Source organism: Ranitomeya imitator, chromosome 2 (assembly GCF_032444005.1).
Source record: "Ranitomeya imitator isolate aRanImi1 chromosome 2, aRanImi1.pri, whole genome shotgun sequence".
Taxonomy (NCBI): domain Eukaryota; kingdom Metazoa; phylum Chordata; class Amphibia; order Anura; family Dendrobatidae; genus Ranitomeya; species Ranitomeya imitator.
The window spans coordinates 286,439,111-286,511,199 of record NC_091283.1 but is presented as its reverse complement, the minus strand read 5'-3'; the positions used below and the strand labels follow the sequence as shown (position 1 = coordinate 286,511,199).

General features: G+C 48.0%; 1 protein-coding gene and 2 non-coding genes across 3 annotated transcripts; 2 read left to right on the top strand and 1 right to left on the bottom strand.

Moving 5' to 3' along the window:
* Positions 1 to 15,430: 15,430 nt before the first annotated feature.
* LOC138666419 (zinc finger protein OZF-like) lies at positions 15,431 to 26,178 on the bottom strand. The gene is made up of 3 exons (XM_069754642.1): positions 26,167 to 26,178; positions 26,008 to 26,098; positions 15,431 to 16,681 (listed from the first exon to the last, which is right to left on the bottom strand). The coding sequence occupies exons 1-3, from the start codon at positions 26,176 to 26,178 to the stop codon at positions 15,720 to 15,722; spliced, it is 1,065 nt and encodes a 354-aa protein (XP_069610743.1). The 3' UTR covers positions 15,431 to 15,719.
* Positions 26,179 to 37,763: 11,585 nt separating this feature from the next.
* On the top strand, positions 37,764 to 37,834 carry TRNAG-GCC (transfer RNA glycine (anticodon GCC)). Its single transcript has one exon. It is a non-coding gene; the product is annotated as a tRNA-Gly (tRNA).
* Positions 37,835 to 55,742: 17,908 nt separating this feature from the next.
* Positions 55,743 to 55,894, top strand: LOC138668360 (5.8S ribosomal RNA). The gene has a single exon (XR_011319186.1). It is a non-coding gene; the product is annotated as a 5.8S ribosomal RNA (ribosomal RNA).
* Positions 55,895 to 72,089: the final 16,195 nt, after the last annotated feature.

The following is a 72,089-nucleotide window of genomic DNA, read 5'->3' as shown; positions in this document are numbered from 1 at the left end:
AAGTAGTGGTCTTCTGGTACTTGCACATTTGCACAATCTCTTTATTATTACTATTTCAGCCCATCTGTGGTTTTAATATTATCAGTTATTTTACCGACCGCTATTTTTGTTCTGTCTTTAGCGGTAGTGGAGAGTGACTAGCGCTCATTCTATCCTTTTCATGCAGCGATTATTGCAAGGGTCAGGCAGGGATTAGATATCGTACTCGGCGATAGGTGTGGAACCTATGTAAGGATGATAGGGCAGACAGGGTGACGTTAGATCTGTCTAGGGGTCTTCACTCCCCCCCTTCCCTAGCGTTTGGTTCCCTTATCCCTTTATGTTGCACTTAGCCTTTTCTTCACGTTGCATGACAGAGACATTTGATATGTAAGGCACCCTCCATTATTGGGAGGTACCTTAGCAACTTTAGTAATCAGTGTGTTTTCTGCTACTTAGTTGTAAGGTCCCTGTACTGCTCCCTTAACCTGATCCTGTCCACCATGCTTGCCCTGTTTGAACCTGATCATGTGCATCCTTCTGTAACCTGCTCCTGAGCCCATCCTGCATCTACCAGAACCTGATACATCTTGGGCGCACCTTTACTGCTACCCTCACCAGTGCAGTCTGAACCTGCACCTGTGTGATCCTGTACCGAGTCCGTCCTGTGTTCCTGACCGTATCTTGTCAGTTTCCTATCCGGTACCCATCCTTTACCAACCGTACAGTCCTGATCCAGAACTTATTCTGTCTTTATGTGGTGCTCTGCTTAGATATTTATACTGATGGCTTCTGACAGGTCACTGATCCCTCACTGACCTGCCCCCTATTTTACATACTGAATATAATATATTTAAAAAAAAAAAAAAATGCACCTTCATCAGGCAGGGGCTGGCAGCGACGACGCCTGCGCTGTAGCATGATTGCATCTATAATGTCCTCTTAATTATTTTATTTGGTGACATAAACTTATTCAGGAAAAAAAATTAAAATTCTCTCTCAAAATGGCACCGCCTGTGTAGTGGCATCTATTGGTGATCTGCTAGATCCATCCATCTTGCTGGATTCAATTTTTTTTCCTCTAACAAAATGGCACGGTCAGCGCCTGTGCAGTAACATCCTCCAGATCGCTGATAGATGCTACTGCACAGGTGCGGCCGGCGCAATTTTGAGAAGTTTTTTTTCTGAATAAGTTTATATCACAAAATAAAATAATTGAATGGACATTATAGATGCGATCATGCTATGGTGCAGACACCGGCCCCTGCCTGCTGAATGTGCATTTATTTTTTTCAAAACCTATTATGTTCAGTATGTAAAATAGGGGGAAGGTCAGTGAGGGATCAGTGACCTGTCATAAGCCATCAGTATGAATATGTAAGCAGATCACCGCATAAAGCCCCACTCACAGACCGCCCCGAACCACGAGAATCTCATTAACTGAAAACTGCAAATAAAGATTAAACAACTACCAGATGGATTTCATCACCAGGTATCAATGTAATCAGTATAACGGCACTGAGCTAGATAGATGTAACAAAGAAAACTAAATAGTGTAAAATAATAAATCTCCTCATTTTTCCCTTATTATCACCAGTAATTGTATTATTACACAGGATGATGTTACATCGGTTCATCTTCTTCTCATTCAGGTCTCTACAATATCGAATCCTCTCAGTGAAGATCTTCTATAGAAGAGAATTTTCCTGATTTACCGATCAAGGATGGATATGGACAGAGACAAGATGGCGGAGAGGATATTACACCTCACCCTAGAGATCCTCTTCCGGCTTACTGGAGAGGTGAGAGATTCTGATGACGTCACATTACATCATTCTTCTCTATGGGAATAACAGATGGACAGAACTGGAGAGGTGATGAATCTGGAAATGTTTGTAGTGAGATTTATTAATGTGTCTCTCCATAACCAGGATTACACAGTAGTGAAGAAGACCTCTAGTGAGGGCTGTCAGGACTCTGTGTCTGAGGGATGGGGAAGACCCCTGAGTCCAATCACGGGGCCTCCACCTCACCTGATACATGAGGACATCAATGACCAGAAGATCCTAGAATTCATCTACAAGATGATTGAGCTGCTGACTGGAGAGGTGACACTGCTGGGAATGCTGGGACAAAACACAGTAATGCTATGAAGGGATCGGGGGATGACGGTATCATTGTATGTGTCAGGTTCCTATAAGGTGTCAGGATGTCTCCGTCTATTTCTCCATGGAGGAGTGGGAATATTTAGAAGGACACAAAGATCTGTATAAGGACGTCATGATGGAGGTTCCCCAGCCCCTCACATCGCCAGGTAATAGACAGGACTAAATACACACGGTCTATAATTATCTGTATGTAAAGAATGAATTCAGTCCCTGTATGTGTTTCCTCCAGATCTATCCAGTAAGAGGACAACACCAGAGAGATGTCTCCGTCCTCTTCTTCCACAGGACTGTAAACAAGAAGATCCCATTGTTCCTCAGGATCATCAGATAGATGGAGAGAAGGTGTCATGAGATCTCCCCTATGATATGTAGACGGTGGTGAAGGTCTTGTGCTCAGTCTTGTTTTATCCACCAGTATTATATGTTTTATACTTGTCGGAGTGGGTTCCTAACCAGGTGTCACGGTGGTACCTCACCTGCCCTCTCAGCGCCTCCCTACTCACTATGGTCACCGCACGGCTTCTCAGTATGTTGCTTCTGTTTGGCCTTAGGGGGGATTGGCCAGTCTCTACAGGAATGTAACCCTGCTGTGTCCTTCAGAGATTAGGTTCCCCAGCCTATCCTGTGCCGGCAGGTCCTATATTAGGCAGCTCCACCCACCACTCTGCTGAATGTTGGTTCCTAGGCAGTTCATGCTGCTAGTGGTTGGGCTGTGTTGCCTTTTGTACCTTACACTTGTGTCTCTGACCCCCGATCAGCTGCTCCAGTCCTGGGCACTATCGGCTGTCCAGCCTGTCCTCTCCACCAGTAGCTCTAGCGAAGACCTGGTGGACACCTAGTAATATAGAGGCAAACAGGGACTAAATAACAGCAAAAAAGGGAAATATAAAGGGATGAAAGACGTAGGCAAAATACAGGGTGGAAAGGAATAAGGATGAGAAGGGGGAGGGAAATATGGTTTATTAAGGAAAATGGGGAAAATGAAAGGGATAGAAGGAAACTGAAAAATATTGGTCTGCACAGGATAGGCAGGGAAAGGGGTTACCATTACCGTACAGGTATAAGACCTTATATAAAACATTTAAGAGGCCGGAGGGGAAGAAAAGGAACGGGAAAGGCAAGGAAAGAAGGGAAGGAAGAACAGCTGTAACAGGCGGAGGGACGACATATAGAGAAATACTGACTGTTACATAATGTGAGATACTGAGTGCTGGATCCTAATAGCGGCGCGGTTCTCATGGAATCTCATCCACTTTGCTTGGACAGTTAAACAGCAGAATTTTTATGAAAAAAAGCAGCAGAAAATCCGCAGCATTTACTCTACATGTGAACAAGGTCTAAATTTCACAGCACAGTGGATGTGATTCCATGAAATCTCCGCTCTCTGTGGCCTGAAGACGCTGCTGAACTCTGGGGTTTGATGCATTTTTTCTCTATAAGCTTCTTCTGAAAAAAACGTAAGAAGAAAAAAAATGTATGAAGAGAAAAAACACCGTTACATTTTTAAGTGCAGAATCAAAGCTTTTCTGTACTATTAAAAAAGTGTTAAACGCGGCTAAATATCTGCCCCAAAAACGCATCAAATATGGGGAAAAAATTCTTGTGCGGACACATGCAGAAGAAAGAACTCGGCATTTAGGCTACATGTGAACACGACCTCAGCATTACACATTTATTACAGTATTTTATGGGTTTAATAGAGAAAAATATCAATTACGCCTTTTTCCCCCCATAATTTACCGATTCCTGTAAATAATCTGATCGCTGTGCTGTGCGGGTCGTTGCGATTATATTGAAACAAATATGTCCGGGTTCATTACTGATTTGTGATGCTTATTATTTTCCTGAAGCCGAGATCTAAATCTGCGAACTCGGCTTCAGGAAAATGGCCACCGCGATCTCCATCTCTGCACACACGGCCTCCCGCGGCCATTTTCCTGAAGCCCCGGGAAACAGAGCACTTCATCCACGCACGCACGGCCTCAGGAAGATGGCCGCCACCACCTATAAAGCCATGATTCATCTGGCTCTGCTGCTTACCTTGGATACCGCTGCGTCACCTCACCTTTGGAAGGGACCCTGCTCACGCCATACCGCACATTGCGCCTCATCATCCCTGCACCACTGCCGCCGCCACAGCACTGCTGCAACCCCCCCATGGACACCAGGCCATGGCGTCGCCCACCTAAACAGGAAGGGACCCGGGTGCACACCATATCGCCCACCGCATCACCGCACCTCTGCCGACACCATGCCTCCTGTGACCCTGCTCTGCCACCGCCAGCCCTCAGGTAAGATACTTTAAATTCGGGCAATAAGATGGACCCCCATCTTATAAAAAATCTTTTTTTCTGCTATTTTCACCCCAAATTTGGGGTGCGTCTTATGGTCCGGTGCGTCTTATACTCCGAAAAATACGGTATTTTCTTCACCTCAGTATACAGGCACCATAAAAAAAATTTGTCTTCACCTCATTATACAGGTGCCATAAAATACATTATTATACAGTTGTGCTCAAACGTTTACATACCCTGGCAGAATTTTTGCTTTCTTGGCCTATTTTCAGAGAATATGAATGATAACACCAAAGCTTTTTCTCCACTCATGGTTAGTGGTTGGGTGAAACCATTTATTGTCAAACTATTGTGTTTTCTCTTTTTAAATCATAATGAAAACTCAAAACATCCAAATGACCCTGATCAAAAGTTCACTTACCCTGGTGATTTTGGCCTGATAACATGCACAGAAGTTGACACAAATGGGTTTGAATGGCTACTAAAGGGAACATCCTCACCTGTGACCTGTGACAAATGCCAGGAAAATTGTTCAGGATGCAAAGAAAAACCCACAAATAACATCAGCTGACATACTGGACTCTTAAAACTAGCGGTGTGGCTGTTCCAAGATGCACAATAAGGTATAGAAAAAAGAGGGCCGGTGAGCACTACTGGGTCAAACAATGACATATAGAGGTGCAGCTTATTGCATAGGGGGGAACAATGCATAAAAAAAAGAAAAGGAACCATGCATACAAAGCGCATACCCAAATCGTAGAAAAATTGTATATGTATAATAGGTACAAAATTTATTAATTGACAAAAATCCACACTAAAACGGTATTAAAAGAACAAACCACATCACCACTAGTCCCATGACATTATAATATATATAAAAAAGTCACAAAGGCACTATAAGTCCCTGAAATGACACTACACATAAACACAATAATTTGTTGTTGACATGCAAATAAGCAAGGCAAAAAAACTCCACATAACCTCTGGGCGTCCACAGACTTCATGGAAGATATATATATATGCCTATATAATAGGTGCTGATGTTCCCAAGAGAGCTCCAATAAGCCCCATAGAGATTGCAAAGAAGCTAGTGAAGGCATTCCATTATAATGGAAAGTAGTATGGAGGGAAATCAGAGCCAGAAGGTAGAACTAAAAAGCGACCAAGTCGCTTCGACAAAGCTGCGCTGAGCAGCGATACGCGTGGGGCTTCCCTCACACTCCTCTGGACCCGGGACTATTCTCCCCCTGACGCTTTGACTGCTGATGCTACATGCTGGGCTGCCCCATATGGTGATATTATCACTTTTGGTCGCCTTTTTCTACGATTTGGGTGTGCACTTTATATACATGGTTCCTTTTTTTTGATGCAATGCACAATAAGGAGGCACTTGCAGAAAAATGGGCTGCATGGTCAAGTCGCCAGAAGAAAGCCAAATGACACTGATCAAAAGTTCATATACCCCATTCTTTAATACCGTGTATTGCCCCCTCTAACATCATTGACAGCTTGAAGTCTTTTGTGGTAGTTGTGGATGAGGTTCTTTATTTCCTCATATGGTAAAGCTGCCCACTCTTCTTGGCAAAAAGCCTCCAGTTCCTGTAAATTCCTGATCTGTGTAGCATGAACTGTGTGCTTGAGATCTCCCCAGAGTGGCTCAATGATATTGAGGTCAGGAGACTGAGATGGCCACTCCAGAACCTTCACTTTGTTCTGCTGTAGTCAATGACAGGTCAACTTGGCCTGGTGTTTTTGGTCATTGTCATGTTAGAACGTCCAAGTACATCCATGCGCAGGTCCAGGCTGCAAATTTGTCGCCAGTATTTGCTGATAACATGCTGCATTCATCTTTCCTTCAACTTTAACCAAATTTCCTGTGTCTTTGTAGCTCACACATCCCCAAAATAATGTCAGTGTAGCAGGAAAAAAATAACACGGCACCGCTGCCCGTACTTCCCCGAAATGCCTACTGCTATGTGCCGCTGCAGAGTCCGTGAGACACCAAAACGGACATTCGGGTGCACCATAAAGATTCAAATACGAACATCAATGAACAGAAAAAATAGAAGTGCACTCACCAGCCCTTATGAGTTACAAGCCTTTATTGAAAATGCATGCAGGTAAATTTAAGGGAGAACGTGGAATAGAGGGACGACGGCCGTTTCGTGCTGCTGCACTTCTACGGGTCCGAATGCCTACAGGAAGCAGGGGAGCACCCTTTAACTGCCATGATCGACAGGGAACTCCCCTCCTCCCTACCAAGAAGGTGAAAAACCCACCCACCAAATTGTGAAATAACAGAAACCGCAAATTATACCAAATTATAACAGAATACAAATCCAACAATAAATATACACAGAAGATACAACATAAAATACAAATCATAAAAATACTGCCATATCCATTTTTTCATTAAGGCCTAAAGGGCCCATAGCGTTATGGAGTTAAAATGCTCCCTTACTCATATGACACAAGTAACTGGTTAGAGACGGGTGCCCCAAAGGGGAACTTTAGATGCGGACACTGTAATTTCTGTTCTTTCCATTTGACGGGTATTAGATTACAACTTGGCTCCATTTCGCACTATGTGCGGCATTTCATTTTATGTAGGTCCACACACATAGTGTATGCAATCCTCTGCCCCTGCGGCTATTATTATATTGGAAAAACTATCCGCCCGCTGTTTATTAGAGTAAGGGAGCATTTTAACTCCATCCGCACTGGGAGGGGGGCCCCTAGGCTAATTAGCCACGTTAGACAGGTACATGCAGGAAAAATAAGTGTACTACGTTTTGCTGGGTTGGAACAGGTATCCTTACCGCAACGAGGAGGCAATCTTCATAGACTGCTGTTAAGAGCGGAGGGCAGATGGATTCTGCGCACTAACGCTATGGGCCCTTTAGGCCTTAACGAAAAAAATGGATATGGCAGTATTTTTTTCCCTGTCGATCATGGCAGTTAAAGGGTGCTCCCCTGCTTCCTGTAGGCATTCGGACCCGTAGAAGTGCAGCAGCACGAAACGGCCGTCGTCCGTCTATTCCACGTTCTCCCTTAAATTTACCTGCATGCATTTTCAATAAAGGCTCGTAACTCATAAGGACTGGTGAGTGCACTTCTATTTTTTCTGTTCATGGACATCCCCAAAATATATTTGCGATCCACCTCTGTGCTTTACAGTAGGAATGGTGTTCCTTTCATCATAGGTCTTGTTGACCTCTCTCCAAATGTAACGTTTATGGTGTGGTCAAAAAGTTAAATTTTGGTCTCATCACTCCGAGTTACCTTATTCCAGAAGTTTTGTGGCTTGTCTCTGTGCTGTTTTGCGTATTGTAAGCAAGATATTTTGTGACATTTGCGCAGTAATGGCTTTCATCTGGTGACTCGGCCAGACCACTTAGCCCATTTTTCTTCAAGTGCCTCCAAAGGCTATGTTCATATTTGCGTTGTTGGGTGCAGCGTCGTCGACGCATACCGACGCATTAGTCATGTGCTCCTATCTTTAACATGGGGGGTGCATGGACATGCGCTGGTATGCATTGTACTGCGTTTTAAGACGCATGCGTCATATAGACGCACAAGACAGGGCGCAGAGGACGCTTCTTGTAGCGTTTTCCCTGCGCCAAAATTCGTGATATGTAGGGTCTTATGACAACGTATGTGTCGCAAAACACTGCATTGTGTATTTGCGTTGGTTGCGTCGCGCCGCCGACGCTGCGCCCAACAACGCAAATGTGAACGCAGCCTTATTGTGCATCTTGAAACAGCCACACCGCTAGTTTTCAGAGAGTCCTGTATTTCAGCTGATGTTATTTGTGGGTTTTTCTTTGCATCCTGAACAATTTTCCTGGCATTTGTCACAGGTCACAGGTGAAGATGTTACCTTTAGTAACCATTCAAACACATTTGTGTCAACTTCTGTGCATGTTATCAGGCCAAAATCACCAGGGTATGTAAACTTTTGATCTGTGTCATTTGGATGTTTTGGGTTGTCATTATGATTTAAAAAGAGAAAACCGAGTAGTTTGACAATAAATGGCTTCACCCAACCACTAACCATGAGTGGAGAAAAAGTTTTGGTGTTATCATTCATATTCTGTGATAAAAGGCCAGGAAAGCAAAAATTCTGCCGGGGTATGTAAATTTTTGAGCACAACTGTATACATAATGTATTGCTATGGATGTGTATACTCTTCTTCTGAGTCCATTGCCAGCAATATAGCGGTCAATATGACCAAATTCTCCCATCTCCAGCATTGTGAGCTTTGGCTCATTGGTAAAGCAACAGCCTGCAGACACTGAGATGGAAGTTCATAGTCTTGGGGAGACCAATCACTGGAGGGGAAGTGAATATTACATTTAATTTATGGACTCAGCAGAGAGAAGCAGCCCCACCCTCCGAGGAGGAGCTATGGGAGCAATGAAAACGGTGGAGAGGTGAGTATAGAAGTTGGGAGAACAGCTGAGATGTGACAGGACAGTCCAGCTGAATCCGGGACGGTTGGGAGCCATGCGATTGAGATGCTGTGTCATGACCTTAGAAAGGCGGTTCATGCTCGGAAATTCTACAAAGATGAGTGGCCAAAATAACTCCAGAAACTCATTGCCAGTTATCGCAAACACTTGATTGCAGTTGTTGCTGCTAAGGGCGGCCCAACCAGTTATTAGGTTTAGGGGGCAATCACTTTTTCACGCAGGGCCCTGTAGGTTTGGATTTTTTATCCTGTAATAATAAAGACCTTCATTTAAAAACTGTATTTTGTGTTATCTTTGCCTAATATTTGCTTTTGTTTGGTGATCTGACACATGTAAGTGTGACAAACAAGCAAAAGAATAGGAAATGTGTGTGCATATGTCTATGTATACACATATATATACAGTATATATGTGTGGAAAATGGAGAAGACGTGCTAAGTGCTGGCTCACGTGCCACTGCAACGCATGATGGAGCTTGTAGTATTAGAACACAGTACGCCTGGGGACAAGAAGTGATTGTAAACATCAGAGTTGCATCTGGCAGACACCAAGTGATGCTATCTGCATGATAGACTGTGTGCACACGTTCAGGATTTTTCGCAGTTTTGTCCGCTATAAAAATGCATAAAAAAACGCATACATATGCATCCCATCAATTATAATGCATTCTGCAATTTTTGCGCACATGATGCGTTTTTTTTCCGCAAAAAAAAAAAAAGCATCACGTTAAAAAAGCATCATGTTCATTAATTTTCCATATTTTTCACGTTTTTCCTGCTATTTAATGCATTGGTAAGCTCCGGAAAAAAACGCGCAAAAAACGCATGCGGATTTCTTGCAGAAAATGTCCGGTTTTGTTCAGGAAATTTCTGCAAGAAATCCTGATGTGCACATAGCCTTAAAGGTATATATCTATAATAGGAGTATGGATGCATTTACTGGCACATAATAAATTAATGAATAAAAAATGAAACTAATTAGGGTAGTGGATAACTTTTTTAATATTTGGTACAGAAACCTTTGTTTGAAATTACAGAGGTCAGACATTTCCTGTAGTCCTTGACCAAGTTTGCACACACTGCAGCAGGGATTTTGACCCATTCCTCCATACAGATCTTCTCCAAATCTTTCCGGTTTCGGGGGCTGTCGATGTGTAACATTGATATTCAGCTCTCTCCAAAGATTTTCTATTTGTTTCAGGTCTGGAGACTGGCTAGGCCACTTCCAGGACTTTGAAATGCTTCTTATGGGGCCACTCCTTAGTTGCTCTTGCTGTGTTTTGGGTCATTGTCATGCTGGAAGACTCAGCCATGACCCATCTTCAATGATCCTACTGAAAAAAGGAGGTTGTTGGCCAAAATCTTGCGATCCATGACCCATACATCCTCCCTTCAATACAGTGAAGTCGTCCTATCTGATTTGCAGAAAAGCACCTGCAACACCCCAGGTAACCAGTTGTTGCAGTGATGTTGCCTTCCTTTCGGGGAGGGTGATATCATGCTCTGAGGTAATGGAATTCCCTTTATCAGGTAAGGCACTCACATGCAACATATTCCAAATCCAGACCAGGAGGGGGCGCCTAAGACCCGGATTCAGGGGAGCTTCCCTCAAATATGGATATATGTCCTGGTCTAGAGGAGGAGTTAGCGAGTCTGGGAGAGACACAGAAGGAGAAGGAAGTCTGAGAGAGCAGACAGAGAGGCCCAGCAGCCACGTGGGAGCTGCAGCCTCTGGAAGGAGAAAGACCCCAGAGACTGACCTTAGCAATGATGAACAACGTGTGGGATAGAGGAGAAACGGTTGGGGATAAGGGAATACTCTAATTTTACCCCATTAAGGCAAAATCAGGGACTGGTGGACTTTGATAAATTTACTGGTTACAGAGGTTGGGAATCAAGGCAAATTCAGACTTTAGATCAGTTAGTAGGAAATGGAACACTTAAAGGCTTTAAGGGTATGTGCACATGTTGCGGATTCCCTACGGATTTTGTGTGGAATTCGCCAGCGTTTTACACTTGCTCATTCCGCTTATGGAATAGGTGTAAAATGCTGCGGAATCTGCACAAAGAATTGACATGCCGCGGAAAAGAAACTGCTGCGTTTATGCGAAGAATTTTCAGCAGCATGTGCACTGGGGATTTTGTTTTCCATGGGTTTACATGGTACTGTACACAGCATGGAAAACTGTTGCGGATCCGCAGGGCCAAATCCGCAACGTGTGCACATACCCTAACAAACTACAAAAGAGTTTGGATTGCCTCACTGCCTCTTCTTTCGATACCTACAACTTAGGCATGCAGATCTAACTTAGTTTAGCGCTGCAGCATCGGTTATACTAAAAAAAATATTTACTAGACTCAATAGCAGCGGCAAAATACACGACCGGCTTAATTTCAAACATCTATCAGAAACTCTCTCACAGTCGCGCATGGGAGACCATCCCCTGACAGCTACATTAAAATAGGAAGCAGATGTGATGCTGATTACGGAAGTTTTGAATCCACAATGGCTGTAGGTCTTTCGCGAGCATTGTATCAAGCTCGCAAACTTATTGCACAACATTGGCTAGATGCTCAACCACTGGCAGTTAATGAGTTAATAAAAAGGCAAAACAATATTATTTGGTTGGAAATTTGACAACATCTGGGGATCCTGGATGAATGTTCCAGGCCTACCATCTGGAGTACTCCTGAGAGAACATATGGCAATTTCTGGCTTCATGAACACTTGTAGCATCATCAATCCGGGTTAAATGATATAAGTACGGCGAGTACACATGCAAACTACAGTAATTATGACAACTGAATGGCAGATATTCTAATGTATACAGATGATAAAAAAAATAATAGTATGAATACAGATTTATCTGGAGTGTTATCGGGGAGGGGGGTTGTATTAGTTTGAATGAAAAATAAAATCGAATCCTTGGAAGAAGATGACAACTTTATTGTATTTTATGTACAACAATAACATATAATGACACCATGTAACATTGAAAATATCTTTGTTCTACTGATGTCTCTTTCTAAAAACTTGTGTAATTTTCTTAATAGAATTATCTAATAAAAAAGTGTGTGTCTTATAGTCTAAGAAATATAGTAAGTTCTAAAGTAATGTCCCTCTCTCATTCAATTATACGTCTGTCTGTTATATGTTTTGTACAATTTGTCAGTAACGTATATAGTTTAGTATAGAGTATATAGTATAGAGTTATTTTTGATGGTCAACAAAATACTATTTTCCAGTAATTAATTTTTCACACTCTAGTTATGATAATGTCTTCTCCTCCTGTGTGAGATTTTGACTTCTCATTCCTCATGTTTAGTCCTGTTAAAGGGGGAACCTGTCACTCCCAAAATGGAAGGTGAGCTAAGCCCACCGGCATCAGGGGCTTATCTACAGCATTCTGTAATGCTGTAGATAAGCCCCCGATGTATCCTGAAAAATGAGAAAAAGAGGTTAGATTATTCTCACCCTGGGACGGTCCCACTGTTGTCTGGTCTGATGGGCCTCGCGGATCGGGGCCTCCCATCTTCTTACGATGACGTCCTCTTCTTGTCTTCATGCTGAGGCTCCGGCACAGGTGTACTTTGTCTGCCCTGTTGAAGGCAGAGCTAAGTACTGCAGTGCGCAGGCCCCGGGAAAGGTCAGAGAGGTCCGGCGCCTGCGCACTGCAGTACTTTGCTCTGCCCTCAACAGGGCAGACAAAGTACGCCTGCACCAGAGCCGCAGCGTGAAGACAAGAGTACGTCATCCTATGAAGATGGGAGGCCCCGGACCGGACCGTGACGCCCATCGGATCTTACCGCCCGCCCAGTTGAGTATAATCTAACCTCTTTTTCTCATCTTTCAGCATACATCGGGGGCTTATCTACAGCATTCCAGAATGCTGTAAATAAGCCCCTGATGCCGGTGGGTTTAGCTCACCTTCGATTTTGGGGGTGACAGGTTCCTTTTAAAATATAAACACTTCTATAAACCTCCCATGCTGGTGCGGTTCCAGCAGTGTCAGCACTTGCATTTCGGGGGCTCAGTTTTTATGTCATGTGAGCCCTGCATCCAATTAGTGGTGGCTTCAAGGGAATCTGTCACCCCAAAAATCGTATATGAGCTAAGGCCACCGGCATCAGGGGCTTATCTACAGCATTCTGTAATGTTGTACAAATGGGGATTCTTCAGAATTTCTTTTAGTCTTTGCCTGATGAAGAGACCTGTGTAGTCTCGATAGCTTGCAATTTGTTACCATCTTTTCAGTTAGCCATTAAAAGGTATCAACCACTGAGGACTCTCAATTCTAAATATTTTTCTATCTACTGGCTAACACGGTGCCAAGATATATTTCTTTCCTGTACATTATTAGTTTCACTCTATGATTAATGTATACATACATTTCCCATACATGATATATCTATGCACAACCTTTTTTCTCTATTGTACACTATTTCCTTATATAGTGGTCTTTTATAGTGACTATTATACTCATTTATTCATATTGCGCTTTGGGCTCCTCTTTATTTCTTTTTATTTCTTTATATCTACATGTGTACAGTAATTTTTTTTCCGTTTAGACTCTGGCAGCGGTTTTAGTTTAATCTTCGTCTGTGATACCGCAGCTTTACCTCCACAGCTTCTTTTCTTTGCCCCATTTCTGTCCCTTAATTCTCAATGCACATGCGCTACTTGGCTTTCCTCTGCTTGCGCTCTAATTACATACATGCCGTGCCCTTCTTCCGGTCATCGGCACCTCACTGACATCATAAATAGGCGACACTGCATTACACGCCGCACCTTACCGCTACGGCAGCTTTTCCCGATATCCACATAGCCTTAATAACAGGTAATACTTTATCTCTTCTGGGGATTTTCTATTTCACTTTATATCCATTTGGGATATTTATTCGCTTTTCATTTCACCTTATTTCGTACAGCCAAAATCCACCATTCCTGTCATACAGGTTATTATTTGTTTACCGTTTGCACGCGTGGGACCATGTGGGATTATTTATCTTTACTATATAAGACCTCTGACTTACACTTGTTGTATACGTTAGATTTACTATAGGTTATGGTATTTTTCATGTATAGTAATTGTCACTTTTTTATTTCACAGCTTCTTTCATTTATTTTGTCACAGGATGATGATGTTATTTTAGGTTCTTCATAACATGCACCATTATGGTCCTTGATGTACATATGTGCACACATATATGTGTGTTTATGGATGTATATTCATCTATTTCTTTAGCATCTATAGTGTTATGATCAGGCAGCCTTGGAACAACATGAAAAAACCTTCGCTGGAGTAGTGGTAACTATACAGACCGCTAACCATGAACTTATCACAGACACTAGATGTAGCCGTGGGGTGTGCCTATCCAGACCTAGACACCTCGACACAGCCGGAGGACTAATTATCCCTAAAGATGGAAAATAGGAAAACTGACTTGCCTCAGAGTAGACCCCCAAAGTATAGGCAGCCCCCCACAAATAATGACGGTGAATAGGAGAGGAAAAGTCACACGCAGGCGGAAAACAGATTTAGCAAAGGAGGCCACTTCTACCTAGATAGGGAAGTATAGTACAGGATACTGAGTGGTCAGCACAAAATCTACAAAATATCCACAGCAGAAAAATACAAAAACTCCACCACCCAACTAAAGGTGTGGAGAATATATCTGCAACTCCAGCGAATCCAACCAGACTGAGAAAACAACAGGACAGTCGAAGCTGGAACAAAATAGAAACTATGAACAGCACGAAAAAATAGACATACAGCCTGTGAGCCTAAGAAAAAGAATCAGACACTTATCTTTAGCTGAAATGGCAGCAGGCAGGAGAGGCCAGGCAGAGAACCATTACTGGCAATAGAACATTGACAACTGGCAGGGGCTAATGAGCCCTGCAAAGCTAAATACCCCAGTCAGCTTTGCAATTAGCAGATATACCCGTCCAATCCTGCAGTCCAGGCCCAACTGCATTACCATCTACAACCACCGGAGGGAGCCCAAAAGCAGAATTCACAACATATAGTCCGCTTCTGGTGTATGCCCTTAACATTGAGGCTGCCGTCACACTAGCAGTATTTGGTCAGTATTTTACATCAGTATTTGTAAGCCAAAACCAGGAGTGGAACAATTAGAGGAAAAGTATAATAGAAACATATGCACCACTTCTGCATTTATCACCCACTCCTGGTTTTGGCTTACAAATTCTGATGGAAAATACTGACCAAATACTGCTAGTGTGACGGCAGCCTGAGCCTTTTGATTGACCAGTTGATTTATTGATCTGGATGATTTTCTTATTCTGTGGTATTGTTTTGTAGATAAATACCTTGACAAAGGCTATTTTGCTGAACGTTGGTGTTACGTATGACTGGTCACTATTTAGATAAAGAATTTTTGGCATTCATTTCCAGCGGTCTTCGGAATAGTCTATTACATTCCCTTTCACTGTTCTCAACTTCAGACAAATTGAACAATAAGACGAAGTCAAAGAGAAGTTACAGCACTGGCTTCTTGTTCGTGTTCAATACATCTGAGGGTGGGGACAGTGAAGCTGGGGCTGATTGGGCACAGGGCTCGTGTGATGCAACAACCTTATATGAGCCCCAGGAATGCAAGTGACGATGGCACTTGAACAGCATCGGCATGAAAGGTGAATATGATTTTTTTATTTTAACAAGGCCAAACATGATGACAACTCCTTTAAGAAAATACCATTTCCGTTTAAAACATTTCCCACATTAAGAACATGAAAAAGGCTTCTCCCCTGTGTGGGTTCTCTGGTGGTGATCAAGATGCGCTTACTGGTTAATATATTTCCCACATTGCGAACCGGAAAAAGGTTTCTCACCTGTGTGAGTTCTCTGGTGTTTAACAAAATATGATTTCTGGTTAAAACACTTCCCACATTCCGAACAGGAAAAAGGCTTCTCCCCTGTGTGAGTTCTTTGGTGTATAACAAGATATGATTTCTGGTTAAAACATTTCCCACATTCTGAACAGGAAAAAGGCTTCTCCCCTGTGTGAGTTGTTTGGTGTATAACAAGATGTGATTTCTGGTTAAAACATTTCCCACATTCTGAACAGGAAAAAGGCTTCTCCCCTGTGTGAGTTCTTTGGTGCATAACAAGATTTGATTTCTTGTTAAAACATTTCCCACATTCTGAACAGGAAAAAGGCTTCTCCCCTGTGTGAGTTCTTTGGTGTATAACAAGATGTGATTTCTGGTTAAAACATTTCCGACATTCTGAACATGAAAAAGCCTTCTCCCCTGTGTGAATTCTCTGGTGCTTAAGCAAATTAGATTTCTGGTTAAAACATTTCCCACATTCTGAACAGGAAAAAGGCTTCTCCCCTCTGTGGGTTCTTTGGTGTATAACAAAACCTGATTTTTGGTTAAAACATTTCCCACATTTTGAACAAGAAAATCTGTTCTCTGCTATGTGAATTGTTTGATGTTTAAGAAAAGACTTTTCAAGGGGAAAGCTATTTCCATATTCGGAAGATGAAAAAGGCTTCTTTGATTTAAGAACAGTTCGTTTTTTAATGCTTATTTTGTGACTTTGAATTTCCTTAGTAGTTGGTAATGAATCAGAAGACAGGACCTGTTTCAAAAGATCAGATGACAGATCTTTGCTGTGAACGGATGATGGTACATCTGGCGTAATAACATTCACTTCAAATGTATCCTGTGTGATCTCAAGATCATCTGATTTAAAAATTGAAGATGTCAGCTGTCCCTCTGATCTCCTGGTACAGTAATCTAAAAATAAAACCAATTATTATTTTTCAATGAAATATCCTCAAATTTATTTATTTTTAATATTTCTGCTTAAACTATAATTAAAAATGGCAAGTTATGTAAAATATTTTAATTATTCACCAACAAAATCACAGTTCACAGTCTAACAGAAAACCTTATCGCATGAACCAGTGGAGCGTGGTGTTCAACTGTTTGTTCATTCTGCCTCTCAAATATGGAATAAAAACAGCCACCAAACAATGTTATGTAGACAAAATAATACCAATGAAAAGTTCTACTCATCTTACAAAAAACAAGCCTCCACTCAGGTCCATCATCTGTCAATGGAAAAACAGAAGTTTCTACATTATTAGTGGCTTAAAAAGCAACATGGCTTCTATAAACCAATCTAGCAAAATCCACTCTTCCAAAATTAAATCTCCCCCTCGCTTCTGAGCCTTGCAGTGTTCCGAAACCACATTTAGCATCCATGTATTTGGCAGTACTATAGCAAGAAGAACCCACTTAATTTATGGTGCGTGTGTCTTCTGGAGCACAATCTGGGCACTATGTGTGGGGTAATAAAATGGTATATTTTCAATTTTTACTCTCCAACATCCATTGCGCGCTAATTACCGGAAAGTGGCTGTGGAGTCAAAATTGTCACTACTCCTATAGATTAATTCACATAGGGTTATACTGTCAAAAATGGAGTCACTTGATGGGGATTTATACTGCTCTGGTTTTCTGACATTTTGTCATTTTAGGGCTTCTACAAATGTTGTGTCCCATCTTCTCTGGGATCAGCTCCAATGACGTCTGCTTATTCATTCTGTAGGCGGCGCTAGTAATGGAGGAGACATCAGAACCAGAAGCTCTGGGGGGGTGCAGACTGTTGAGCCACCAAGTTTAAGGTTCCTGCAACCTATGATATCATCCATTCCGGCAGGGGCACCATCCATTCTGGAAGTTTGAGTGTGCACGGTGTCCAGCTAGAGTAATCTGCACCTTACTTCAGCCAACTGGAAAGCACCGCGCTCTACTAAAGATTGAAGCATATTGCTGAAAGCTGCGAGATACAGGCTTTTTCTCCTCTGGTCCAGTCCTCTGTACTCAGCTCCCAGCTTGTGTATTTCTTTCCTGTTGTGATCCCGGCCTGTTTACTGACTAATCTTGTTTCTTTTGATTTTGTATTTTCTCTTCACTCACGCTTGTAGCCAGACTACCTGACTATTCTTCTTGCCATTTTATACTACTGAAAAGCAAGTATCAATGTGGCCCAAGCCTAGGGGTCTGTGTGTAAGTCCATATGTAAAGGGGTTAAAGAAGTTAAAGGATGATGGGCAAAACTGCGACTATATAACACACCTACTGAAATAATCAAGCTGAACAGTGTTTTGAAGTGTAAAAAAATGAGGATCTAATGGCAAAACCTCTTAGGGGTAATTAGAGTATGGGACTCAGTGGCTCTTAGAAAATATTGGCCTTTATGATAGCAATATAAACTATCACATTAATTTCAAATATACTTTTAAATAGCACTATTTATAAGGCTGTGTGTGAACGTTGCGTATTTGCTTGCAGAAATTTCTGCAAGGTTTCTGCATCTCTTGGCAGAAAAACACATCTTACAATACGCGCGGTTTTTATGCATTTTTGTGAATCCAAAGAGCTAAATAAAGATATATTAAAAAAATAGTTGTAGTTGTGATGTCATTTCCTTGTTCAACCTCTTCAGCCAGATACGCTTATTAATATTAACCCCTTCCCGACCTTTGACGCACCGTATGCGTCATGAAAACCTGTGCCAATCCGACCTATGACGCAGCATATGTGTCATGGTCGGATTGCGCTCCTGCAGGCCGGGTGAAAGGGTTAACTGTAATTTCACCCGACCTGCAGGCACAGGGAGAGTTGTACTTGAGCTCAGGGGCGGTGGCTTCGTCCCCCCCGTGGCTACGATCGCTCTGATTGGCTGTTGAAAGTGACGTTTCACTTTCAATCAGAGCGATAGTAATATTTCACCAATGAAAATTGGTGAAATATTACAATCCAGCCATGGCCGATGCTGCAATAGCATCAGCCATTGCTGGAGATCACAATCTGCCTCCCCCCACTGCCACCGATCTCCTTCCCCCCCTTCTGGTCATTAGCTGTCCTCCGCTCCCCTCCGTCCTCCTATCCGCTCCCCCTGCAGTCCGATCTCCCCCCCGCTGTCCGATCCCCCCCATCATACTTACCGACCTCCTGTGTCCCTCCCGCTGTCCGTCCGTCTGCTCCATGGGTGCCGCCATCTTGGAAAATGGCGGGCGCATGCGCAGTGCGTCCGCCGAATCTGTCGGCCGGCAGATTCGTTACAAGTACATTTTGATCGCTGCGATAGAACCTATCACAGCGATCAAAATAAAAAAAATAATAAATAACCCCCCCCCTTTATCACCCCTATAGGTAGGGACAAAAATAAAATAAAGAAAATATTTTTTTTCCCCACTAGGGTTAGGGCTAGGATTAGGCTGGGTTCACATTGCGTTAGTGTGACCCCTTTAATGGACTACGTTACACCGCGGCATAACGCGGTGTAACGTAGTCCGTTAACGCCGCCATTACTTCCTATGGCGGATGCATCGCTAGCGCACGCCCACAATGGGCGTGCGCCAGCGATGTGCCATCATTGAGTGACGTTTTCGAGATGCGGGCTGCAGCATTTCTGGGTCCGTCACTGCTAGCGTAGATGGAGCTAGCAGATGCTCCATCTGCGCTAGCGCAGTGCCAAAGTCGGCACTTGCGTTAGTGCAGTCCGTTTAACGGATTTGTTGAACGGACTGCACAACGCAAGTGTGAACCTAGCCTTAGGGTTAGGGCTAGAATTAGGCTATGTGCATATGGTGCGTATTTGGCTGCGGATCCGCAGCAGATTCGCCGCTACGGATTCGTAGCAGTTTTCCATCAGATTTACGGTACCACGTAAACCTATGGAAAACCAAATCCGCTGTGCCCATGGTGCGGAAAATACCACGCGGAAACGCTGTGTTGTATTTTCTGCAGCATGTCAATTCTTTGAGCGGATTCCGCAGCGTTTTACATCTGTTCCTCAATAGGAATCCGCAAGTGAAATCTGCACAAAAAACACTGGATATCCGCGGTAAATCCGCAGGTAAAACGCAGTGCCTTTTATCTGCGGATTTTTCAAAAATGGTGCGGAAAAATCTCACATGAATCCGCAACGTGGGCACATAGCCTTAGGGTTAGGGTTGGAATTAGGGCTAGGGTTGGAAATAGGGTTAAGATTAGACTGTGGTTAGGGTTATGGTTAGGGGTGTGTTAGGGGTGTGGTTAGGGTTGGGATTAGGGTTAGGATTAGGGTTGGGATTAGGGTTACGATTAGGGTTAGGGTTGGGATTAGGGTTGTGATTAGGGTTATGGCTACAGTTGGGATTAGGGTTAGGGGTGTGTTGGGGTTAGTGTTGAAGTTAGAATTGAGGGGTTTCCACTGTTTAGGCACATCAGGGGTCTCCAAACGCAACATGGCGCCACCATTGATTCCAGCCAATCTTGCATTCAAAAAATCAAATGGTGCTCCCTCCCTTCCGAGCCCTGACATTCGCCCAAACAGTGGTTTACCCGCACATATGGGGTACCAGCATACTCAGGACAAACTGGGCAACAATTATTGGGGTCCAATTTCTCCTGTTACGCTTGTGAAAATAAAAAATTGCTTGCTAAAACATCATTTTTGAGGAAACGGCTCTGCGTTGTAAACTTCTGTGAAGCACTTGGGGGTTCAAAGTGCTCACCTCATATCTAGATAAGTTCCCTGGGGGGTCTAGTTTCCAAAATGGGGTCACACGTAGGGGGTTTCTACTGTTTAGGCACATCAGGGGCTCTGCAAACCCAACGTGACGCCCACAGACCATTCCATCAAAGTCTGCATTTCAAAAGTCACTACTTCCCTTCTGAGCCCCGACATGTGCCCAAGCAGTGGTTTACCCCATATATGGGGTATCAGTGTACTCAGGACAAACTGGGCAACAACTATTGGGGTCCAATTTCTCCTGTTACCCTTGTGAAAATAAAAAACTGCTTGCTAAAACATATTTTTTGAGGAAAGAAAAATTATTTTTTATTTTCACGGCTCTGCGTTGTAAACTTCTGTGAATCACTTGGGGGTTCAAAGTGCTCACCACATAACTAGATAAGTTCCTTGGGGGGGTCTAGTTTCCAAAATGGGGTCATATGTGGGGGAGCTCCAATGTTTAGGCACACAGGGGCTCTCCAAACGCGACATGGTGTCCACTAACGATTGGAGCTAATTTTTCATTCAAAAAGTCAAATGGCGCTCCTTCCCTTCCGAGCCCTGCCGTGTGCCCAAACAGTGGTTTACACCCACATGTGAGGCATCAGTGTACTCAGAAGAAATTGCCCAATAAATTTTAGGATCTATCTTATCCTGTTGCCCATGTGAAAATGAAAAAATTGAGGCTAAAAGAAATTTTTTGTGAAAAAAAAGTACTTTTTCATTTTTACGGATCAATTTGTGAAGCACCTGGGGGTTCAAAGTGCTCACTATGCATCTAGATAAGCTCCTTGAGGGGTCTAGTTTCCAAAATGGGGTCATTTGTGGGGGAGCTCCAATATTTAGGCACACAGGGGCTCTCCAAACGCGACATGGTGTCCGCTAAAGATTGGAGCCAATTTTTCATTGAAAAAGTCAAATGGCGCTCCTTCCCTTCCGAGCCCTGTCGTGCACCCAAAGTGGTTCCCCCCCACATACGGGGTATCGGCGTACTCAGGACAAATTGTACAATAACGTTTGGGGTCCAGTTTCCCTTTTTACCTTTGGGAAAATAAAAATATAGTTGCTAAAACATCATTTTTGTGACTAAAAAGTTAAAATTCCTAGCAAAAAAAAAAATTTGTTTCCAAAATTGTGCTGATGTAAAGTAGACATGTGGGTAATGTTATTTATTAACTATTTTGTGTCACATAACTCTCTCGTTTAACTTTCGTCCGGCTGAGTAGGTACAATTGTAACTATTCCGTTTTAAAATTGCAATAACTTTTTTTTTTTTTTAAAGCCGTAGAGGGCTGAAATTTCGTGACATCTCTGCACTTTTGGTCCAGAATATATTGGCCAAATTTCAATAAAATATATATGAAGGTACAATTGTACCTCTGCAGCCTGTTAACGTTGTAAAATTATGCAGCCTGACAAAGGTTAACAGAGTAAAATTTAAAAATTGCGAAATTTTCAAAATTTTAGCCAAATTTCCATTTTTTTCACAAATAAACGCAAAAATTATCGACCTAAATTTACCACTAACATGAAGCCCAATATGTCACGAAAAAACAATCTCAGAACCGCTAGGATTCGTTGAAGCGTTCCTGAGTTATTACCTCATAAAGGTACACTGGTCAGAATTGCAAAAAAAACAGCCAGGTCATTAAGGTTAAAATAGGCTGGGTCATGAAGGGGTTAAATAAAGACACACACACCAGCCTATGTAGGAGCAGTAACTTAATTAACATACATATGCTGTAACAAAAAATCAATTATCAATTATTGCGTGAAATGTAATATCTGTTTATATTTCAAAATATTTAAAAAAATTGCCTGGGCTTTCGCATAATTTTCATAAACAGCAGAGGAAAAGCAGACAGCTGATATTAATATTCTGGCAAGGAGTTAATAGCCAAAGGTTCGCAGTCTACGAGTATTAATATCAGCTCACAGCTGTTTACTTAGCCTTTACTGGCTAGTTTACAGGGAAACCCCAGAAAAAAATTTACATGGGCTCCCCCTATAAAATCGAACCAGCAAAGGCTAGGAAGACAGCTGTGGGCTGATATTAATAGCCTGGGAAGAGGCCATGGATATTGGCATTCCCCCAGGCTAGAAACAACAACTCTCAGCCACCCCAGAAATGCTGCATCTTATAGATGCGCCAATTCTGGCACTTAGCCTCGCTCTTCCCACTTGCCTTGTAGCAGTGGCAAGTGGAGTTAACATTTGTGGGGTTGATGTCACCTTTGTATTATCAGGTGACATCAAGCCCACAGGTTGGTAATGGGGAGGCATCTATAAGACCTATAAGACACCTATCCATTACTAACCATAGTGATATTGTATAAAACAGACACCCAGAATAAAGTCCTTTATTTGAAATAATCACATAGACTCCTTTATTGAATCAAAATTTACCATACTTACTGAACGCCTACTCTCCAACTCCCTTGTCACCTGCAAACAAGCAAAAATAATAAACCAACATATAATACTATCCTGTCCACCGTAGTCCATTTAATGCCGTGTGTCCCACGGCGATGTCACGTGTAGAACAGTCACATCAGGAGATGTGACTGCTCTACCCGGCCTCCGGTGATACAGTGACAGGAGGTAATTATTCCCACAGTGTATCACTGCGCTGCCGTGAAACTTCACTGGAGTTCATCAGCTCCGATGCTCTCACTCACAGCACTACCACTGTGTGAGAACTTTCCCACGCAGCGATGCCTTAAGGGAGAGCATCGGAGCTGATCAGCTGATTAACTCCAGTGAACTCTCATGGCGGCTCAGTGATACACTGCGGGAGCGATTACCTCCTGTCAAAAGACGTAGCCAGATGGGAGTAGTAGTCCCATCAGATAACGCCTTGGTATACACGTCGCACGAGTAGACACACACGGACATATTCTCCACCCACACACAGAGACACACACATTCTCTGCCCACACACTCTTCCTCTTTCTGACATTTCCCTTTGACAATTTGCTGCGTTTTTGGCAGAAAATCTGCAAACCTTTTTACACCTGCGTTTTTGCTGCAGATTTCACTGACTCAATTGAAGTCCGTGAGTCAAAAGTGATGCAGAAACGCAAAAAGAATTGACATGCTGCAGCAAAGAAAACGCTGGAAATACGGATGGAAATTTACTGATAATGTGCACAACACTTCAGGACTGTCATTGAATTCCCTTGCTTTAGTATTCCATTGCGTTTTTGGAGCATTTATACACGTAAAAAAACACAGAGAAAACGCATTGTGTGCATACAGCATAATAGTGCAGATCTGACGTGTGATAAGGGAAAAGGGAATGGATACCTTTTTTTAACCCCTTAACGACCAGAGGTATTTTTGGTTTTGCATTTTCATTTTTTCCCAGAGCCATAACTATTTTTTTCCGTAAATATTGCCATGTGAGGGCTTGTTTTTTGTGTGGGTTTAGTTGTATTTTTGAGTGAGAGCTTAATTTTAACATATCGTGTACTGGAAAACGGAAACAAAATTCCACGTGCAGTGAAATTGCAAAAAAGTGCAATCCAACAGTTTATTGCTTACATTTTTACTATGTTCATTAAATACTAAAACTGACCAGACATTATGATTCTCCAGGTTATTATGAATTCATAGACACCAAACATGTCTAGGTTCTTTCTTATCTACGTGGAGAAAAAAAATTCCAAACTTTGTTAAAAAAAATAAATTGCGCCATTTTCTGATACCCGTAGATTCTCCATTTTTGGTGATCATGGGTTGGGTAAGGGCTGATTTTTTGCACATCGAGCGGACGTTTTTAATTATACCATTTTGGTGCAGATACGATCTTTTGATAGTCAGTTATTGCATTTTAATGCAATGTCGTGATGAGAAAAAAAACGTATTTCTGGCGTTTTTACTTTTTTTCTGGCTACGCTGTTTAGCGATCAGGTTAATTCTTTTTTAATATTGATATTATTTTAATTAGGGCAAACGGGGGGTGATTTGAACTTTTATACTTTTTTATATTTTTAAAAACTTTCTTTTTTTTTTTACTTTTGGCATGCTTCAATAGCCTCCATGGAAGACTAGAAGCTGCCATAACCCAATCGGCTCAGCTACATACAAGCAATGATCAGATCACCTGGATGTAGCAGAATTACTCACTTGATATGAGCGCTCACCACGTGGCGGCGCTCACAGCAAGCCGGCAGTGACAATCATAGAGGAATACAAGAGACCTCTGGTTGTCATGCAAACCCATTGGTGACCTGTGATCACGTGATGGGGGTAACCGATGGGCAGATTTCTGGCGCGATTGCCAGAAGCGCATGTTAAATGCTGCTGTCGGCGTTTGGCAGCAGCATTTAACGGGTTAATAGCTGAGGGTGGATCGCGAATCCACCCACGGCTGTTCCTTGCACATGTCAGCTGTTCAAATCAGCTGACATGTGCCAGGAAAAACGTGCACTCTCCGCCGGAGCCCACATCAAAGGGAAGGTGTCCAACACCGGCGTACATTTACGACCAATGCAGGAAAGGGGCTAAGGACTAACATGGAGTTACAGACTCAGATAACTGAGGTGGGGCGATCCAATTACAATCAAACTATCATACAGATGAACAGGTAAAAAAAAGACATAGAATAAAAAACTATGCTACATCCCCAACAGCAGCGTATGTATGAGGGGAGTGCTCAAACACTAAACCGGAGTTGCACCCATTTATGGTGGACCACTGGAGCCATTGTGAGTCCTGTTCAGAAGATTAGAGAAAGTATTAGCACCTCCATTTCAGGAGAGATTGTGCAGTAATCTGAATTCCTTAGGATTGAAAACATAATGTAATTTATGATGTGGAGTGAATCCATGAAACCAGGGCTCGAGCCAACACATCTCCTGAAGGTGTGAATAAATGTATATTACAGCCATCAGCCACGCACAGCTTAGAGATATATCATGGCACAGGTGTAATGTCTTTTAAGAAGTTTATCACAATCCTCCATGAAGTTATTCAGTTTTAAAAGAAATTGAAAATTCAGTATAAAGGGAAACTCTGTTGTTACAGTACAGAGATTCACACTTGGCCTCACTGTACATTCAATGTTGTTGATCATAAAAGTGAAATTTGGCCAGAAAGACTGGACCTGGTCTTGTAGGGACCATATGAGCACATTCAGCAGCACAGAAGGGAGAGAAGGTAGATTCATCTAATAAGATCTCAGGGTTCTAGGAAGCCAACAGCATCATTACCCTCCGCTTTCCCTTACAGGCCCATCATTATATTTTTCTTCAAGTTTTTCTAACTTGTCAGCACATTCTACGTACGCTGTCATTTGGCTTTGGAGTTTACAGATCTGGGCAGGTAACGGTCAGTGTCTCCTAATTTCAGGGTATAGGTTGGTCCTCCAGGCTATATGTTCTATAGAAAAGGGCTTTTAATGCCCAAAGTCATTTGAAGAGTTTTAGATGGATGAGAATGTTGTGGTCTAGAGGAAAACTGGTGATCACATGATTGCGATACAGCCAGACTACACCACTGATAAAGCAGCCACAGCCTGTGACTGAGAAGAATCTGTGACTTTTCTACTCACCTGGGTAGTCATATGTAGGAATCTCCTCTTTACACCGCTCATCACCCCTCACATATGTCTCTGTAGTATTAATATGGGTCAGATCTTCACTCTGAAACAAATATTGTAAAAGTCACAGACAGATGGAGAAGTCACATCTATGATCAGCTGTAATCCTACCATCTCCACCATTCTCATTACACAAATATAAACTGGACTACTTACCGGTAATTGTATTTTATGGAGTCCACGACAGCACCCACTGAGAGAGGAGATCCGCCACCAGGAACAGGAAACCTACAGATAAAAAGGAGCGGTCCCCCTCGCCTCCTCAGTTAGATTACAGAGTACAAGAGAAACCGCCAAGAAAACATTAGAACATCTTCATAAAAACCACACGATGTGTATAAACATATACCTCAATATATACTACCATCACCCGGAGTGAATTACATACACATCTCTAGTATGTGCTACTAACGGAGGGAAGTGAGTGGGTGCTGTCGTGGACTCCATAAAATACAATTACCGGTAAGTAATCTGTTTTTTTATTCTCGCCACGACAGCACCCACTGAGAGACTTTCAGAGAACCATCATCTGGGAGGGACCACCGCATTGAGGACAGATCTCCTGAAAAACAAGTCCGAAGATGATGACAAATCGAGTCTCTAGTGGTTGTAAAAGGTAGATGGTGAAGACCATGTTGCAGCATTACATATCAGATCAATTGAGACGTCCGCCTTCTCAGCCCAAGAGTATGTCATAGCCCGTGACGAATGTGCCCTTATTCCATCCGGAGGACCTTCACCCTTTGCTGAGTAGGCCAGACAGATTGTATCTCTGATCCAATGTGATAAAGTGATCCTTGTGACTCCAAAACCCTTCCTGTGGCCCTGAAAAGACACAAACAGGGCCCTACTCTGCCTCCAGGGATGAGGTCTGTCTATATAATGTAGGAACGCTCTCCTCACATATAAGGTGTGGAATCTCTTGGTCCAGGTGATGGGGAGGGATCTCTTGGTTCAGGGGTTGGAGGCAGGAAGTTTCAGGAAGATGGGTTTGGTGTATCCTACTTTAGAGCTGATACATAAAGTCTGGGAGGCAATTAGATTAGGGGTTTGGAGCTCTTGACAAATTTTTCCCCCATATGGCAAAACGAGACTCTACCGGAATTTTTTAAAATGGGAGAATTTAAAAATTGGATGAGAATGGGAATACAGTACATGGTTCAGATGCAGGACGTGCAGGGACTGGTGCCCTTTGGAAGGTTGCAGGAGGATTATGGTCTACCGGAGGTCTGCAGATTTCAATATGGGCAGTTTCGGCATGCTTATGTTACGCAGAGCAAGACGATGAATATGAAGATTCACAAGGATATATTGATTGATTATGTCTGCGCAGAGGGGGGAACAAAAGGAGTAGTGTCGGGAATTTATAAGGATCTAATGCATGCTTTTTTAAATAATTATCCTATTAGAGCACAGGGGAAATGGGAGGAGGAATTGGGTAGAATAGAGGAAGATAAATGGGAAGTGATTATGGAATATATACCCCAACTATCACTGAGTGAACCGGGCAGACTCTCGCAGATATATGCACTCCATAGAGTATATAGGCTCCGTCGCCGCAAGGTAAATCACAGGGCCCTATGCATAGGGTGCAGAGATTTCGGATGTGTGCAATGAACACATCCGGAATCACCGCGCGTTCAGAAAAGGGCGGCACTTTGGATGGAGAGGGTTTTCTGCTCCGTCCAAAGCGCCGTAAATCCAGACAGTGGACACGCACCCTAAGAGAGGTCATGACAAAGGAATCCGGGGGGATACGAAGAAAATCTAGCTTCAACCCTGATGTTACTAAGCCCAGGGTCCAGTTAGTAGAAGTGATCTCCCGCCATCTGTGGCAAAAGAATTTTAACCTGCCGGCCACAGGAGGGTCAGGGTCAATGGAATTTATTACTCTTCTTGGAAGAAAATCCGCTAAAAAGGGCACCTTTTTGTTTGGTCTCCTTTGTATCCCAGAGATCTCGGTTTTCATAAGGCCTCCTCCTACCGAATGGTCCCTTTCTGAAGGCCCTCCTGTAGGACAGAACAGACTGGTTAGGGAACCCCTTCTTTCTTTCTCCCACCTTGGTGAGGATCTCATAGAGCACGCTGCCAAACAGGAACTCACCCTGGCATGGAATTGTGCACAATTTAGACTTTGATTGCACATCCCCCTTCCAGCCCTTCAGCCATAGGGCACGACAAGCAGAATTAACAAGACCAGCTGACCTTGCCACCAGGCGTAGGGAGTCCACAGAAGCATCAGCTAGATATGCTGTAGTTCCCCTGATCAATGGAATAGAGGTAAAAAGCCTCTCTCTAGACAATCCTTTCTTGATCTGGTCCACCCAAACAAGCACTGACCTTGCTGTACATGTGCGGGATATAGCCGGTCTAAAGGCTCTGGTGCAGGACTCCCATGATCTTTTAAGTAATGTCTCTGCTTTGCAGCCTAGAGGGTCAGATAAGACTCCAGAATCTTCTACAGGCAGCACAGAATGCCTAGAAATCGAGGCCACTGCAGAGTCCACCTTGGACCAAGCTGTCAGGTCATCAACTTCAAAGGGACAAAGGGATACATCTTCCTGGAAGATGAAGAGAGGAACCCTCGCGCTGTCCCTGCTTGCTCCATTCCTTCCTGACCAAATCCTTCACCGCACTAAAAACTGGGAAAGCACGTCTCTTTTTCTACGAGAGACCTGCAAGCATAATTTCCTGCGTAGATGTAGCCTCTGTCGCCTCTAAAAGCCCCATGGTATTTCTAACTGATTTCACCAGGTTATCCATACTCTTTATGGGAAAACAAGATAACCCTTCTTCACCAGATGATGATGAATCAGAAGCACCAGAGGATCCAGTCTGGTCACTACCGGAAGCAGAACTGGAGACAGGGGTAACTCCATAGAGCAGACAGAGCACACACGAGGAAGCTGGGTTGAGCCTAGAGTGTATGGGCTCCTTCCAGGTCCTGACTGCGGCCCATACAGTGTAGCTGGCTCAGTACTGAAGATGCTAGAGTGTATGGGCTCCTTCCAGGTATATATTCTTGAAGATAGCAGACTTTATGGGCTGCTGCCTGGCCCTGACTGCAGCCCATACATGACACTAGAATGTATGTGCTCCTTCAAGGTATAAATTATTATTATTATTGTAGATATAGACTGTACGGGCTCCTGTCAGGTGTATATTATTGTAGATACAGACTGTACGGGCTCCTGTCAGGTATATATTATTGTAGATATAGACTGTACGGACTCCTGTCAGGTGTATAGTATTGTAGATACAGACTGTACGGGCTCCTGTCAGGTATATATTGTAGATACAGACTGTACGGGCTCCTGTCAGGTATATATTATTGTAGATATAGACTGTACGGACTCCTGTCAGGTGTATAGTATTGTAGATATAGACTGTACGGGCTCCTGTCAGGTGTATATTGTAGATATAGACTGTATGGGCTCCTGTCAGGTATATATTATTGTAGATACAGACTGTACAGCAGCAGTGGTGCCCCCCCAAAAGCAAACCACGGGGGTCCCCCACAACAGCCAGCAGCAGCGGTGCCCCCCCAAAAGCCACCCATGTGGGTCCCCCACAACAGCCAGCAGCAACGGTGCCCCCCCAAAAAGCCCACAACAGCCAGCAGCGGTGCCCCCCCAAAAAGCCCACCACGGGGGTCCCCCACAACAGCCAGCAGCAGCGGTGCCCCCCAAAAAAGCCCACCACAGGGGTCCCCCACAGCAGCAGCGGTGCCCCCCACACAGACAAGCAGGTCGCCCACCACAGGGCCTCCCCCCAATAGCAAGCAGCAAGTAGCATTTTTTCACCCTGAAACCACTAACCTCCATGTGCCATGGCGTCCACAAGCTATAGTCATGCTGCTTTGCTTTGCCACCTTCATGATGTGACTGAGAACACGCCCCCTCCCGATAGGACACGCCCCCGGAAATGAAATCACACCTGGAAGGAGCCCATACACTCTAGCATTTACCCTGTATACACCCATATACCTCCAGCTTTGGTCACAGACCCCTCTGTGTACTCTGTATGAAGCGCCCACAGGGCCGTGGGGTACTCAGTATCGGGTCCTGCGGTTCACAGGGGGATGTCACAGTGGCGACCCGGTCCGTGGCCCTGGGCATCAACGTTAAAGGGGAAGCTCTTTAAAGGGGTAAAGTTTGTGTTCGTGACGCCACCTGTGGTATTCGGTCAGTGGTGACCGACGCTGCTTTAAGGGGTCCTCTGAGGTGATGTTATGGCAGCTAGATGGTATAACTTCCCACAGGTGAAGTATATCCCCAGGGCTTCAGGTGTATAGATGGAAGATGGTGAGAGGTGCAGTAAAGAACGAGGACACAAGGTTGCAGTCTGTTTACCTTGGTTTACTTCAGCAGCCACAGTCCAGAGCACCAGATCACAGGGCAGGCAGGGTCCGGACGGCTTGAAGGCAAGTTAGGAGTCCCCTTACCCAGGTGGAAATCAAATGCCTTCCTTTAGCGCCGTGATGGTGTAGAGCCTTATGGCTTAAAGCTTCACATAAGGTCCTCACAGATGTTATCTCTCTCTGTCCCCCGGGTAGGATAGGACATAACACGTATGACTGGTCGCTTGAGGCTGTTTATAGGGACTCTAACATGCCCTGGCCTCTGAGGGGTGCCAGCATGCCTCCTGGGTGTTAGGTCGAAAAGGTAACGTAGAGTTCAGCTGTCCTGCTGGTCTCTGATGTAAGTCGTGGAGAGCCTTACGATCCTCGGTGTTTCAGCTACCGGTTTCTGCGCCTCAGAAGGAGGCAGCCTGCTCGGGGCTGGTCTCCCCCTGATATCCTCTCCTGTGCTTTGCTCTCCTGCACGCTCTCTGCAATCAATTCGGCTTTCTCAATGTCTCTTTCCAGGAACTGCTGCACTGCCGCTACACAGCTTCGTAAAACCTTCCCCTGCCTCAGACTGATCCAGTCTGTTTCCTGGCAAAACTGTTCTAACTGAATGATGTTCTTTCCTTCTCAGCTTCCTCTTTCTGCCAGGAGCTGCAGTCCCCCACGTCTGCTCAGCTATTCTCCTATCGTACCAGCTCCGCCTCAGCTGATGTTCCACGATAAGCTCCCTTCTGGCAATCTCTCTCTCTCTCTAGCACATCTTTCTGCTTCCTTCCCCTCTGTCTCTTTGACAGGAAGGAACTGACTGAAACTGAAACTAACTTTCCCTCAAAACTACCATACAGTATATGTGGGGAGTCACCTAGCAAGTAGGATCAAAAGCTCCCCCTGGTGGCCTAGAGTGTGAATGTGTTGCATGTTTGTGGTACCTGGTTGCAGGTATCAATTCTTGCCTTCAAGCGTAACATCACTCTCCCCTTGAGGAAAGCAATGCTACTGTGACGACAAGGACCCTGGGGCACCACATATATACACCCGTATACCCCCAGCTTCAGTCACAGACTCCTCTGTGTACGCTGTATACACCCGTATACCCCCAGCTTCAGTCACAGACCCCTCTGTGTACACTGTATATGCAGTGCCCCTGCATGGGCAATGGGGTACTCAGATCCGGGCCCTTCTTCTGTACTCAGTGGGGATGTCACGGTGGCTGACCCGGTCCGTGGCCCTAGGGGAACGTCCGCTGTAGATTGGGGGAAAGGTCTTTAAAGGGATAATGTTTGTGACGCCACCTGTGGTATTCGGTCAGGGTGACCGATGCTGCTTAGGGGTCCGCTCATGGTTCGGCCATTTTGTTTTTGGTTCGGCCGTATAAATGCGATAAAAATGGATGTACTTCCTCGTTTCCTGTATATTTTCCAGACAGTTCCTCTAATTCCTCCTCCTTCTTTCTTTCTTTTCCAGAATCCAATCAGCCATCTCGAGATTTGTGTGTGTGTGTGTGTGTGTGAAGGGAGGGGGGGGTAGACCCCGGATCGGCATGGGTACTTTATATAGGCACAAAGGCTCAGGGGGCACGGGTCTTCCGAATTTCAAATTGTATTACAGAGCAGCACTATTGACACGCATGCTAGACTGCCATTTCCGCAGTTCAGACAAACAATGGGTGGGAATAGAACAAAATAGCTCTACAATTCCACTCCATAACCTTCCCTGGAGCAGCCCTAAAAGTAGAGGTCAATTCAGTTCTGAAGCTGACCTCCTTAAAGATACACTTAGAGGATGTGATCAGGGGACCCGCAGAAGCTCTCTGTCCTTAGGCAGTGGACTGCTTACGCCTCTCTTCTCTAATCCAGAGTTTCCCCCGGGGGTGGAGAGGGATCGTTTTCTTGGGTGGGAGAGAAGGGACAATACCAGATGCTTTTATGTCCTCAAGGGTTCGGCTATGCCCGCTTTTGAATCAGTGCAGCCGTTAGAGGGAGGGGGCCCTTCTGATTGGTTGGAATACCTCCAACTAAAATACTTCCTCTCGTCTCCAGAGGGCGCAGGCTCATACTCCTCCCTTCCTACGCCATTTGAAAAGCTTTTCCTGTTGGGGTCGCCGCCTGCACATGCTGTCTCCTTAATATATGCTCTTTTGAACCAAAATACCAAAGACAAGTTCCCCAAGTATGTGGAGAGGTGGAGGGGTGAGTTGGGAGCTGCTATATCAGAGGCAAAATGGAGGAAGGCGTTCGTATATTCACATAAATTCTCTATTGCCTGTGCCACACAGGAAAAGAATTACAAAAATCTCACCAGGTGGTATCGCTGTCCTGAAGTCTTACATGCCACTTTTCCCTCTGTCTCCGATAGGTGCTGGCATTGTGGAGTAGAGAGAGGTACCATGCTACACATTCGGTGGGGATGTAAGCATATTAAGCCATTTTGGGATTCTGTCTTTTCCGCTTATCAAGCCATTAGCGGTCATTTGGTGACCAATTTCCCCCAGGTGGCTTTATTATCTATCCTCCCGGGCTCGTTTCGCTTCCAGAAAAAGGGGCTCCTAAGATTCTGTTTAACTGCTGCGCGCACTGTGATCCCGAGACATTGGAAATCCTCCCAATCTCCTAATGTGTCTGAATGGGTCAAGGAGATGACCAGCCTTCAAAGTATGGAGAAATTGTCTGCTGAGGTTAACGGTTCAATGGAGAAATATCTGCAGGTCTGAAGTCCTTGGATTTTGTATATGGACTCTCTGGACTTTCAATCCCTCTTTTCTAAGCCATAAGGAAGATAGATTGAACAATACGGGTTAGACGGATGTCATTATAGGGGTGCAAGTTGCCTCTTCTATATCAGACTCCATGGTTCCTCCCCCTCCCCCCTTTTTTTCATCCTCTCTCCTTCCCCATATTCCTCTTCTTAGTCTCATTCTTTCCGTTCGTGTTTATACCATTATTACTTGGAGTGACCTAGCTCCTCTTGTTTTGGTCGCTCTCTTTCATAGGATGCCTCATATGTATCACTAAAGGTCATACAGTCTCCCTGGATAGGGGATTCCTACATCCGCCATGGATTTTTTTTTCTTTTCAGATCTTGTTGGACTTGATTGAAAATGATTTTGACCTGAAAGCTATACTATTTCGGGACTTGGTGGTTACAGGTCTTGATATACAGTTGTATATGAGATTTCTTTTTGTACTCAATACATTTTATGTTGTTGAATCCTTTGTTCCTTGTTTGTTTTGAAGTTCTTTTCAATAAAAACCAGATTAAACATAAAATCATATGGATCCGTTGAAGCGTTCCAGAGTTATAACCTCATAAAAGGACAGTGGTCAGAATTGTAAAAATTGGCCCGGTCATTAACTTGCAAACCACCCGGGGGTAAAGGGGTTAAAGAAAAAAAGAGCCTAGACATGTTTGATGTCTGTGAACTCATAATCATCTGGAGTATCATACTGGCAGGTCAGTTTTAGAATTCTGTGAATGTTAAGTATGAATTAATAGTTATTCATTTATTACACTCAATTCTATACTGAGCACATTGCCTTTTGCTGACATTACATGTGTTGCTCAGGTATTTTTAGCTCAGAGTAAAAGTTTACACTATATAGAGAGAACACATGTTCTATGTGACATATATAACCATGACTCACAGGAGGGAGGGGGCGCTCTTGGGGTCTCTTTGCTTTCTTCTTTCACTTCACACACTCCACACAGACTTCAGATTAAATGAACAGCTGGTATGTGTCACGTTAATGTATAATATGATTTTTATTTTCCCTTGTTGTCACGCATGCTGCGGGCTGGTCCAACCCCCCCCCTCTCTTCGCTTCTGCTGCTGTGTGTGTGAATCCCAAACCTCTCATTCCCTCCTCCCAAAAGAATGTTTATGGCCCCTGTAGCTGCAGTAGACAATTCTCCCATCTAGTACCAGCTGAAACTGGTATAGTCCCTCTCAAAAGACATGAGGTTCTTTGTTCTACTATAGTGAGATATTGGGCCACCCATTTGGCTAGGAAAATAAGGAGTACATATTGCGAATTTCCATCGGTAGATCTGTTAATCAATGTAAGCGCTAGCAGCTAAACGTAACAAGTACAAAGTGCAGATTTCCCCTGAACCATGTGGAACAACTAGTCCGAGTGCGGTATCATTAGAAAGCTAATTTCAATACAAGATGAGTGATGTGTGTGCCGTTACTCTGCTAGATTCTCAAGCCAAGATTTGAGAAATATAGGTATTGCTGGTAAATCTGTAACTTGGAAGAAAGGGGAGGGTAACTCAACCCCCTTTAGTGATGTCATAACCTGCAAGTATAAGTTACTGCCAGTGAGTCCAGCATTCTTTCTTGGCTGGGACTTCACTACAGAAAGACCCCCTGATGAACTGGGACATTTGGCTGCTCCTACCAGCATGATTAGCCTGAAATTATCTAAGCACATGTGAGTGTTAATTTCTGTTTAAACCCTTTTTTTATGTGATTGCTTGTATGTACTTTGTCTCATATTGTAAAATCTTGATAGACCTTTTGTAAACACTGCCTACCTTTTCGGAGTAAAATATAAAATTACTAGATGTCTCTCCATGCTCTGTGCCAATTTTCACGTGCCTGAAGTTAATTACACTACTAATTTGGGTTGGCTCGAACCCCTCTCTGTGAAAAATCTGAGCCGGTGGCAGCGAAGTGTGTTCTGGGCTAGGTGGGTGCCGCTGGCAGCGACGGAACAGGGTTTTATGAGCTATTGTCTGGCTGCGGCCTGAGCATTTATAATTCCCTCGCTGCAGCGTGCCTGATAGCCAGTCGACAGTGAAGCGGCCTGTCCGGCGACTAATTATCCCAGGTGTAGTTCCCTGACTGACCTGATGGTAAGGGGGTGTCGGAGAGCTTCAAGTTCCAAAGCGGAACTGGAAAGCGGGATATACATAAATCCCTGCAGTTTGTGATATTGTAGCAGCAGTGGGATAACTAAAATAAGCCCCTGTGGTAAATTGATAGGTCATTAGCCTTATTTGTGTTTTCATCACATTGTAGCAGTGGAGGGATAACTAAGATAAGCCCCCTTCACATGTGATAGCCGTGTGCTGGCCAAAGGTCACCCCGATCCGTGACAGTATGTGAGTTAGCCACTTGAGGAACTTCTACCATGCTTTTGACAGAGACAGATGCCATTTACCATTCAGAATCTCAGGGAAGATGGGGAGCTGTTATGATCCGGTGACCTTGGAACAGCATGAAAACTATCACTGGAGTATGTGGTAACTATACTGACTGCAAATCCTGATCTTAACACCGAAACTAGAAGTAGCCGTGGGATGTGTTGTGAATTCTGTGGCAGAGCTCCCTCCTGTGGTCACAAGTGGTACTTCGGCTGATTCTGTCTGTGAGCTTCCATTGGTGGAGGAGAGTGGTACTGCGGCTTCTGAGTTTCCTTCCTCAGGTGATGTGGTGAAGTCGTTAGGTGCTGCTCTATTTAACTCCACCTGGTGCTCTGATCCTGGCCTCCAGTCAATGTTCTAGTATTGAACTTGCTTCCTCCTGGATCGTTCCTGTGGCCTGCTGCTCTGCATAGCTAAGTTGCTCTTGTGTTATTTTTGTTTGCTGTTTTTTTTTCTGTCCAGCTTGTTTATTTGTTTTTCTTGCTTGCTGGAAGCTCTGGGACGCAGAGGGTGTACCTCCGTGCCGTTAGTCGGTACGGATGGTCTTTTTGCCCCTTTGCGTGGTTGTTTGTAGGGTTTTGTGTTGACCGCAAAGTTACCTTTCCTATCCTCGCTCTGTTCAGAAAGTCGGGCCTCACTTTTCTAAATCTATTTCATCTCTACGTTTGTCTTTTCATCTTAACTCACAGTCATTATATGTGGGGGGCTGCCTTTTCCTTTGGGGTATTTCTCTGAGGCAAGGTAGGCTTATTTTCTATCTTCAGGCTAGCTAGTTTCTCAGGCTGTGCCGAGTTGCATAGGGAGCGTTAGGCGCAATCCACGGCTGCCTCTGGTGTTGTTGGAGAGGATTAGGGATTGCGGTCAGCAGAGTTCCCACGTCTCAGAGCTCGTTCTATGTTTTTGGGTTTTGGTCAGGTCACTGTATGTGCTCTGACTTCTTTGTCCATTGTGGTACTGAATTACCTGATCATAACAGGGATGTACCTAACAACCTAGACACCTCGTCACAGCCGGAGGACTAAAAACCCCTATAGATGGAAATAGGAATACTATCTTGCCTTAGAGCGGAACCCCAAAGGATAGGCAGCCCCCACAAATATTGGCTGTGAGTAGGAGAGGAAAACACACACAGGCAGAAAAACAGGATTTAGCACAAGAGGCCACTTCTAGCTAAAATAGGAAAGGATAGGACAGAGTTCTGTGCGGTCAGTATTAAAACCCTTCCAAAAATATCCACAGCAGATTATACAAAAATTCCTCCATCTAACTAAAGACGTGGAACGTATATCTGCAACTCCAGAGACTAAAACACTCAGAGCAGGAATACAATCAAAAAACAAGCACACAGCTTGTGTGCCATGGAAAAAGAAACAGACACTTATCTTTGCTGAATTGGCAGCAAGGCAGGAGAAGCCAGACAGTGATCCAACACTTCCCTAGAAACATTGACAACTGGCAAGGACTAATGAGTCCTGCAAACCTAAATACCCCAGTCAGAACTGCAATCAGCAGATACACCTGTCCAGGACTGCCACCCAGGGACAACTGCATTACCACCTACAACCACCGGAGGGAGCCCAAAAGCAGAATTCACAACAGTACCCCCCCTTGAGGAGGGGTCACCGAACCCTCACCAGTACCCCCAGGCCGATCAGGATGAGCCAGATGAAAGGCACGAACCAAATCAGCGGCATGGACATCAGAGGCAAAAACCCAAGAATTATCCTCCTGGCCATAACCCTTCCATTTGACAAGGTACTGAAGCTTCCGCCTCGAAGAACGGGAATCCAAAATCTTCTCAACAACATATTCCAACTCCCCATCATTTAACACAGGGGCCGGAGGATCAACAGAGGGAACAACGGGCTCCACATATTTCCGCAATAAAGATCTGTGGAAGACATTATGGATCGCAAAAGAGGCCGGAAGCGCCAGTCGAAAAGACACCGGATTAATAATCTCAGAAATCCTATAAGGACCAATAAACCGAGGCTTAAATTTAGGAGAAGAAACCTTCATAGGAACATGACGGGAAGACAACCAGACCAGATCCCCAACCCGAAGCCGGGAACCAACACACCGACGACGGTTAGCAAAACGTTGAGCCTCCTCCTCAGACAACACCAAATTGTCCACCACATGAGCCCAAATCTGCTGCAACCTGTCAACCACAGAATCCACACCAGGACAGTCAGAAGGCTCAACCTGCCCAGAAGCATTGGTGGTTCAGTGGTAGAATTCTCGCCTGCCAAGCGGGAGGCCCGGGTTTGATTCCCGGCCAATGCAAGCTAGTTCTTTTATAGGCTGAACTGGATGGACAAATGTCTTTTTTCGGCCTTACTAACTTACTTACTAACTATGATACTATGTAAAAACGAGGATGAAAATCAAATTTACAAAAGAAAGGCGAAACCAAAGTAGCCGAACTAGCCCGATTATTAAGGGCAAACTCGGCCAATGGCAAGAAAGCCACCCAATCATCCTGATCAGCAGACACAAAGCATCTCAAATAAGTCTCCAAAGTCTGATTAGTTCGCTCGGTCTGACCATTTGTCTCAGGATGAAACGCAGAAGAAAAAGACAAATCAATGCCCAGCCTAGCACAAAAGGCCCGCCAAAACCTAGAAACAAACTGGGAACCTCTGTCGGACACAATATTCTCCGGAATACCATGCAAACGGACCACATGCTGAAAAAACAACGGAACCAAATTCGAAGAGGAAGGCAATTTAGGCAAAGGCACCAAATGAACCATCTTAGAGAACCGGTCATAAACAACCCAAATAACCGACATCCTCTGGGAAACCGGAAGATTGGAAATAAAATCCATAAAAATATGCGTCCAGGGCCTCTCAGGGACCGGCAATGGCAAAAGCAACCCACTAGCACGGGAACAACAAGGCTTGGCCCGCGCACAAGTCCCACAGGACTGCACAAAAGAACGCACATCACGAGACAAAGAAGGCCACCAAAAGGACCTACCAACCAAGTCTCTGGTACCAAAAATGCCAGGATGACCAGCCAACACGGAACAATGAACCTCAGAAATCACTCTACTAGTCCATCTGTCAGAAACAAACAGTTTCCCCACAGGACAGCGGTCAGGTTTGTCAGCCTGAAATTCCTGAAGAACCCGTCATAAATCAGGGGAAATGGCAGAAAGGACCACCCCCTCTTTAAGAATACCGACCGGTTCCAAGACCTCAGGAGAATCAGGCAAAAAACTCCTAGAGATGGCATCAGCCTTAATGTTCTTAGAACCCGGAAGGTACGAGACCACGAACTCAAAACGGGAAAAAAACAAGGACCATCGAGCCTGTCTAGGATTCAGCCGTTTGGCAGACTCGAGGTAAATCAAATTCTTATGATCGGTCAAGACCACAATACGGTGCTTAGCTCCCTCAAGCCAATGTCGCCACTCCTCAAATGCCCACTTCATAGCCAACAGCTCCCGATTGCCGACATCATAATTGTGTTCAGCAGGCGAAAACTTAAGGGAAAAGAAGGCACACGGTTTCATTAAGGAACCAACAGGATCCTTCTGAGACAAAACGGCCCCTGCCCCAATCTCAGAAGCGTCAACCTCAACCTGAAACGGAAGAGAAACATCCGGTTGGCGCAACACCGGAGCAGAAGTAAATCGACGTTTAAGCTCCTGAAAGGCAGAGACAGCCGCAGGGGACCAATTCGCCACATCAGCGCCCTTCTTCGTCAAATCAGTCAAGGGTTTAACCACGCTGGAAAAATTAGCAATGAAACGGCAATAAAAATTTGCAAAACCCCAAAATTTCTGAAGGCTCTTCACGGATGTGGGCTGAATCCAATCATGAATGGCCTGAACCTTAACCGGATCTATCTCTATAGACGAGGGAGAAAAAATAAAGCCCAAAAAGGAGACCTTCTGCACCCCAAAGAGACACTTAGACCCTTTCACAAACAGGGCATTGTCATGAAGGATCTGAAATACCATCCTGACCTGTTCCACATGAGCCTCCCAATCATTGGAAAAAATCAAAATATCGTCCAAATATACAATCAAGAATTTATCAATATAACTCCGGAAGATATCATGCATGAAGGACTGAAAAACAGATGGAGCATTAAGGAGCCCGAATGGCATCATAAGGTATTCAAAATGGCCTTCGGGCGTGTTAAACGCAGTTTTCCATTCATCACCCTGCTTAATACGAACAAGATTATATGCCCCCCGAAGGTCAATCTTCGTAAACCAACTAGCTCCCTTAATCCTAGCAAACAAATCGGTAAGCAAAGGTAAAGGGTATTGAAACTTGACCGTGATTTTATTCAAGAGGCGATAATCAATACAGGGTCTCAAGGAACCATCTTTTTAGCAACAAAAAAAGAACCCCGCTCCCAACGGTGAAGAAGATGGCCGAATATTCCCTTTCTCCAAAGACTCCTTAATATAACTCCGCATGGCGGTATGTTGAGGCACAGACAGGTTGAAAAGTCGACCCTTAGGAAACTTACAGCCTGGAATCAAGTCAATAGCGCAATTGCAGTCCCTGTGCGGTGGAAGGAAACTGGACTTGGGCTCATCGAATACATCCTGAAAATCAGACAAAAACTCTGGAATTTCAGAAGAGGAAGAAGAGGAGATTGACATCAAAGGAACATCATTATGAACCCCCTGACAACCCCAACTAGTCACAGACATGGACTTCCAATCCAACACAGGATTATGTACCTGCAACCACGGAAAACCCAGCACAATAGCATCATGCAAATTATGCAACACCGGAAATCGACAATCTTCCTGATGGGCTGGCGCAATGCGCATGGTCACCTGTGTCCAAAACTGGGGTTTATTTTTAGCCAAGGGTGTAGCATCAATGCCCCTTAAAGGAATAGGGTTCTGCAAAGACTGCAAGGGAAAACCACAACGCCTGGCAAACTCAAAGTCCATTAAGTTCAAGGCGGTGCCTGAATCCACAAACGCCATGACAGAAAATGATGACAATGAGCAGATCAAGGACACAGATAACAGAAATTTAGGTTGTACAGTACTGATGGTAAATGAACTAGCGATCCTCTTTGTCCGCTTAGGGCAGACTGAAATGACATGAGAAGCGTCGCCACAATAATAACACAACCTATTCTGACATCTGAATCCTTGTCGTTCCGTTCTAGACAGAATCCTATCACACTGCATTGGCTCAGTAATCTGTTCTGAGGACAACGCCACAGCGCGCACAGTTCTGCGCTTCCGCAAGCGCCGGTCACTCTGAATGGCCAGAGACATAGAGTCACTCAGACCGGAAGGTGTGGGAAACCCAACCATAACATCTTTAACGGATTCAGAAAGACCCTTTCTGAAAATAACCGCCAAAGCATCATTATTCCATTTAGTCAACACAGACCATTTTCTGAATTTCTGACAATACAATTCTGCCGCCTCTTGACCCTGAGACAGGGCCAACAAGGTCTTCTCAGCTTGATCCACAGAATTAGGTTCATCATATAATAATCCTAAAGCCTGAAAAAAGGAGTCTACATTAAGCAAAGCCGGATTCCCAGATTCCAGGGAAAACGCCCAATCCTGCGGGTCGCCACGCAGCAGGGAGATGACGATTTTAACCCGCTGAATGGAATCACCGGAGGATCAAGGTCTCAAAGCAAAAAACAGTTTACAGTTGTTTTTAAAACTCAAAAATTTGGACCTGTCGCCAAAAAACAAATCAGGAGTAGGCATCTTCGGTTCTAAAACAGGAGTCTGAACAATATAATCCGAAATACCCTGTACCCTAGCAGCAAACTGGTCTACACGAGAAGCTATTTCCTGAACATTCATGCTAGCACAAGGCTCCTCAGCCACCCAGAGATTAAGAGGGAAGAGAATATAAAGCAGACAGAAGAAAAAAAAATGGCTCAACAACTTTCTTCCCTTTTTCTGAGATGCATTTAACTCATTATTGGCCAGTTGTACTGTTATGATCCGGTGACCTTGGAGCAGCATGAAAACTATCACTGGAGTAAGTGGTAACTATACTGACCGCAAATCCTGATCTTAACACCGCAACTAGAAGTAGCCGTGGGATGTACCTAACAACCTAGACACCTTGTCACAGCCGGAGGACTAAATACCCCTATAGATGGAAATAGGAATACTATCTTGACTCAGAGCAGAACCCCAAAGGATAGGCAGCCCCCCACAAATATTGGCTGTGAGTAGGAGAGGAAAAACACACACAGGCAGAAAAACAGGATTTAGCACAAGAGGCCACTTCTAGCTAAAATAGGAAAGGATAGGACAGAGTTCTGTGTGGTCAGTATTAAAACCCTTCCAAAAATATCCACAGCAGATTATACAAAAACTCTTCCATCTAACTAAAGACGTGGAACATATATCTGCAACTCCAGAGACTAAAACACTCAGAGCAGGAATACAATCAAAAAACAAGCACACAGCTTGTGTGCCATGGAAAAAGAAACAGACACTTATCTTTGCTGAATTGGCAGCAAGGCAGGAGAAGCCAAACAGTGATCCAACACTTCCCTAGAAACATTGACAACTGGCAAGGACTAATGAGTCCTGCAAACCTAAATACCCCAGTCAGAACTGCAATCAGCAGATACACCTGTCCAGGACTGCCGCCCAGGGACAACTGCATTACCACCTACAACCACCGGAGGGAGCCCAAAAGCAGAATTCACAACAGGGAGCAAACTTTGATATGGACAATCTCTTTGTAACTATTTAATCTATTTTATGTTTTGCTGCAATGATGCTTTTTGGTGGACAATACAATAAACCACTACATTTTTGGTGCATGACTTTCCACGTGTGTCCTGGCTTGAAGCCTCTACCAGGTGCCCTAAGCCTCAGTTCTTGTGCTGACTGTTCTGTAATAGTCTCTGTTTGTGCTTAGGGTGCACGCAGCCACACCTTCCCTGCTTTTATTAAGGTGAGTGCGTGCACCTGAGTTGCCTTCCCCAGCCTATTGCTGAGGGGCAGCTCCTATATAAACTCCCTCGATGCCAGAGCTTCACATTAATTTTCTGAGTCTTGCCATGTGTGTGGGGTGTTCAGCTCGTTCTGCTTGCGTTCAGTTCTGAGAAAACTGATACCTGTTCTTCTGCCTACTCTGGGGGCTGAGTACCCAGATCCGTTCCTGTTTGTGTCTTGTTTTTCCGCCTGCTCTGGGGGCTGAGTACCCAGATCCACCTTTCCTGCAGGCTGCAAATCCAGGCCCATTTCTGATGTGTTTTGTTTCCCGCCTCCCTGAGGGCGGCATTCTCAGGTCTGAACTCTTGATCCGGTTTTCATTCCTGTACCTGACCCTGTCTGAATTGTGTCCTCTGTGTTGTTCCTGAAGTCCCTCTGTGTCTGGAACCCTATACCCAGTGACTGTGAACTAACCTGGGTTTGTCTTTTAAAGATGGAGATGTCCTGATGTTCTGCCTGTGTCCCGATGTCACACCGGTACCCTAGGGTCCACCCTGTGATGATGTCCTGGGTTGGTGTCTGATGTTCTCCTGCTGAGCCTGTGCTATGCCTGAGGCCTGAGAGAGAGGCCGTCCTAGTATGCCTATGCCAGGTGACCCTGGACTGCATCAACCCGTGATGACCCATGCCATCATCTCAAGTCTGTCCAACGTCAGCGTCTGATGTTCTCCTGCTGAACCTGTGCTACGCCCAAGATCTGAGAGAGAGGCCGTCCTAGTATGCCCGTGCCAGATAACCCTGGACTGCATCAACCCGTGATGTCCTCCTGCCTTCGTCTGTTTTCTTGAGATGTGTACTCTTTCTTGATGTGCGGAATCGGGAGCATGGCATGGTTATGTTCTGTTTATGTACTGTGATTTAGTTTGAGTAAACTTTATCTTTCTTCTTACCTGAAGTTATGCGGTGTTATCTAGTTTTGCATGTCACCATCTTGTCCACAAGCTCAGCTGCCACAGACCCTGCTCCCTGCCCTTCACTAGTCTGGGTAGGTCCAGGTTCCCTTCTGTGGTCCAGTGGGTCCACATTCCATTCGCACCTGGGACGCTCGCTCCACGTCGTCATGGCCTGGCAATGTGGAGGCGTTGGCTGGGAAGTGTCTGCAGTCGTAGCTGTAACAGAGGGGACTGGTAACAAGCTATACTGAGCGGCTTTTGAGTCCCTTTAATGCAGCAGATTAGTGCGATTATGGTTAAATAACAAGTATGTAATGACAAAATAAAATGTACATAAACATATACAAACAATTTATTTACAAATGGAACTCAAGATTAAAAGCAAAAAAGATATATATTTAAAAATGTAAGTAAAATATGGAAATTATGGATGTGCAAATACTGCCTGCACTTCAGTAGATGAATATATAGATGTATACACACATCATGAGATATTAACCCCTTCCTGACCCATGACGCCACGTAGGCGTCATGAAAGTCGGTGCCATTCCGACCCATGACGCCTATGCGGCGTCATGGAAAGATCGCGTCCCTGCAGATCGGGTGAAAGGGTTAACTCCCATTTCACCCGATCTGCAGGGACAGGGGGAGTGGTAGTTTAGCCCAGGGGGGGTGGCTTCACCCCCTCGTGGCTACGATCGCTCTGATTGGCTGTTGAAAGTGAAACTGCCAATCAGAGCGATTTGTAATATTTCACCTATTATAACGGGTGAAATATTACAATCCAGCCATGGCCGATGCTGAAATATCATCGGCCATGGCTGGAAATACTAATGTGCCCCCACCCCACCCCACCGATCGCCCCCGCAGCCCCCCGATCTGGCCGGTACACTGCTCCGGCTCCCCTCCGTCCAGTGCTCCGCTCCCCCCCGTGCTCTTGTCCGCTCCCCCCGTGCTCCAATCACCCCCCCGTGCTCCAATCACCCCCCCTGCACTCCGATCCACACCCCCCGGTGCTCCGTTCCACCCCCCCGTGCTCCATTCCAGCCCCCCCGTGCTCCATTCCAGCCCCCCCGTGCTCCGTTCCACCCCTCCCGCGCTCCGATTCCCCCCCCCCGTGCTCAGATCCCCCCCCCCGTGGTCCCTCCCCACCCCGTGGTCCCCCCCCACCCCATCATACTTACCGATCCAGCCGGGGTCCCGTCCGTCTTCTCCCTGGGCGCTGCCATCTTCCAAAATGGCGGGCGCATGTGCAGTGCGCCCGCCGAATCTGCCGGCCGACAGATTCGTTCCAAAGTGCATTTTGATCACTGAGATATAATCTATCTCAGTGATCAAAATAAAAAAAATAATAAATGACCCCCCCCCTTTGTCACCCCCATAGGTAGGGACAATAAAAAAATAAAGAAATTTTTTTTTTCCACTAATGTTAGAATAGGGTTAGGGTTAGGGGTAGGGTTAGGGGTAGGGTTTAGGGGTAGGGTTAGGGTTAGGGTTAGGGGTAGGGTTAGGGGTAGGGTTAGGGGTAGGGTTAGGGCTAGGGGTAGGGGTAGGGTTAGGGGTAGGGTTAGGGGTAGGGTTAGGGTTAGGGGTAGGGCTAGGGTTAGGGTTAGGGCTAGGGTTAGGGCTAGGGTTAGGGCTAGGGTTAGGGTTTCGGTATGTGCACACGTATTCTGGTCCTCACCTGATCCACCTGCTGTAATCACCTATACGGCATCACGGGGGATGACTCAGCCCCAGGGGTGGCACCTGACCGGATCCACCTGCCATAATCGCCTATACGGCATCACGGGGGATGACTCAGCCCCAGGGGGTGGCACCTACACGGCTGTCGATCAGTCATATCTGTAACGGATTGGGTACTAACTGGATCCATCGATCCCAGTCAAAGCACGGTGGCTCACTTGTTAGCGCTGCGGCCTTGCCGAGCTGGCGTCTCGGGTTCGAATCCTGTTGTGTCATACATTCAGAAAGGGAAAAATCTCAGGTGTTATGTCAAGGACACTTCCAGGGATCCTGGGGAAGAATTGCAGGCAGGGTCCTTGACATTTAGAAAAATTTTGAGACAATCCCGATTTTGTAAAAAAAAAAAATCTCACATTTTCCCTACTTCAACCTCATGGGTCGTCAATATGTTGTAAAGTACCCCAAGATAGAGACCCAAGTGTGGGTAAAGTGTCTGGTTCATGGGCACAAAGTTGAATTTTCAGTGAAAATTTGTCGGAAATCCGCTGTGGACATTGGCTGGGCGCGTGACCCGAATGAGAGAGGCGAATCTGGGTGACCCGAGCTTGGCAGGACCCTTCCCACGGGGGTCCTGGTTCTCTGAAGGTTTTCACTGTCAGAAGGGCACATCTTGAGTCCTCACCCAGGTGAGGGCTCTCGGAAGGCGAATGCCCTTCTGTCTTTGTCTCCCCAGAGCAGGCTCGGTGTTTATCGGAAGTCTTCTGTGGACGTTGGCTGGGCGCGTGACCCGAGTGAGAGAGGCGAATCTGGGCGACCCGAGCTTGGCAGGACCCTTCCCACGGGGGTCCTGGTTCTCTGGAGGTAATCACTGTCAGAAGGGCACATCTTGGGTCCTCACCCAGGTGAGGGCTCTCGGAAGGCGGACGCCCTTCTGTCTTTGTCCCCCCAGAGCAGGCTCGGTGTTTATCGGAAGTCTTCTGCGGACGTTGGCTGGGCGCGTGACCCGAGTGAGAGAGGCGAATCTGGGCGACCCGAGCTTGGCAGGACCCTTCCCACGGGGGTCCTGGTTCTCTGGAGGTAATCACTGTCAGAAGGGCACATCTTGAGTCCTCACCCAGGTGAGGGCTCTCGGAAGGCGGACGCCCTTCTGTCTTTGTCCCCCCAGAGCAGGCTCGGTGTTTATCGGAAGTCTTCTGCGGACGTTGGCTGGGCGCGTGACCCGAGTGAGAGAGGCGAATCTGGGTGACCCGAGCTTGGCAGGACCCTTCCCACGGGGGGTCCTGGTTCTCTGGAGGTAATCACTGTCAGAAGGGCACATCTTGGGTCCTCACCCAGGTGAGGGCTCTCGGAAGGCGGACGCCCTTCTGTCTTTGTCCCCCCAGAGCAGGCTCGGTGTTTATCGGAAGTCTTCTGCGGACGTTGGCTGGGCGTGTGACCCGAGTGAGAGAGGCGAATCTGGGCGACCCGAGCTTGGCAGGACCCTTCCCACGGGGGTCCTGGTTCTCTGGAGGTAATCACTGTCAGAAGGGCACATCTTGAGTCCTCACCCAGGTGAGGGCTCTCGGAAGGCGGACGCCCTTCTGTCTTTGTCCCCCCAGAGCAGGCTCGGTGTTTATCGGAAGTCTTCTGCGGACGTTGGCTGGGCGCGTGACCCGAGTGAGAGAGGCGAATCTGGGTGACCCGAGCTTGGCAGGACCCTTCCCACGGGGGGTCCTGGTTCTCTGGAGGTAATCACTGTCAGAAGGGCACATCTTGGGTCCTCACCCAGGTGAGGGCTCTCGGAAGGCGGACGCCCTTCTGTCTTTGTCCCCCCAGAGCAGGCTCGGTGTTTATCGGAAGTCTTCTGCGGACGTTGGCTGGGCGCGTGACCCGAGTGAGAGAGGCGAATCTGGGCGACCCGAGCTTGGCAGGACCCTTCCCACGGGGGTCCTGGTTCTCTGGAGGTAATCACTGTCAGAAGGGCACATCTTGAGTCCTCACCCAGGTGAGGGCTCTCGGAAGGCGGACGCCCTTCTGTCTTTGTCCCCCCAGAGCAGGCTCGGTGTTTATCGGAAGTCTTCTGCGGACGTTGGCTGGGCGCGTGACCCGAGTGAGAGAGGCGAATCTGGGCGACCCGAGCTTGGCAGGACCCTTCCCACGGGGGTCCTGGTTCTCTGGAGGTAATCACTGTCAGAAGGGCACATCTTGGGTCCTCACCCAGGTGAGGGCTCTCGGAAGGCGGACGCCCTTCTGTCTTTGTCCCCCCAGAGCAGGCTCGGTGTTTATCGGAAGTCTTCTGTGGACGTTGGCTGGGCGCGTGACCCGAGTGAGAGAGGCGAATCTGGGTGACCCGAGCTTGGCAGGACCCTTCCCACGGGGGGTCCTGGTTCTCTGGAGGTAATCACTGTCAGAAGGGCACATCTTGGGTCCTCACCCAGGTGAGGGCTCTCGGAAGGCGGACGCCCTTCTGTCTTTGTCCCCCCAGAGCAGGCTCGGTGTTTATCGGAAGTCTTCTGCGGACGTTGGCTGGGCGCGTGACCCGAGTGAGAGAGGCGAATCTGGGTGACCCGAGCTTGGCAGGACCCTTCCCACGGGGGTCCTGGTTCTCTGGAGGTAATCACTGTCAGAAGGGCACATCTTGGGTCCTCACCCAGGTGAGGGCTCTCGGAAGGCGGACGCCCTTCTGTCTTTGTCCCCCCAGAGCAGGCTCGGTGTTTATCGGAAGTCTTCTGCGGACGTTGGCTGGGTGCGTGACCCGAGTGAGAGAGGCGAATCTGGGCGACCCGAGCTTGGCAGGACCCTTCCCACGGGGGTCCTGGTTCTCTGAAGGTTTTCACTGTCAGAAGGGCACATCTTGGGTCCTCACCCAGGTGAGGGCTCTCGGAAGGTGGACGCCCTTCTGTCTTTGTCCCCCCAGAGCAGGCTCGGTGTTTATCGGAAGTCTTCTGCGGATGTTGGCTGGGCGCGTGACCCGAGTGAGAGAGGCGAATCTGGGCGACCCGAGCTTGGCAGGACCCTTCCCATGGGGGTCCTGGTTCTCTGGAGGTAATCACTGTCAGAAGGGCACATCTTGGGTCCTCACCCAGGTGAGGGCTCTTGGAAGGCGGACGCCCTTCTGTCTTTGTCCCCCCAGAGCAGGCTCGGTGTTTATCGGAAGTCTTCTGCGGACGTTGGCTGGGCGCGTGACCCGAGTGAGAGAGGCGAATCTGGGCGACCCGAGCTTGGCAGGACCCTTCCCACGGGGGTCCTGGTTCTCTGGAGGTAATCACTGTCAGAAGGGCACATCTTGGGTCCTCACCCAGGTGAGGGCTCTCGGAAGGCGGACGCCCTTCTGTCTTTGTCCCCCCAGAGCAGGCTCGGTGTTTATCGGAAGTCTTCTGCGGACGTTGGCTGGGCGCGTGACCCGAGTGAGAGAGGCGAATCTGGGCGACCCGAGCTTGGCAGGACCCTTCCCACGGGGGTCCTGGTTCTCTGGAGGTAACCACTGTCAGAAGGGCACATCTTGGGTCCTCACCCAGGTGAGGGCTCTCGGAAGGCGAACGGCCTTCTGTCCCTGTCCCCTAGAGCAGGCTCGGTGTTTCTCTGTAGGATGTCCCCACCGGTTTGGTTTTTGTGTTCCGAGATGTATCCTTGCAGCTTGGCCGAAACAAACATTTGCCGTTTTCGGTGGCGACAGCCATGACCGCGGCGAAGCACTTTGGGCGCGGCCGGGATGCGCACACCCCGCTCACCACGTTTCAGTCGCTGGCTGAGTGGACTCCGTAGGGGGGCTTAATAGTCGGCCCTGTGGAAGTCGGAGGGGGGCTTAATAGTCGGCCCTGCGGAAGTCGGTGGAGGGCTTAATAGTCGGCCCTGCGGAAGACGGAGGGGGCTTAATAGTCGGCCTGTGGAGGTTGTCTGTGGGCTTAATAGTCACCCTGAGTACGCCATAGCGACTCTCCAAGGTGGGGGCACAGTGTGCGTTCCATGGGCGGAAAGTTTAATTTTGAGCGAAAAACCGTATTTTCGCACTGTAAAAAATGTCAGACTTCCAGGCGGGGGAAAACCGCAGGAGGCGTACCGAGGAGGCTTCCAGGAGCCTGGGGAAGATTTTCCAAAAGTGTCCTTGACACTTAGAAATATTTTGAAAAAAATCACGATTTTGTGAAAATTGACACGTTTCCCCTACTTCCACGCCAGGGGGGCGTCAATATGTTGTGAGGTACCCCAGGACAGTCGCCTAAATGTGGGTGAAGTTTGCGAGTCACGGGCGCAAAGTCGAATTTTGGGTGAAAAACCGCATTTTCATACTCTAAAAATTTCAGACAAGTGTCAGACTTCCAGGCAGGGAGAAACCGCAGGAGGCGTACCGAGGAGGCTTCCAGGAGCCTGGGGAAGATTATCCAAAAGTGTCCTTGACACTTAGAAATATTTTCAGAAAATCACGATTTTGTGAAAATTGACACGTTTCCCCTACTTCCACGCCAGGGGGGCGTCAATATGATGTGAGGTACCCCAAGGCAGTGACCTAACTGTGGGTGAAGTTTGCGGGTCATGGGCGCAAAGTCGAATTTTGGGTGAAAAACCGCATTTTCATACTCTAAAAATTTCAGACAGGTGTCAGACTTCCAGGCAGGGAGAAACCGCAGGAGGCGTACCGAGGAGGCTTCCAGGAGCCTGGGGAAGATTATCCAAAAGTGTCCTTGACACTTAGAAATATTTTCAGAAAATCACGATTTTGTGAAAATTGACACGTTTCCCCTACTTCCACGCCAGGGGGGCGTCAATATGATGTGAGGTACCCCAAGGCAGTGACCTAACTGTGGGTGAAGTTTGCGGGTCATGGGCGCAAAGTCGAATTTTGGGTGAAAAACCGCATTTTCATACTCTAAAAATTTCAGACAGGTGTCAGACTTCCAGGCAGGGAGAAACCGCAGGAGGCGTACCGAGGAGGCTTCCAGGAGCCTGGGGAAGATTATCCAAAAGAGTCCTTGACACTTAGAAATATTTTCAGAAAATCACGATTTTGTGAAAATTGACACGTTTCCCCTACTTCCACGCCAGCGGGGCGTCAATATGATGTGAGGTACCCCAAGGCAGTGACCTAACTGTGGGTGAAGTTTGCGGGTCATGGGCGCAAAGTCGAATTTTGGGTGAAAAACCGCATTTTCATACTCTAAAAATTTCAGACAGGTGTCAGACTTCCAGGCAGGGAGAAACCGCAGGAGGCGTACCGAGGAGGCTTCCAGGAGCCTGGGGAAGATTATCCAAAAGAGTCCTTGACACTTAGAAATATTTTCAGAAAATCACGATTTTGTGAAAATTGACACGTTTCCCCTACTTCCACGCCAGGGGGGCGTCAATATGATGTGAGGTACCCCAAGGCAGTGACCTAACTGTGGGTGAAGTTTGCGGGTCATGGGCGCAAAGTCGAATTTTGGGTGAAAAACCGCATTTTCATACTCTAAAAATTTCAGACAGGTGTCAGACTTCCAGGCAGGGAGAAACCGCAGGAGGCGTACCGAGGAGGCTTCCAGGAGCCTGGGGAAGATTATCCAAAAGAGTCCTTGACACTTAGAAATATTTTCAGAAAATCACGATTTTGTGAAAATTGACACGTTTCCCCTACTTCCACGCCAGCGGGGCGTCAATATGATGTGAGGTACCCCAAGGCAGTGACCTAACTGTGGGTGAAGTTTGCGGGTCATGGGCGCAAAGTCGAATTTTGGGTGAAAAACCGCATTTTCATACTCTAAAAATTTCAGACAAGTGTCAGACTTCCAGGCAGGGAGAAACCGCAGGAGGCGTACCGAGGAGGCTTCCAGGAGCCTGGGGAAGATTATCCAAAAGTGTCCTTGACACTTAGAAATATTTTCAGAAAATCACGATTTTGTGAAAATTGACACGTTTCCCCTACTTCCACGCCAGGGGGGCGTCAATATGTTGTGAGGTACCCCAGGACAGTCGCCCAAATGTGGGTGAAGTTTGCGAGTCATGGGCGCAAAGTCGAATTTTGGGTGAAAAACCGCGTTTTCATACTCTAAAAATTTCAGACAAGTGTCAGACTTCCAGGCAGGGAGAAACCGCAGGAGGCGTACCGAGGAGGCTTCCAGGAGCCTGGGGAAGATTTTCCAAAAGTGTCCTTGACACTTAGAAATATTTTCAGAAAATCACGATTTGGTGAAAATTGACACGTTTCCCCTACTTCCACGCCAGGGGGGCGTCAATATGTTGTGAGGTACCCCAGGACAGTCGCCCAAATGTGGGTGAAGTTTGCGAGTCATGGGCGCAAAGTCGAATTTTGGGTGAAAAACCGCATTTTCATACTCTAAAAATTTCAGACAAGTGTCAGACTTCCAGGCAGGGAGAAACCGCAGGAGGCGTACCGAGGAGGCTTCCAGGAGCCTGGGGAAGATTTTCCAAAAGTGTCCTTGACACTTAGAAATATTTTGAGAAATTTCCGATTTTGTGAAAAATGACCCCTTTCCCCTACTTCCACCCTAAAGGGGCGTCAATATGTTGTAAAGCACCCCGAGACAGAGACCTAAGCGTGGGCAAAGTTTGGGTCTGATGGGTGGAACACTGAAAAAAACGCGATTTTCCACTTAGAACAAACATAGAACTTTCAGACTTCCAGGCGGGGGGAAAGCTCTGAAGCTGTACCGAGGACACTTCCATGGCCCCCGGATCGATTTTCAAGAACGAGTCCTTGGGACTTTGAAATTTTTCGGCGATGCGTTTTTGGCTTCCGGGAGCCGCAGAACGTTGGGAAATTCGTTCCGCTCGCCGGCTCCAGGTGTTTCGGGCTAGTCCAGGCCCCAGCTACGCCGCCTGGCCGCCAAATTTCGCAAAATCGAAAAAAAAAAAAATAGAACCGGAATGAGGAATTTCTGGCCGCCGGATCCGCCGCACAGCTCCAGGAAGTCGGACACTTTTCGGCTTCGCTCCCTTAAAGTGGGGGTCGGTGTTTCGCCATGCAAATACCCACTTTTGCACACCAGCTGCAGGATATAGGAGAGAGGGGTACCTCTCGGGCCCGACTGATTTCCGATGTTTTCGTGGTTCCTCAAGTCGGGTAGGCGGTTTGGCGAGTACCCCCCTGTTTGCATGGAAGTCCGCCCTCGCGTCGACACCAGGCTTCCGCGGCTCCAGGGGGACTCTTGCCGGTCGTCTGCCCCAAGTCAGAGACGCGTTTCCCGGGTCGCCTGAGCCTGAACGGACCCTCCCCAAGCGTGTTCTGGTTCTCCGAGGGTGACGGATGTCAGAAGGGAGGCAGATCTGGAGTCTTCGTCCCGAGGAGGGCTCCAGGAGGGCGGATTGCACCCCCTGACTCGGTCCCCTCAGAGCAGGCTTGGCGTTTCTCTGTGTCGGATGTCTCCCGCTTCCACGCCACCGGGGAGACCTATGAGAGAATCGCACTGTGACCCGGATTCCGTCTCGAGGGCGCCCGTAGCGTGTTGGAGAGGGACCTCCAGGACTATCGGGCATGTTTCTTCCCCGTCTCCCCGAGGGGAAGGATGGCAGCGGGTGGGGTTTCTCACCCATGCCCCCCACCGGCTCTTCCTCCGATCGATTTGGCTCAGCGCTCCCGGGTGGGGAGGTGGTGCCGCTCGCTCGGCCCGGGCTTTGGAGCCCGCGTCGGTCTAAGGCGGGCGGTCTCCTTCCTCTTTTACCCCCCGGGATTCAGGCACGCATCCTTGGGCGTGCACGCCGGCAGTCGCCTCCCGTTCGCAGGACGGTGGCTGCCGTGCAGAGGGGGAGTTTGACCCGAACTGTGGTACGGCAGGGGTCCGACGACCCGCGCGGGCGAATGGCGGGGCGCCCACCCACCTCGGCGTGGGGGCCCGTCGTCCGAATCGCTCCCCGCGCGGGGTAGCACAACGATCTTCTCCGAGGGCGGCCCTTTGACTTCCAGATGCGCAGCTCGCCCGCGGAGGCCCGTGCCGACCCCCACCCAGCGTCCGATGGGCGGCCTCCGCGGTGGGCATCGGCGAGAGCGGCGGCGGTGGGTGGCGCTTCCACGCCACCGCCGAGCTCCGCGTTCTCCAGTCTTTTCCCGAGCCCCTACGATAGTGGGGGGACGACAGACGCGTGGGGAGGCAGGCGGAGTGGGTTCTCACCGCGTGGTGTGCCCGGCCGAACGCCGTCGCCTTCCCCGCTCGTCCGACGTCCTCCGAGGCGGCTCGGAAGGGAGTGCGAGAGGGAGAGAGCGAGAGAGAGAGAGAGAGAGAGAGAGACCAAGCGGACGCCCCAGAGCGAGAAGGGAGGATGGAAAAGGGAGAGACGAGTGGGGCAAAAAGAGTTTTGGCGAAGGGGAGTACCCGGCGAACTGCCGCCCCGGGCTTCTTCTGTTCTCAACAGCGGAGGCACGGCTTTGGGGGGGAGACGCCGCTCGGTTGGGGCTCCTTTGAGGTTACGGGCAAGAGCCCGGGACGAGGGACTACGCCATAGGGCGACGCCGACACGGCCAGGCCAACTGCGCCCCCCCGTGCGACCTCCGCGTCGCTGGCGGGCTCTGCGCCTGAGCCGCGGTGGACCCCGACGGCCAGCCCCCCTCTCCCACTCCTCGCGCCCGTCCGCCGGTGGGTCGAGGACCCCCCGCGGCGGAGGCAGGTCTAAGCCAGACGGAGGCCCCGCATAGGCCCCCCACCGCCCTGGCCCCTCTCCCCAGCAGCGACTCTGTGTGTCGCCCCGGGAGCGGTGGGTCACGAGGCAGGGTGGCCGTGGCGTCCTCCGAAGGCCAGTCACCTACGGCCCTCCCCGTGCAAGGGGTGGTTTTTACAACAGATGCCCTCCGATCGGGAGGCCGGGTCTAAGCCAGATGGTGGCGCCGCATAGGCCCCCCACCGCCCTGGCCCCTCTCCCCAGCAGCGACTCTGTGTGTCGCCCCGGGAGCGGTGGGTCACGAGGCAGGGGAGCCGTGGTGTCCTCCGGAGGCCAGTCACCTCGCCCTCTCCGTGCAAGGTGGGTTTTTTTTTTCCAGACACCCTCCGCATCGGCCGCCTCGCACCGTACAGCGTGCACGATCTCCCCAGCGGCACTGCACTCGCCGTTCAGGCTCCTTTTTTTTTTTTATTTTTTTCTCCGCAAGGTGACTCCCCGGGCTTCTTCTGTTCTCAACAGCGGAGGCATGGCTTTGGGGGGAGACGCCGCTCGGTTGGCTTTCTTTGAGGTTACGGGCAAGGGCCCGGGACGAGGGACTACGCCGGAGGGCGACGCCGACACGGCCAGGCCAACTGCGCCCCCCGCGCGACCTCCGTGTCGCTGGCGGGCTCTGCGCCTGAGCCGCGGTGGACCCCGACGGCCAGCCCCCCTCTCCCACTCCTCGCGCCCGTCCGCCGGTGGGTCGAGGACCCCCCTCGGCGGAGGCAGGTCTAAGCCAGACGGAGGCCCCGCATAGGCCCTCCACCGCCCTGGCCCCTCTCCCCAGCAGCGACTCTGTGTGTCGCCCCGGGAGCGGTGGGTCACGAGGCAGGGCGGCCGTGGCGTCCTCCGAAGGCCAGTCACCTACGGCCCTCCCCGCGCAAGGGGTGGTTTTTACAACGGATGCCCTCCGATCGGGAGGCCGGGTCTAAGCCAGATGGTGGCGCCGCATAGGCCCCCCACCGCCCTGGCCCCTCTCCCCAGCAGCGACTCTGTGTGTCGCCCCGGGAGCGGTGGGTCACGAGGCAGGGGAGCCGTGGCGTCCTCCGGAGGCCAGTCACCTCGCCCTCTCCGTGCAAGGTGGGTTTTTTTCCAGACACCCTCCGCATCGGCCGCCTCGCACCGTACAGCGTGCACGATCTCCCCAGTGGCACTGCACTCGCCGTTCAGGCTCCTTTTTTTCCTCCGCAAGGTGACGCCCCGGGATGCCCGCCTGCTGGCACGGACGACGAGGAGGATTTCCCTTCCTCCGGGTGCCCTTCCCGCTGCGGGGCTTCCTATCTGGCTTCTCTCCCTCGATTGATTAAGTCCCTGGCCTTTGTACACACTGCCCGTCGCTACTACCGATTGGATGGTTTAGTGAGGTCCTTGGATCGGCCCCGCCGGGTTCGGCCAAGACCCATGGTGGAGAGCCGAGAAGACGATCGAACTTGACTATCTAGAGACAGTAAAAGTCGTAACAAGGTTTCCCTAGATGAACCTGTGGAAGGATCTTTAATGGGCGAGTGAAAAATACCGATGAGGTGCAGATCAGGAGGCCAGCCGCCCGCCAAATCCCCGAAGGGTACCGAACGTGATGGGGGCGGTGGTAGGTCTCTTTCTGCTTCGCCAGGGCGCTCCGCAGGGTGGGGACGGTGAGGGCACGTGAGGACAGCGGGCGGGCGACGTCGGGAGGGTGCGGGGAGCCCCTCTCGCTCCGTCGCCCAGGAAAAAGACGCCCGGCCTCGCGCCGACGATTGTTGCCCTGCCGCTGCCTGCCGAGGAAAAATAAGAAGCCCCCCGCGTACGCGAAAGGCCGTCCCGGGTACCATTCTCCTGTGCGCTCACACACCCCTCCCCGGGGTATGTGGGTCTGGGCGGTAGGTTGAGAAGCCTCGAGCCCTCCTTTGTTCTCCTCCCCGCTGGAGGGAGGGACGGGGAGGCCGAGCGCCCGGGCAACAGGGCCGAGATTTGAAAACAACCCTCCAAAGCATCCCAGTCTTTTGCGGCCGGCTGACACGAGAGTGAAAAGGGGGGCGCCTCCGAGTGTCCCCAAACCAGAAAGCGCGACTCTTAACGGTGGATCACTCGGCGCGCGCGTCGAAGAACGCAGCTAGCTGCGAGAATTAAGTGTGAATTGCAGGACACATTGATCATCGACACTTCGAACGCACCTTGCGGCCCCGGGGTGCTCCCGGGGCTATGCCTGTCTGAGGGTTGCCCCTCCATCTATCGCCTCCATGGCGCAGCTGGGGTCCCCTCGCAAGGGTGACAACGAGGGAGGCCTGAGGCTCCGTGCCCTGATGGTCTCTTCTCCTTTATCCCTTACGTCCCCCCAAGGCCAGACTCACCTGCCCTGGGCCCACCTGATGGGGTTTACCATCGTCACTCCCCCCGTTGCGACGTGAAACCCTGTGGCGCAATGAAGGTGAAGGCCGGGGCGCTCCGGCCGAGGTGGGATCCCGCCGCCCGCTCCGGGGGGTTGACACGGCGGGTGCACCATCGGCCCGCCTCTGTCGGGGAGGTGGAGCATGAGTGCGCGATAGGACCCGAAAGATGGTGAGCTATGCCTGGGCAGGACGAAGCCAGAGGAAACTCTGGTGGAGGTCCGCAGCGACCCTGATGTGCAAATTGGTCATCTGGGTATAGGGGCGTTTGTAGATGTGCTTGGCCCGTACGGGGATCGAACCCACGACCTTGGTGTTATTAGCACCACGCTCTAACCAACTGAGCTAAATGGCCATAGGTGTGGTCCCTGGGTATAGGGGCGAAAGACTCACGGAGACCACGGGCAGACGTACAGGGGCCTGATCAACCCCTGGACCGTACGGGCTGCTGTGCCTGCCGCAGGCGAGAAGCGAGAACCCCTTCGGGGCACGGAGACTACAACCGGACGTACGGGGGTCTGACCCACCCCTGGACCGTACGGTCTGCTGGCTGCTGTGCCTGCCGCAGGCGAGAAGCGAGAACCCCTTCGGGGCACGGAGACCACAACCGGACGTACGGGGGTCTGACCCACCCCTGGACCGTACGGTCTGCTGGCTGCCGTTCCTGGTGCAGGCGAGAAGCGGGAACCCCTTCGGGGCATGGAGACCACAACCGGACGTACGGGGGTCTGATCCACCCCTGGACCGTACGGTCTGCTGGCTGCCGTGCCTGGTGCAGGCGAGAAGTGGGAACCCCTTCGGGGCACGGAGACCACAACCGTACGTCCGGGAGTCTGACCCACCCCTGGACCGTACGGTCTGCTGGCTGCCGTGCCTGGTGCAGGCGAGAAGCGGGAACCCCTTCGGGGCACGGAGACCACAACCGGACGTACGGGGGTCTGATCAACCCCTGTACCGTACGGGCTGCTGGCTGCCGTGCCGTCCTCAAATTGCTTGGCCTAAACAAAAGTCAATTTTTTGTGACAACAGTGATGACCGTGACATAGCACTGGAGGTGTACCCCAAGACAGTGACCTAAGTGTGGGTGAAGTCTGTGGTTCATGGGCGGAAAGTTGAATTTTGGGTGAAAAACCATACTTTCACACTTTGAAAATTTCAGACATGTGTCAGACTTCCAGGCAGGGGGAAACCGCTGGAGGTGTACCGAGGACACTTCCAGAAGCCTGGGGAAGCTTTTCTGGAAGAGTCCTTGACACTTGGAAAATTTTGGGCAATTTTCTGAGAAAAAAAAAAATCACATTTCCCCTTACCCCCCACCCAAGAGGGGCTTCAATATGTTGCAGAGTACCCCGAAAGGGTCCCCAAAGTGGGAGAAAAGTGAGGCAAGTCAAAGAGGCAAAGATGAATGTACATTTGAATAATTTTATTAATGTCAGATAAAAATTGACATATTCACAAGGGCTTTGTTCTCCTGATTGGGATGAGCCGAATATTCTTGAGACTATACTCCTCAGTAGAATCGGATGACTCGGTATCACTTTCCGTGAGGTCTACCACCTCGTTATCCAATTCACTGGTTGATGCCATTACTGGCGACATAATTTTTGCGTCCTCATGATTTCCTGCGTTGAACACTAGCTCTTGGGCACGGCACATATCGGTCAGGGTCTTCTCCCGGTAAACTCTCTCGGCCACATCGTTTGTATGTGCCAAGTAGCGTGCAAACAAGCGCTTTTCGCAATCTGTGTATTGTGACAAAGTCCATGTCTCGCAAATCCGCCGTACAAGGTGGCTGGTGATGTTTGGGAGGTTGTAGCTACGGAGGAAAGCACATTGTTAGTACCGGTTGCTACTTATGGCTGTGGGTCACTTGACTTGTGGCTACCTTACCTTGAATGGTATCGTCTGAGTCTCATGGATGGATTTTTTATGACCTTCCCGGTACACGTCACGAAAAAGTTTGTGATAATCTTTCGGCCAAAGGTAAAGACCGGTCTGACATATTCCGCATACGCATTGAACCACTGAAAAAGAAAAAAAATATATATATGTTACTCTCCAGTCTGGGGGCACCCCTCCAAAAGGTTTTACATGGGGACAAGAGAGTGTTTTGCTCCCCACAATGAGTGGGGTTGCCTGGGTTCCCTGGCTTTGAGAAAAGCTTACCGATTCCTCTTCCTCTGAAAGTACAAAAGTTGCTACCTGAGAGGTGGAGCACTTGTGAGTCTTCACACCCACAATTGTCTTGCGTCTTCCTTGGTACGTGTGATGGATCCTCTCATTCCACTCTGAAACCTACGATGTGAAAAAAAAAGGTGGAAAAATATTGAACCGGTTCAGCAAATACCGCTGACCCACAGGGCCCGACGACTTACCGTCATGTTACGAACAACACCTGGTCTTTGGAGATGTTTTAGAATCAGAAGGGCCTCGAGGTACAGTACCACTTCCCGGCGATCTACTTCTGATCCGCCATCTGTCACAGCCTCGATGCTAGCTAGAAATGTTGGCCTTGCCTCCTCCAGTATAATCTGGCAGTCCTTGGGTGACTTTGATGGCTTCATCAATAGATCGTACCTGTGGGGAAAAATAAAGGCAATTAACCAACATCCAAGGTTTGGTAACAATGCGCTGAATATTGGCTCTTTTGAACGGTGTACCTTTTACTTACAGACTCTCGGCAGGCTCCCTTGTACAATGATTTCTGAAGGTCTGTTGTAAAATTCATGAACACTTCGCATGCCTTATAAAGTTGAGGATTCTCTAGTCTCAGTTTGGTAGCCCTCATCTGATACATGGTAAATCTCCGTATATGCTTCAACATTTTGAGGGAGGTCTGGCTCGATAGATGGAGTTTTCCAAGTTGTTGAAAAAAATTATTAACCTGGTTTGGTTTTACGAGGTACTCCAGAGTTACAGATTTTGGGTTCACAAAAAATAGAAACCGTGCTACGTTTGATACCTCCTGTTGACAGTTTGGGACCTCATGGGTAACTGTTAGGTACGAGTGGAACCCCTTTAACATGGGGTGATTCAATGAGTGACGCTTGTACAATCCGGCGGCCTTGGTAGCCGTGCGGTTTTTGTCTTTCCATTCCCTTTTCTGGATACTTAAATTGCTGCCATCCATGACCTCCTCATTGCCTATGCGGTCAGAAATGCTCCCTGTGTGGTCAGGCTCAGGGCACGGGTCTCCCTCCCGACTGTCTACCGGCCGTAAAAGGAAAGGCACATCCATCTCATCCGAATCTAGCTTTGGCGTGGGGCATGGGTCTCCCTCCCGACTGTCTACTGGCCGTAAAAGGAAAGGCACATCCATCTCATCTGAATCTAGCTCTGGCGGGGGGCACGGGTCTCCCTCCAGACTGTCTCCCGGCCGTAAAAGGAAAGGCACATCCATCACATCTGAATCTAGCTCTGGCATGGAGCCTGGGCGGAGCTCCGGATTGTCAGTTGGTACCTGAGCGGGCCCTTCACAGGTCAGTGGTGTGATTTGTGACTCAAACCTAGGCTTGTTTGCTATCAAAAAGCCGCGACCTTCTAAGAAGGCTACAGTCTCCTCCAAGGATTGGAGGGGCTTGAGCTCACTGAATTGGATTGTTGTCCCCTTGTTGGCAATACAGCGAAGTTGATACTTTGCGGAGGCTATGGCGGTTTTTATCTCCGAATCACCGTGTGACCTCAGGCATACCCTTCTCAGATGTGTGGATATATATTTGGTTACCCTGTGGCACACGGGGCATGTAAGTGGTGTCCGTGGGTGCCTGCGGGGGAGACACAAGCAATAAAACCGGTCACCTTGCCAGCAAGTGTACAACTCCACTACAAGGTACATTCATGTGTCTCTACGTGGCCGACAAATGTCTTCTACTCACCGCTCCATTGCGAAGGGTTTCCCGCAGTCAAACAGAGCGTCTCGTAATAGTTTATTAAAGTGCCGTGTTTCTCTGTGTCTTGAACTGTGGCAAATGATTTTCCTCCGCGCGAGTCAGCCACGCAGGTGAAAGACGCCAGCTGAGGTGATTGAAATTAACCGGATGTGTTTTGCCGTACTCTGATATAGGTCACCACGGGGGTTGAGTCAGCCCAGGGGGTGGCACCTCCACGGTCGCTAAACATCCGTAGGGTTGATGATATATCCCTCTGCGGATTTTTCCGCTGCGGATTTGATAAATCCGCAGTGCTAAACCGCTGCGGATTTATGGCGGATTTACCGCGTTTTTTTCTGCGCATTTCACTGCGGTTTTACAACTGCGATTTTCTATTGGAGCAGTTGTAAAACCGCTGCGGAATCCGCACAAAAGAAGTGACATGCTGCGGAATGTAAACCGCTGCGTTTCCGTGCAGTTTTTCCGCAGCATGTGTACAGCGATTTTTGTTTCCCGTAGGTTTACATTGAACTGTAAACTCATGGGAAACTGCTGCGGATCCGCAGCGTTTTCCGCAGCGTGTGCACATACCTTTAGAATTAGGCTATGTGCACACGGTGCGGATTTGGCTGCGGATTCGCAGCAGTGTTCCATCAGGTTTACAGTACCATGTAAACATATGAAAAACCAAATCCGCTGTGCCCATGGTGCGGAAAATACCGCGCGGAAACGCTGCGTTGTATTTTCCGCAGCATGTCAATTCTTTGTGCGGATTCCGCAGCGTTTTACACCTGTTCCTCAATAGGAATCCGCAGGTGAAATCCGCACAAAAAACACTGGAAATCCGCGGAAAATCCGCAGGTAAAACGCAGTGCCTTTTACCCGCGGATTTTTCAAAAATGGTGCGGAAATATCTCACACGAATCCGCAACGTGGGCACATAGCCTTAGGGTTAGGGTTGGAATTAGGGTTGTGGTTAGGGTTAGGGGTGTGTTGGGGTTAGGGTTGTGGTTAGGAGTGTGTTGCGGTTAGGGTTGTGATTAGGGTTATGGCTACAGTTGGGATTAGAGTTAGGGGTGTGTTGGGGTTAGTGTTGGAGGTAGAATTGAGGGGTTACCACTGTTTAGGCACATCAGGGGTCTCCAAACGCAACATGGCGCCACCATTGATTCCAGCCAATCTCGTATTCAAAAAGTCAAATGGTGCTCCCTCACTTCCGAGCCCTGACTTGTGCCCAAACAGTGGTTTACCCCCACATATGGGGTACCAGCATACTCAGGACAAACTGCGCAACAATTACTGGGGTCCAATTTCTCCTGTTACCCTTGTGAATCTAAAAAAATGCTTGCTAAAATATAATTTTTGAGGAAAGATAAATGATTTTTTATTTTCACGGCTCTGCGTTGTAAACGTCTGTGAAGCACTTGGGGGTTCAAAGTGCTCACCACATATCTAGATAAGTTCCTTGGGGGGTCTAGTTTCTAAAATGGGGTCACTTGTGGGGGTTTCTACTGTTTAGGCACACCAGGGGCTCTGCAAACGCAACGTGACACCCGTAGACCATTCCATCAAAGTCTGCATTTCAAAAGTCACTACTTCCCTTCTGAGCCCCGACGTGTGCCCAAACAGTGGTTTACCCCCACTCATGGGGTATCAGCGTATTCAGGAGAAACTGGACAACAACTTTTGTGGTCCAATTTCTCCTGTAACCCTTGGGAAAATAAAAAATTCTGGGCTAAATAATTATTTTTGAGGAAAGAAAACGTATTTATTATTTTCACGGCTCTGCATTATAAACTTCTATGAAGCGCTTGGGGGTTCAAAGTGCTCACCACACATCTAGATAAGTTCCTTTCGGGGTCTAGTTTCCAAAATGGGGTCACTTGTGGGGGGTTTCTACTGTTAAGCCACATCAGGGGCTCTGCAAACGCAACGTGACGCCCACAGAGCATTCCATCAAAGTCTGCATTTCAAAACGTCACTACTTCACTTCCGAGCCTCGGCATGTGCCCAAACAGTGGTTTACCCCCACATATGGGGTATCAGCGTACTCAGGAGAAACTGGACAACAACTTTTGGGGTCCAATTTCTTCTGTAACCCTTGGGAAAATAAAAAATTCTGGGCTAAATAATTATTTTTGAGGAAAGAAAACGTATTTATTATTTTCACGGCTCTGCATTATAAACTTCTATGAAGCACTTGGGGGTTCAAAGTGCTCACCACACATCTAGATAAGTTCCTTTGGGGGTCTAGTTTCCAAAATGGGGTCACTTGTGGGGGGTTTCTACTGTTAAGCCACATCAGGGGCTCTGCAAACGCAACGTGACGCCCACAGAGCATTCCATCAAAGTCTGCATTTCAAAACATCACTACTTCACTTCCGAGCCTCGGCATGTGCCCAAACAGTGGTTTACCCCCACATATGGGGTATCAGCGTACTCAGGAGAAACTGGACAACAACTTTTGGGGTCCAATTTCTTCTGTAACCCTTGGGAAAATAAAAAATTCTGGGCTAAATAATTATTTTTGAGGAAAGAAAACGTATTTATTATTTTCACGGCTCTGCATTATAAACTTCTATGAAGCACTTGGGGGTTCAAAGTGCTCACGACACATCTAGATAAGTTCCTTTGGGGGTCTAGTTTCCAAAATGGGGTCACTTGTGGGGGGTTTCTACTGTTAAGCCACATCAGGGGCTCTGCAAACGCAACGTGACACCCACAGAGCATTCCATCAAAGTCTGCATTTCAAAACGTCACTACTTCACTTCCGAGCCCCGGCATGTGCCCAAACAGTGATTTACCCCCACATATGGGGTATCAGCGTACTCAGGAGAAACTGGACAACAACTTTTGGGGTCAAATTTCTCCTGTTACCCTTGGGAAAATAAAAAATTGCAGGCTAAAAGATCATTTTTGAGAAAATAATTTTTTTATTTTATTTTCATGGCTCTGCGTTATAAACTTCTGTGACGCACTTGGGGGTTCAAAGTCCTCACCACACATCTAGATTAGTTCCTTTGGGGGTCTAGTTTCCAAAATGGTGTCATTTCTGGGGGATCTCCAATGTTTAGGCACACAGGGGCTCTCCAAACGTGACATGGTGTCCGCTAATGATTGGAGCTAATTTTCCATTTAAAAAGCCAAATGGCGTGCCAACCCTTCCGAGCCCTGCCGTGCGCCCAAACAGTGGTTTACCCCCTCATATGGGGTATCAGCATACTCAGGACAAACTGGACAACAATATTTGGGGTCCAATTTCTCCTATTATCCTTGGCAAAATAGGAAATTCCAGGCTAAAAAATCATTTTTGAGGAAAGAAAAATTATTTTTTATTTTCATGGCTCTGCGTTATAAACTTCTGTGAAGCACCTGGGGGTTTAAAGTGCTCAATATGCATCTAGATAAGTTCCTTGGGGGGTCTAGTTTCCAAAATGGGGTCACTTGTGGGGGAGCTCCAATGTTTAGGCACACAGGGGCTCTCCAAACGCGACATGGTGTCCGCTAACAATTGGAGCTAATTTTCCATTCAAAAAGTCAAATGGCGCGCCTTCCCTTCCGAGCCCTGCCGAGTGCCCAAACAGTGGTTTACCCCCACATATGAGGTATCGGCGTACTCGGGAGAAATTGCCCAACAAATTTTATGATCCATTTTATCCTACTGCCCATGTGAAAATGAAAAAATTGAGGCGAAAATAATTTTTTTGTGAAAAAAAAGTACTTTTTCATTTTTACAGATCAATTTGTGAAGCACCTGAGGGATTAAAGTGCTCACTAGGCATCTAAATAAGTTCCTTGGGGGGTCTAGTTTCCAAAATGGGGTCACTTGTGGGGGAGCGCCAATGTTTAGGCACACAGGAGCTATCCAAACGCGACATGGTGTCCGCTAACGATGGAAATAATTTTTCATTCAAAAAGTCAAATGGCGCTCCTTCCCTTCCGAGCCTTACCATGTGCCCAAACAGTGGTTTACCCCCACATGTGAGGTATTGGTGTACTCAGGAGAAATTGCCCAACACATTTTAGGATCCATTTTATCCTGTTGCCCATGTGAAAATGAAAAAATTGAGGCTAAAAGAATTTTTTTGTGAAAAAAAAGTACTTTTTCATTTTTACGGATCAATTTGTGAAGCACCTGGGGGTTCAAAGTGCTCACTATGCATCTAGATAAGTTCCTTGGGATGTCTAGTTTCCAAAATGGGGTCACTTGTGGGGGAGCTCCAATTTTTAGGCACATGGGGGCTTTCCAAACGTGACATGGTGTCCGCTAAAGAGTGGAGCCAATTTTTGATTCAAAAAGTCAAATGGCGCTCCTTCCCTTCCAAGCCCTGCCGTGCGCCCAAACAGTGGTTTACCCCCACATATGAGGTATCAGCGTACTCAGGACAAATTGGACAACAACTTTCGTGGTTCAGTTTCTCCTTTTACCATTGGGAAAATAAAAAAATTGTTGCTAAAAGATAATTTTTGTGACTAAAAAGTTAAATGTTCATTTTTTCCTTCCATGTTGCTTCTGCTGCTGTGAAGCACCTGAAGGGTTAATAAACTTCTTGAATGTGGTTTTGAGTACCTTGAGGGGTGCAGTTTTTAGAATGGTGTCACTTTTGGGTATTTTCAGCCATATAGACCCCTCAAACTGACTTCAAATGTGAGGTGGTCCCTAAAAAAAATGGTTTTGCAAATTTCGTTGTAAAAATGACAAATCGCTGGTCAAATTTTAACCCTTATAACTTCCTAACAAAAAAAGATTTTGTTTCCAAAATTGTGCTGATGTAAAGTAAACATGTGGGAAATGTTATTTATTAACTATTTTGTGTCACATATCTCTCTGGTTTAACAGAATAAAAATTCAAAATGTGAAAATTGCAAAATTTTCAAAATTTTCGCCAAATTTCCGTTTTTATCACAAATAAACGCAGAATTTATTGACCTAAATTTACCACTAACATGAAGCCCAATATGTCACGAAAAAACAATCTCAGAACCGCTAGGATCCGTTGAAGCGTTCCTGAGTTATTACCTCATAAAGGGACACTGGTCAGAATTGCAAAAAACGGCAAGGTCTTTAAGGTCAAAATAGGCTGGGTCATGAAGGGGTTAAACGCAAAATATATGGGTGTCTACAAAGGACACACACGGCCATCTGCACATTCTGCCCGCAAGAGGGAAAAAGACATGTTTAAAAATGTATATACAGTATACACATCTAAAGTCAAAACTATCGACTCCACAGCCCAGCTCTATGGGGCTAAAGTCAGGCGAGTTTGCTGGCCAATCAAGCACAGTGATACTGTTGTTTGTAAACCAGGTATTGGTAATTTTGGCAGCGTGGACAGGTGCCAAGTCCTGCTGGAGAAAGAAATTTTAATCTCCAATAAGCTTGTTGGTAGAGGGAAGCATGAAATGCTCTTAAATTTCCTGGTAGACGGCTGTGCTGACTTTGGTCTTGGTAAAACACAGTGGCCTACACCAGCAGATGACATGACTCCCCAAACCATCACTGATTGTGGAAACTTCACACCAGACCTCAAGCAGCTTGGATTGTGGCCTCTTCACTCTTAGAAGTGTAGCAGAACTACCATTCGTCAAACTCAAATCTGACAGGTGCCCCGCCCCTATCAAAGTGTATCAAAGTGTGTAACCCCGCCCCTTCCCTGTCTGACAGCTGGTAGCCAGCTGTCCCTGAGTCTGGCTGATTTCCCCTTTTGATATAGTTTGATATATTTTAATTTGATGCAGTTTGATATTATCCCCGTATTTGTTTTATATTAGAGTTTGATAATCTCCTATTAGATGGGGCCGTTATATACTTACCGTATATACTCGAGTATAAGCTGACCCGAGTATAAGCCGACCCCCCTAATTTTGCCACAAAAAACTGGGAAAACTTATTGACTCGAGTATAAGCCTAGGGTGGAAATGTAGCATTTACCGGTGAATTTCAAAAATAAAAATAGATCATTATTTCCCCATAGCTGTGCCATATAGTGCTCTGCACCGTTCATATTGCCCCATAGATGCTGCACAGATGCCCCATATAGTGCTGTGTGCCGTTCATACTGCCCCATAGATGCTGCACAGATGCCCCATATAGTGCTGTGTGCCGTTCATACTGCCCCCATAGATGCTGCACAGATGCCCCATATAGTGCTGTGTGCCGTTCATACTGCCCCCATATAGTGCTGTGTGCCGTTCATACTGCCCCCATATAGTGCTGTGTGCCGTTCATACTGCCCCCATATAGTGCTGTGTGCCGTTCATACTGCCCCCATATAGTGCTGTGTGCCGTTCATACTGCCCCCATATAGTGCTGTGTGCCGTTCATACTGCCCCCATATAGTGCTGTGTGCCGTTCATACTGCCCCCATATAGTGCTGTGTGCCGTTCATACTGCCCCCATATAGTGCTGTGTGCCGTTCATACTGCCCCCATATAGTGCTGTGTGCCGTTCATACTGCCCCCATATAGTGCTGTGTGCCGTTCATACTGCCCCCATATAGTGCTGTGTGCCGTTCATACTGCCCCCATATAGTGCTGTGTGCCGTTCATACTGCCCCCATATAGTGCTGTGTGCCGTTCATACTGCCCCCATATAGTGCTGTGTGCCGTTCATACTGCCCCCATATAGTGCTGTGTGCCGTTCATACTGCCCCCATATAGTGCTGTGTGCCGTTCATACTGCCCCCATATAGTGCTGTGTGCCGTTCATACTGCCCCCATAGATGCTGCACATAAATCTGTGCTGCCGCTGCTGCTGCTGCTGCAATAAAAAAAACAAACCACATACTCACCTCCCTTGATTGCAGCTCCCAGCGTCCGGTCCCGGCGCCTCCATCTTCCCGGCGTCTCTGCTCTGACTGATCAGGCAGAGGGCGCCGCGCACACTATATGCGTCATCGCGCCCTCTGCCTGAACAGTCAGAGCGCAGACGCCGGGAAGATGGAGGCGCCGGGAAGATGGAGCGACGCCCGGCGGCTGGAACGCGGACAGGTGAATATAACATACTTACCTAGTCCCAGCGATCCTCGCGCTGTCCCTGCCTTCCTCCCCGTCTTCTGTGCTGCAGCATCTTCCTGTCAGCGGTCACCGGCACCGCTGATTAGAGAAATGAATAGGCGGCTCCGCCCCTATGGGAGGTGGAGCCGCTTATTCATATCTCTAATGAGCGGTCCCACGTGACCGCTGAAGAGGGGAAGACGCTGCAGCACAGAAGACGGGGAGGAAGGCAGGGACAGCGCGAGGATCGCTGGGACTAGGTAAGTATACCTCAGCGCCCTCTCCCCCTCACCCGCCGACCCCACCACTACCGTGACTCGAGTATAAGCCGAGGGGGGCACTTTCAGCCCAAAAATTTGGGCTGAAAATCTCGGCTTATACTCGAGTATATACGGTATATCCTATTAGATGGACCAGTTATATAATTATATCCTAGGATTCTCATTTTTTTTTACACGTGGTTTATAACACCAGTCTCATTATATGGGCACATTATGTATGTGGCCATATTACAACCAGAGGTGTATCTAGGGCTTCTGGCACCCAGGGCAAGAATTCATTTTGGCGCCCCCCCCCCAGGACATATGCGATTTTCACACTTAGTCATGTACCTTCAAGCTCCTCTCCCTAATGCTCTCAATGTTCAGTGAAAAACGGAGAAGCAGAAGAGAAGCTCGTTGTCACAGGACCGTAAGTATGAAAGTCGCATATGAGAGAAGTGTCCATGTGATGACTACTGGAACCTGCAGAGCTGAATCCTGACATCGCAGGCTTCTGAATTCTCACAACTAATGTGCTGCACATTTTTAGGATTCTCCCTTGCCTGTGGACAGTCATGTCAGCACAAGTATGTGATTTGTATACTTCTGGCCACATTCCGACTAGACGTGTCTGACCTCGCTCAGTTAATTTTCATTGAGTGAGGCCACACACGTCTAGTCAGCATGTGACCGCATGTATGTAAATCGCCAGCATGAGAGAATTCTGACAGTGTGCAGTGCGCACTGTGAGAACTCAGAAGTCTGCCCTCGTTCCCCAATACTGTTTCCTCATACATGCCAACCCATTCCCCTGTACTGTTTCCTCATATATGCCCCCCATCTCCCCCTTTGCTCTTCATTTTGTGTCCTTAAAATACTGTTTCCTCATACATGCCAACCCATTCCCCTGTACTGTTTCCTCATATATGTACCCATTCCCCACACAGCTCCACATCATTCCCCCCATTCCCCACACAGCATCTCATCATCTCCCCATTCCCCACATAGCGTCTCATCATCTCCCCATTCCCCACATAGCGTCTCATCATCTCCCAATTCCCCACACAGCGTCTCATCAGCCCCCATTCCCCACACAGCGTCTCATCAGCCCCTATTCCCCAGACAGCTCCTCATCATTCCCCTATTCCCCAGACAACTCCTCATCATCCCCCTATTCCCCACACAGGGTCTCATCATCCCCCTATTCCCCACACAGCATCTCATCATCTCCCCATTCCCCACATAGCGTCTCATCATCCCCCTATTCCCCACACAGGGTTTCATCATCCCCCTATTCCCCACACAGCATCTCATCATCTCCCCTATTCCCCACATAGCGTCTCATCATCTCCTCATTCCCCACACAGCATCTCATCATCTCCCCTATTCCCCACATAGCGTCTCATCATCTCCTCATTCCCCACACAGCATCTCATCATCTCCCAATTCCCCACACACAGCGTCTCATCAGCCCCCATTCCCCACACAGCGTCTCATCATCCCCCTATTCCCCACACAGGGTCTCATCATCCCCCTATTCCCCACATAGCGTCTCATCATCTCCCCATTCCCCACACAGCGTCTCATCAGCCCCCATTCCCCACACAGCGTCTCATCATCCCCCTATTCCCCACACAGGGTCTCATCATCCCCCTATTTCCCACATAGCGTCTCATCATCTCCCCATTCCCCACACAGCGTCTCATCATCCCCCATTTCCCACACAGCGTCTCATCAGCCCCCATTCCCCAGACAGCTCCTCATCATTCCCCCATTCCCCACACAGCATCTCATCAGCCCCTATTCCCCACACAGCGTCTCATCAGCCCCTATTCCCCACACAGCGTCTCATCAGCCCCTATTCCCCACACAGCGTCTCATCAGCCCCTATTCCCCACACAGCTCCTCATCATCCCCCATTCCCCACACAGCGTCTCATCAGCCCCTATTCCCCACATAGCGTCTCATCAGCCCCCATTCCCCACACAGTGTCTCATCAGCCCCCATTCCCCACACAGCGTCTCATCAGCCCCCATTCCCCACACAGCGTCTCATCAGCCCCTATTCCCCACACAGCGTCTCATCAGCCCCTATTCCCCACACAGCATCTCATCATCTCCCCATTCCCCACACAGCGTCTCATCATCCCCCTATTCCCCACATAGCGTCTCATCATCTCCTCATTCCCCACACAGCATCTCATCATCTCCCAATTCCCCACACACAGCGTCTCATCAGCCCCCATTCCCCACACAGCGTCTCATCATCCCCCTATTCCCCACACAGGGTCTCATCATCCCCCTATTCCCCACATAGCGTCTCATCATCTCCCCATTCCCCACACAGCGTCTCATCAGCCCCCATTCCCCACACAGTGTCTCATCAGCCCCCATTCCCCACACAGCGTCTCATCAGCCCCTATTCCCCACACAGCGTCTCATCAGCCCCTATTCCCCACACAGCGTCTCATCAGCCCCTATTCCCCACACAGCGTCTCATCAGCCCCCATTCCCCACACAGCGTCTCATCATCCCCCTATTCCCCACACAGGGTCTCATCATCCCCCTATTCCCCACATAGCGTCTCATCATCTCCCCATTCCCCACACAGCGTCTCATCAGCCCCCATTCCCCAGACAGCTCCTCATCATTCCCCCATTCCCCACACAGCGTCTCATCAGCCCCTATTCCCCACACAGGGTCTCATCAGCCCCTATTCCCCACACAGCGTCTCATCAGCCCCCATTCCCCACACAGCTCCTCATCATCCCCCATTTCCCACACAGCGTCTCATCAGCCCCCATTCCCCACACAGCGTCTCATCAGCCCCCATTTCCCACACAGCGTCTCATCAGCCCCCATTCCCCAGACAGCTCCTCATCATTCCCCCATTCCCCACACAGCATCTCATCAGCCCCTATTCCCCACACAGCGTCTCATCAGCCCCTATTCCCCACACAGCGTCTCATCAGCCCCTATTCCCCACACAGCGTCTCATCAGCCCCTATTCCCCACACAGCGTCTCATCAGCCCCCATTCCCCACACAGCGTCTCATCAGCCCCCATTCCCCACACAGCGTCTCATCAGCCCCTATTCCCCACACAGCGTCTCATCAGCCCCTATTCCCCACACAGCGTCTCATCAGCCCCCATTCCCCACACAGCTCCTCATCATTCCCCCATTCCCCACACAGCTCCTCATCATCCCCCTATTCCCCACACAGGGTCTCATCATCCCCCTATTCCCCACACAGCATCTCATCATCTCCCCATTCCCCACACAGCGTCTCATCATCCCCCTATTCCCCACATAGCGTCTCATCATCTCCTCATTCCCCACACAGCATCTCATCATCTCCCAATTCCCCACACACAGCATCTCATCAGCCCCCATTCCCCACACAGCGTCTCATCATCCCCCTATTCCCCACACAGGGTCTCATCATCTCCCCATTCCCCACACAGCGTCTCATCAGCCCCCATTCCCCACACAGCGTCTCATCAGCCCCTATTCCCCACACAGCGTCTCATCAGCCCCTATTCCCCACACAGCGTCTCATCAGCCCCCATTCCCCACACAGCGTCTCATCATCCCCCTATTCCCCACACAGGGTCTCATCATCCCCCTATTCCCCACATAGCGTCTCATCATCTCCCCATTCCCCACACAGCGTCTCATCAGCCCCCATTCCCCAGACAGCTCCTCATCATTCCCCCATTCCCCACACAGCGTCTCATCAGCCCCTATTCCCCACACAGGGTCTCATCAGCCCCTATTCCCCACACAGCGTCTCATCAGCCCCCATTCCCCACACAGCTCCTCATCATCCCCCATTTCCCACACAGCGTCTCATCAGCCCCTATTCCCCACACAGCGTCTCATCAGCCCCCATTTCCCACACAGCGTCTCATCAGCCCCCATTCCCCAGACAGCTCCTCATCATTCCCCCATTCCCCACACAGCATCTCATCAGCCCCTATTCCCCACACAGCGTCTCATCAGCCCCCTATTCCCCACATAGCGTCTCATCATCTCCCCATTCCCCACACAGTGTCTCATCAGCCCCTATTCCCCACACAGCGTCTCATCAGCCCCTATTCCCCACACAGCGTCTCATCAGCCCCTATTCCCCACACAGCGTCTCATCAGCCCCTATTCCCCACACAGCGTCTCATCAGCCCCCATTCCCCACACAGTGTCTCATCAGCCCCCATTCCCCACACAGCGTCTCATCAGCCCCTATTCCCCACACAGCGTCTCATCATCTCCCCATTCCCCACACAGTGTCTCATCAGCCCCCATTCCCCACACAGCGTCTCATCAGCCCCTATTCCAAATGCGTCCTCATTCCCTTGTACCCTGGGTCCACCATGATGCAGCTCCTCTCCTCACATGGCTCCATGCTGCAGCCCCTTGGTCCTCTCTTCGCACGGCTCCATGCTGCAGCTCCTCATTTCCGGATTCTCTTCTCCACCAGCAGCTTCCTGCAATCGACTCCTCCCCCTCAAGAAATCAACTCCAGTTTAGACGCTGCCCTGCAGTCAGATCTTCAATTGTACTCTTGTCTAAGATACGAGTACAATTGAATACTGGGAGCCGGCACGCTGCAGCTTCTCTGTGCCGGCTGTCAGCTTGACAGTCGGCACAGAGAACAGCTGACTCCCAGTCCGGGGGACGGCAGAATGCAGCTGCTGGGGGAGACACTACGGACCGCCACGTTAGGTGGCCCGACTGCGCCCCCCTGCCAGCTGCGCCCGGGGCAAATGCCCCGGCTGCCCCCCCCTAGATACGCCACTGATTACAACACCCGCAAGTAAGAAGCGGTGTCTTTTATACGATTATAAAAAAGCAAAGACACGATATTGTAAAAGTTTAAAAGATTTTATTGATACAAAATAAATAC

Bases quoted from the DNA above. Each gene is read 5' to 3' on its own strand.
- LOC138666419 (XM_069754642.1), bottom strand. The intron at 16,682-26,007 runs GTGAGTAGAAAA...TTTTATTTTTAG, and splicing joins TCCTACATATGACTACCCAG to ATTACTGTACCAGGAGATCA.